Source organism: Helianthus annuus, chromosome 12 (assembly GCF_002127325.2).
Source record: "Helianthus annuus cultivar XRQ/B chromosome 12, HanXRQr2.0-SUNRISE, whole genome shotgun sequence".
NCBI classification, from domain to species: Eukaryota; Viridiplantae; Streptophyta; class Magnoliopsida; order Asterales; family Asteraceae; genus Helianthus; species Helianthus annuus.
The window spans coordinates 123,313,844-123,385,932 of NC_035444.2; the positions used below are offsets into that span (position 1 = coordinate 123,313,844).

The 72,089-nt window shown below is 36.8% G+C and overlaps 2 protein-coding genes and 1 long non-coding RNA gene across 6 annotated transcripts; 2 read left to right on the top strand and 1 right to left on the bottom strand.

Moving 5' to 3' along the window:
* Positions 1-36,791: 36,791 nt before the first annotated feature.
* Positions 36,792-39,616, top strand: LOC110895875 (protein NRT1/ PTR FAMILY 8.3). The gene is made up of 5 exons (XM_022143253.2): positions 36,792-36,970; positions 37,432-37,534; positions 37,624-37,841; positions 37,960-38,474; positions 38,559-39,616. Exons 1-5 carry the CDS (start codon positions 36,920-36,922, stop codon positions 39,364-39,366), a joined length of 1,695 nt encoding a protein of 564 aa, XP_021998945.1. The 5' UTR covers positions 36,792-36,919; the 3' UTR covers positions 39,367-39,616.
* A 3,072-nt stretch (positions 39,617-42,688) lies between these two features.
* On the top strand, positions 42,689-43,575 carry LOC110897101. Its single transcript, XR_002568443.1, has 2 exons — positions 42,689-42,903; positions 43,161-43,575. It is a non-coding gene; the product is annotated as an uncharacterized LOC110897101 (long non-coding RNA).
* Positions 43,576-44,126: 551 nt separating this feature from the next.
* Positions 44,127-50,712, bottom strand: LOC110895876 (sodium/hydrogen exchanger 7). 4 transcript variants are annotated; one of them, XM_022143255.2, is made up of 22 exons: positions 49,933-50,712; positions 49,787-49,837; positions 49,604-49,695; positions 49,443-49,520; positions 49,223-49,380; positions 49,042-49,143; positions 48,860-48,977; positions 48,727-48,782; positions 48,572-48,637; positions 48,314-48,358; positions 48,196-48,251; positions 47,934-48,118; positions 47,783-47,830; positions 47,605-47,712; positions 46,630-46,822; positions 45,733-46,026; positions 45,557-45,654; positions 45,351-45,482; positions 45,069-45,287; positions 44,807-44,998; positions 44,508-44,736; positions 44,127-44,413 (listed from the first exon to the last, which is right to left on the bottom strand). In XM_022143255.2, the coding sequence occupies exons 1-22, from the start codon at positions 50,069-50,071 to the stop codon at positions 44,355-44,357; spliced, it is 2,718 nt and encodes a 905-aa protein (XP_021998947.1). In that variant the 5' UTR covers positions 50,072-50,712; the 3' UTR covers positions 44,127-44,354. The 4 variants fall into 4 exon arrangements, with proteins under 4 accessions (XP_021998947.1, XP_021998946.1, XP_035836865.1 ...); XM_022143254.2 differs by having other exon boundaries at positions 49,787-49,840; XM_035980972.1 differs by having other exon boundaries at positions 49,223-49,520; positions 49,787-49,840; positions 49,933-50,709.
* Positions 50,713-72,089: the final 21,377 nt, after the last annotated feature.

A 72,089-nucleotide genomic window follows, 5' to 3' on the forward strand; every position in this document is an offset into this window, starting at 1 on the left:
TGGTCGGATCCTAATGATCGACCAAATGGGTCGGGTGCGAAAGTATAAGCGATGGTTTAGATCGCTTACCTTACGACCCTATATAAGCACTATACCAAAAGTGACGAGCTAAGCATGTTAGAACATGCTTAACTAAGTTTAGAAAACAGGTTTGGCATCAAAACAAACGGCTTTGATGCTCACGAGTAGTTTGGTTACAAAATACGCAAGAATGCGCGTTTTGGCCGAAACTACGACTCGTCACTGAGCCTAGATAACGTGGTAATCAGTAGGTATAGTCACTACGGACTATAACCATCGTGATCACGCTCACGTTATGAAGTTCCAACGAACTTCGCATCGACCATAAACTGGTCAATGCAGAAAGTCGAACATAGTTCGACTTTCGGACTCGAAAAGCGATAAAATAACGAAGGAACACTTACAAAGGGTCCCCGAATGCTAATCTCGATCCAAGGAACTCAGGTATGAAGCAATGGTTCCAACTTAGAGTTTTAGATCAGATTCTTGTGGGTTTTACACCAAATGGGGGGTATTTATAGGAAAAGTAGAGCCGTTAGGATCGTTTCTTGAATAACGTGCCACGATCTCGCCCGTACACTTGTCGAATTGTTGTGGTACATCTGATCTTGCCCCTTATTGGCTGGAAGAGACAAGGGAAAGATTGGCCTTTCACTTCATGAAGAGGCAACAACATTAAATGCTGAATCTACTGTTCTGGGGAAGCCTTACGGACCGCATGGGTGATGGCTTACGTTTCGTAAGCCCTTACTTTGGCAGATTTACAGTTTTGGTCCCTGCAACCCCAAAACTTGGTATTTGATGCATTTTTGACACGTTTAAGCTCTGTTAACCCCATTTCAAAGCCCTAAAATGAAGTTAAAGTATAGGGGAACTAAAATGTGCTCAAAAATATCTCGGATGTCGGTTCGTTTGGCTGTACGGTCGCGATGTTCGGTTAATTACGACGGAATGCGCATAAGTGCGAAAAATGATCCAAATGACGTGACGAATGGATTTTCTCATGCCATACACTAAGGCATAATATAAGGATGCTTACATAAATTTTTGGATGTCCGGATGTATTCAGAACGTAAGTTATGCGCGAAAGTGCAAACTTGTGCACTTTTTGACACTTTTAGTCCCTGAATGATCCAAAAGTTTATTTTAGCATACCAAACCCCTCAAAGCCTATTTCTAAGCTATGTAATGGATATTTATGGTATGTTTAACTTATGGACATGTTCCGGAATGTTTGTTACAGTTCAAATTGGCATACTTTCGCAGTTTGTCAAGTTTAGTCCCTGTAAGCGAATTAACTTGTTTTTGCCATACCAAAGCCTTCAAAACTTATTTCTAAGTTATGTAAAGGTTATTTAAGGTATGTTGAGTATATGTTGATGTTCCAGAGTATTTTTCGCATTAAACTGAGTACGTTTACGCATCAGTTTGCGTATAACTCTCCAGAAAGCGATGTAGAGTTTGAAATTGTACAAAAGTCAAAACATGAAGAATGTAAAACACAATCAAACAAACATTGGGATCAAATAACATTGGTTTATTAATAATTGAACTGTTCACAATGATTACAAGCACAAATGTTACAGTCTCCCCTACTTGTAGAAATTTCGTCCCGAAATTTATTTAGAGGAAACTCGTGGAAAAAGATGCGGATATTTTGCCTTCATTTGATCTTCGCATTCCCAAGTAAACTCGGGTCCACGTTTAGATTCCCAGCGAACCTTGACCAAAGGAATGCACTTGCGTTTAAGCCACTTGACTTCACGTTCCATGATTTCCACCGGTTTCTCAACAAATTTCAGTGTTTTATCAACACGAATTTCGTCAAGCGGTATGTGGAGGTTCTCATCAGCTAAACACCTCTTGAGATTGGACACGTGAAAGGTTGGATCAACATTTCCAAGTTCAGGAGGTAACTCAAGTCTGTAGGCTACCTTACCGATTCTTTCGACGATCTTGAATGGTCCAACGTATCTAGGTGCAAGTTTTCCTTTCTTTCCGAATCTGATCACACCTTTCCAAGGTGAGACCTTAAGTAATACACGATCACCGACTTGAAAATCCAAGGGCTTGCGCTTTAGGTCCGCGTAACTCTTTTGACAGCTTCTAGCTGTCTGAAGGTTATCACGAACTTTCTTTACCTTATCTGTTGTCTCTAAAATGAGGGCTGGTCCAGTAAGTTGGGCCTCGCCGATCTCATTCCAGCAGACTGGTGAACGACATTTTCGACCATAGAGAGCCTCGAAAGGAGCCATGTTGATGCTGGAGTGATAACTGTTGTTGTAGGAGAATTCAATCAATGGAAGATGTGAATCCCAACTACCACCAAAATCGATCACACAAGCTCTAAGCATATCCTCCAGAGTCTGGATTGTTCTTTCAGATTAACCATCCGTTTGCGGATGATAAGCTGTGCTCAAATTAAGTTGGGACCCCATAGCAGATTGCATGGTTCTCCAAAAATGAGAAGTGAAACGAGCATCTCTGTCAGAAATTATGTTTAAAGGAACACCATGTCGAGCTACAATTTCATCCACGTAGATTTGAGCAAGTTTGTCAGCCGAAAAATCCTCACGGATTGGTAAGAAATGCGCTGACTTAGTAAGACGATCAACGACTACCCAGATGGCATCGTGACCTTTCTTTGTGCACGGGAGTTTAGTAATGAGATCCATAGTAATTTTTCCCATTTCCAAACTGGGATCTCTGGTTGCTCCAATAAACCAGAAGGACGCTGATGTTCAGCCTTAACCTTAAGACAAGTAAGGCATTTTGATACATATAAGGCAATGTCTTTCTTCATACCAGGCCACCAATACTGAATACGAAGATCCTTATACATCTTATCTGAGCCAGGATGAATAGAATAACGAGACTTATGGGCTTCATCCATAAGCAAGGTACGAAGATTATCTTGGCTTGGGACCCACAAACGGTCCATGAAGTAATACGATCCATTGTCTTTCAGTTCAAGAGCAGGTGTGATGTGATAGGGAAACTCCTTATCCATCAAACCTTGTGAAACACAAGATTGTTGTGCCTGAGAAATACGTGCTTGGATATTGGATTGAGCTTGAATAACAGATTGGACACGAACACAATGAAGCTTAGTACGTTCCTTGCGACTCAAAGCATCGGCCACGACATTCGCCTTACCAGGATGGTAGCGAATTTCGCAGTCATAGTCGTTTAGAAGCTCCACCCAACGTCGTTGTCTCATGTTGAGTTCTTTCTGATTGAAGATATGTTGAAGACTCTTGTGGTCTGTGAAAACCACACATTTTGTACCGTACAAATAGTGTCTCCAAATCTTATGAGCGAAGACAACTGCACCCAACTCAAGATCATGAGTGGTGTAGTTTTTTTCTCATGTATCTTCAACTGCCTTGATGCGTATGCTATGACTTTGTTTCTTTGCATCAGGACGCAACCAAGACCCAATTTAGATGCGTCGCAATAAACGATGAAATCATCATTGCCCTCGGGCAAAGTTAGGACAGGCGCGTCGCAAAGCTTTTGTTTCAAAGTCAGAAACGCTTCCTCTTGTTTGACTCCCCATTCAAATGGCTTGTTCTTCTGAGTTAGAGAAGTTAGAGGCACTGCAATCTTTGAGAAGTTTTCTATGAAGCGGCGGTAATAACCCGCTAGACCAAGAAAAGAACGAACCTCAGTAGGGGTAGTAGGTGTATCCCAATCCTTAATCGCGCTGATCTTGGAGGGATCTACATGAATACCTTGTTCGTTGACAATATGTCCTAAGAATTGAACTTCTTTAAGCCAGAATTCACACTTGGAGAATTTGGCGAAAAGTTGCTCTTTCTTTAGGAGTTCCAAAGTAAGACGAAGGTGTTGCTCATGATCAGCTCGCGTCTTAGAATATATCAAAATGTCATCAATGAAAACGATGATGAACTTATCTAAATAAGGCTTGCAGACCTATTCATGAAGTCCATGAAAACAGCAGGAGCATTAGTCAAACCGAATGGCATGACTGTAAACTCATAATGTCCATAGCGAGTGCGGAACGCTGTCTTGGGAATGTCTTCTTCATGCACACGAAGCCGATGATATCCAGACGTAGATCAATCTTTGAAAAATAAGAAGCGCCTTGCAATTGATCAATGAGATCATCAATGCGGGGTAAGGGATATCGATTCTTGATGGTGAGCTTGTTAAGCTCACGATAATCGATACACATCCTAAAAGATCCATCCTTTTTCTTGACAAAAAGAACGGGAGCACCCCAAGGTGAAAAACTAGGACGGATAAAACCTTTATCGGAGAGCTCCTGAAGCTGCTTAGATAACTCTTGCATCTCAGACGGTGCAAGACGGTATGGAGCTCTTGCAATGGGATTTGCACCAGGTACGAGATCAATACGGAACTCGACTTGGCGTGCTGTGGGTAGACCAGGTAACTCTTCAGGAAAAACTTCAGAATAATCCCGAACGACAGGAATATCTGAAATAGACTTACCCTTGCCTTTATCTGCTGTAACATGTGCTAAGAAAGCCACATAGTTCTTCCGTAGATACTCCCGTGCTTTAAAACAAGACATGAGTTTGAGACCACCGGCAGGCTTCTCACCACGAACCTGTAGGATCTCGCATGTCGACAGCGGCACACGAACAATCTTCTCAGAACAAACTATCTCTGCGCGATGCTTGGATAACCAATCCATACCCACTATAACGTCGAAGCTTCCAAGTTGCATTGGCGTGAGGTCAATAGGAAAAATATGGTCGTTAAGGTTCAACTGGCAGTTGCGTAGAACAGAATCAAGAATAATGGGTTCACCACTGGCAACCTCTACTGTCAAAGGTTTACCTAGTTTCGTTCTAGACACGCGAAGCATTGGCTCAAAAGATAATGACACAAAACTCTTGTCGGCACCCGAATCAAAAAGAACAGATGCAGGCTGATTATTAATAAAGAACGTACCGTTCACCACTTCATTGTCTGCTTGTGCCTCTTGAGCATTCATGTTGAAGACTCGCCCTCGAGCCTGAGCCTGATTCTGGTTTGCATTCTGGTTTTGGTTTGCTAGCCTTGGGCACCGGTTTCTGTAGTGGGTCAGATCCCCACAGTTATAACAAGCACCTGGTAGGTAGTTTGGTCGTGCAGCTTGACCCTGTTCTGAGCAGGAGGCTGAGCAACTTGTTAAGCAGGGTTTTGAACTGCGCGATTTTGAGCAAACCGACAAACATCGGCAAGATGACCTGACTTCCCACAGTTAGTACAGAAACGGCACTGATGTTGCGGCTGGTGGTGACTGTTGCATCGATTGCACAAAGGTGCACTTCCTGAGTAGGGCTTCTTTGCTGGAGGCTGTGCGGGTTGGTTGGGAGCTGCCTAGTTAGCTTGGGCAGTGACAGCAAAATTTTGGGAAGCCTTACGCTTCCTTGACCCCCTTGAGGAACCAGAATCCTTTCCCTTCTTGTTTTGACCTTTCTTGCTATCTTCCTTGTCAGACAACTGTTTCTTGCCCTTGTCACCCTTCCTGTGTAATTTATTCTTTCGAATCTGCGACTCAGTCAGTGTCGCTGATAACTCGATTGCCTGACGGAGTGTGGTAGGGTTGCTACCAGTAATAATGTCTTGTACCGAGTCAGGCAGGCCGTCGATGTACCTTTCGATAGCCTTGTCGAGTGGGGCGACCATAGTCGGGCAAAGTAGACTCAACTCCTCAAACCTATCAGTATATGCCCTGTGTTCGCCACTATCTTGTTTCAAATCATCAAACTCCTTCTCCAACGCTCGTTGTTCATGACGAGGACAAAATTCCCTCATCATAAGAGCTCTGAGTTCAGCCCACGCCTGTGCTAGAGAAACATCTGCACCACGGTCTCTCATTACCCCATTCCACCATGTAAGAGCTCTCTTTTGAAACACGCTCGAAGAAAACTCGACCTTGCGATTATCCGGACACTGCACGTGGCGAAAAGTATTCTCGATGCTCTCGAACCATTGAAGAAGCCCAGTTGCTCCCTCAGAACCACTAAACTTGAGTGGTATAGCCGAGTTAAAGTTCTTGAAATTGCATGTACCATTGTTGTTGTTGTTGGCTTGGTTCCATTGAGCAAAGAGATTTGGGAATTGGGCAGCCATCTGCTGTGCAATAATTTCTGCCAGCTCGACAGTTGCTATCTGGTGTTCGCGTCGAGGAGGCATTCTAAAAGAGGAAAACATGAAAGGAAACGAGTGAGATGATTGGATGAAGAGAATGAGATGAAACAAAATCAACAAAAGCAAAGATGGTGGTTACGCATCGCAAAGCAAACAGGCGACACGAAATGTCTAGTCAAAGTAAGTGGGTCAAAATAATGTATCGCGAAGACATGTTCGCCTATAAGTGAACACTCACCCCAAGAGTTCCCAGGTAAGAGTGACTGGTCCGATTATGTGGATTTGTACGAACACTCTAGCCTTAGACAGAAAACTCAGGGTACAGGCATTCACTCTTCCAGTTCGCACGTGTTCACACTATTAAAACCCGAAAACCTTGACGAGATTTTGAAAATTCAAAGGGGTTCAAAACCATATAACAGAGGGTTCAAAACCTAGTAATCAATCATCCTAGAACAGATGATTAATTTTCAAAGCGGATTCGGAATCGAAATCCTCGTTGTGGTTATCACCTAAGGATAGGTGATGTGCATGTTTTAAAAATCTAAACACAAAATAACTTGTGTTAGGGTCCTAGAAAGTTATAGTCTAGGTCAAAGCATTACTAATAACCTAATTCCCTATAACCATTGGCTCTGATACCAACTCTTCTGTCACACCCCGGCCGCGTATAACGTGCAACCGCGGCGGAAACGCCGGGGAGTGTTGTGGACAGAATTAATTGTTTCATAACCATGGAAATCAAAGTTACATTTTATTTATTAAACAAGAGTAGTACATTGTCTTAAACAGGAAAACAAGGAGTTCAGAACATGATTAAACTAGTCTATCTTCATTTTTATTCTCTAAGGCACAGGTCCGCCTTAGTGTCATGATCATCATCCTATGGAATAGCTCCTGAAAACACATGTGAAAGTAGGTACGTCAGCATAAAAATGCCTGTGAGATACATAGTTTTTTGTGAAAATGGGATTCATGACTTGAGTTTAAAGAAATGTTTAATAACAGTCAGTCATGAACCTTGTAATTTGTCTTGCTTTGTAAACCATTTGAAAAACGATAATATCAGATGATATGTAAACTAAATGTAAGGTTAAAAGGATAACCTAGTAAAATGAGTATGTATGAGATAAGTTGTTTGTAAAACAATGTCTTGTGAAGAATATGTTATTTGTATAAAATGTTCTATGTCTCAAATTGAAATGACTCAAATAACGCTACGATATGTAATATCATACAAGCATTTATGTATAGGAAGTACCAGCGGCGTATCCACCATGTTTGTATCATATAACATACGCCACGTTACTCCAACCTTTTACCCAAACCAACCACCATGTAAATTGTTCATGTATAAATCAATTGTCAAGTGTTATTGTGTAAACCATATCGAAATGTCTATGTTCAATGTAAACCACCAAGTATGTATATCAATGTCAAAATGTTTATGTTTAATGTAGATCATGTAATGTGTACCCAAAATATATCTTGTATGGTAAGTGAGATGTATCAACTAAACCATATGTAAAATGCACAAAACAAGGTGTTGAAGTAAAACATGGTTTAAATCAACGTTATGTTTTGTGGAACAATGCATGCTCTATTGATATTAACATCTATGCGGTATTGTGAAATATGCATACATCCAAGCCTTGAGACTGTGGCGATAAACCCTTAAACAAATTAATGGTTTATCTAAGTTATGTATATCGAATTCGGTCATTCCTTCCAAACCAAACAAACCCAGGATTTCAGGAACGGGAGTTGTCAATTCCTATGGTACCACTACCTACTAACGAATGGCGTGATCAATGTTAATGAATGTATTGTTCCATGTTAAACAAACCAAATGTTATACCAAAATGAAGGCATGTGATGTAAACAATTGTACTAAGTACGCACACAATGGGCATACATAGCATGAAATGTAATGTAAGGCAATGTACTAAGTACGCACACAATGGGCATACATAGCATGAAATGTAATGTAAAGCAATGTACTAAGTACGCACACAATGGGCATACATAGCATGAAATGTAATGTAAAGCAATGTACTAAGTACGCACACAATGGGCATACATAGCATGAAATGTAATGTAAAACAATGTACTAACTACGCACACAAAGGGCATACATAGCATGAAATGTAATGAAAACATGTACTATAACGTACTAACGAACATAGTCGGTATATGATGTGAAAACATGGAAAGCATGAAGGTAACAAGTAGGCACATGTGTTTCACCCCAAAACAGTTTGGAAAACAGTAAAAGAGGGGTTCAATGTACTCACATGAACTCCTCGAAAACATGTAAAAGATGGGGTTCTATGTACTCACCTGAGATTGCTTTGAATTCCTTGTGTAATAATCACACAATGCTAGAGATCACGGGATATCAAATGGCACCTAATAGGTAGCTATATTAATATACCGGACCAAAATCGGAAGGATCGGATAGTATGTGGGTTCGTAAACCAAACGAGTATGGAGACTCGTGAAATATGGTTTAACAAAGCCTACATACTAAAATGAAACCTAACCTAAGTGCTTGCGACCCATTACGACCCGTTTAGGTAGCTTATGCTACCATAACGCGTCGTTCGCGTATAACGCGTTTGGAACGCCTAACATCGTGACCACAAGGTATTACCTCGGAAGGTTATAGCTATGGTCACCTAATGTGTTTGGTCGGATCCTAATGATCTACCAAATGGGTCGGGTTCGAAAGTATAAGCGATGGTTTAGATCGCTTACCTTACGACCCTATATAAGCACTAAACTAAAAGTGACGAGCTAAGCATGTTAGAACATGCTTAACTAAGTTTAGAAAATAGGTTTGGCATCAAAACAAACGACTTTGATGCTCACGAGTAGTTTGGTTACAAAATACGCAAGAATGCGCATTTTGGCCGAAACTACGACTCGTCACTGAGCCTAGATAACGTGGTAATCAGTAGGTATAGTCACTACGGACTATAACCATCGTGACCACGCTCACGTTATGAAGTTCCAACGAACTTCGCATCGACCATAAACTGGTCAATGCAGAAAGTCAAACATAGTTCGACTTTCGGACTCGAAAAGCGATAAAACAACGAAGGAACACTTACAAAGGGTCCCCGAATGCTAATCTCGATCCAAGGAACTCAGGTATGAAGCAATGGTTCCAACTTAGAGTTTTAGATCAGATTCTTGTGGGTTTTACACCAAATGGGGGGGGGTATTTATAGGAAAAATAGAGCCGTTAGGATCGTTTCTTGAATAACGTGCCACGATCTCGCCTGTACACTTGTCGAATTGTTGTGGTACATCTGATCTTGCCCCTTATTGGCTGGAAGAGACAAGGGCAAGATTGGCCTTTCACTTTATGAAGAGGCAACAGCATTAAATGCTGAATCTGCTGTTCTGGGGAAGCCTCACGGACCGTATGGGTGATGGCTTACGGTCCGTAAGCCCTTACTTTGGCAGATTTACAGTTTTGGTCTCTGCAGCCCCAAAACTTGGTATTTGATGCATTTTTGACACGTTTAAGCTCTGTTAACCCCATTTCAAAGATCTAAAATGAAGTTAAAGTATAGGGGAACTAAAATGTGCTCAAAAATATCTCGGATGTCGGTTCGTTTGGCCGTACGGTCGCGATGTTCGGTTAATTACGACGGAATGCGCATAAGTGCGAAAAATGATCCAAATGACGTGACGAATGGATTTTTCTCATGCCATACACTAAGGCATAATATAAGGATGCTTACATAAATTTTTGGATGTCCAGATGTATTCAGAACGTAAGTTATGCGCGAAAGTGCAAACTTGTGCACTTTTTGACACTTTTAGTCCCTGAATGATCCAAAAGTTTATTTTAGCATACCAAACCCCTCAAAGCCTATTTCTAAACTATGTAAAGGATATTTATGGTATGTTTAACTTATGGACATGTTTCGGAATGTTTGTTACAGTTCAAATTGGCATACTTTCGCAGTTTGTCAAGTTTAGTCCCTATAAGCAAATTAACTTGTTTTTGCCATACCAAAGCCTTCAAAACTTATTTCTAAGTTATGTAAAGGTTATTTAAGGTATGTTGAGTATATGTTGATGTTCCGGAGTATTTTTCGCATTAAACTGAGTACGTTTACGCACCAGTTTGCATATAACTCTCCAGAAAGCGATGTAGAGTTTGAAATTGAACAAAAGTCAAAACATGAAGAATGTAAAACACAATCAAACAAACATTGGGATCAAATAACATTGTTTTATTGATAATTGATCTGTTCACAATGATTACAAGCACAAATGTTACATAACAGACATAATTCATGTCAACACAATCATTCATATTCACAGTTTACATGCACGATTCATAACCGTGTCTATCAGTTGGGTGTACCGGGTGTGAAATCTAAATCATGTCATTCGATCATATGTGAACATCATTTAGTAAATGCCAACAATAATTTCTAACATGCACGCATCATATACAGACATATTAACTACTGCTCTTGATAAGCTTCACGAAGAACCTTAAGGTTCGTCGATATAGTTCCATGACGAAGGTTCACGACGAACCTTGAGAGTTCGTCGAGATAAGGCATGACGAAGGATTACGACGAAGCTTGAAGCTTCGTCGGCCTAAGGTTCGCCGAATGAAGGTTCGTCCAATTAAAGGTTCGTCAAGTGAAGCTTCACCGGGTAAGGACTTTGTCGGGTTAAACATGATCATCATCAACAATTATGAAACACAGGAACCCTAATACATTCTAACAGTTACATAATTATACCATCATTCCTATCATACGATTAGCATTATTGAAATCAATCCAAGTAACAGTTTCGTTCCACTTTTAAAACATGTTACGGCTACAATCATTACAATCGGTTTATCATCCACATCAGATAATCTAACATCACAAATCAATATCGATACAGCACGTAACACATATCATCGAAATCCGCTCACAAGCAAACCTAAACCAATCACATAGTTCATCATGATAACATAATCACAAGATCAATTCCATCCCAGTCCTAAAATACACGATCAACATGAACAGTTATCAATCCTAAGAATTCGAAGCATTAAGAAGATATAGATCCTCAACCCTAATCATCAACACATCATACAATTTCCAAGCACATAACAGATTATAACAAGAGGTCACTAACCGATACGTATGTCTGAGAGCTTCACAGGAAATCAAAGTTGCCGTCACAGAGAAAAGATGCTCTAGGGTTTCTATACGTGTTCTGATGTGATTGTGATATCAAGGGTTATAACGTAAACGAGATTGGGCCGGCGGGACAGTCTTGGGCCAAAGCCCGTTCCCGATGAAGGTATCAAGTTTGTCGAGATGGTGAGTGTGACGAAGGCTCCAACCTTCGTCGAGATGGTTGGTTCGGCGAAGGTTCCAAGTTCGTTGACTGTGTGGGTGGCAAAGGTTCCTAGTTTTGTTGTGTACATATAAAATAATGCTAATACACCACATACACATAGTTCACATTTTAATATCCAAGATAGTTACATCCACATATGTCAAGCATGAACATGATATAACATGATATACTACAAAGAATTACGAAAACGGTTCACAAAACGAGTAATGTGTCAAGTGAAGACCTTGGAAACTCGGGTTGTCACACGCAAGTGATGTTGTTTAATCATTTAAGTATTGCACGTGAGGAATTGTTGGTAGATCTATCGGGTTGACAACCCCGTCGTGACCGATCGCTCCGTGTCAAGTCAAACGACGAATTGATATTCTGTTTGTTGTCTAGCTTTGATTATCCCTTCATTGTAAATATATAGTTCGTAATGTCTAGCTAACATACGAGTCCAAACATTTGATGTTATAAATTTAATATGTAAACTTGGGAAGATGCTTAGTTCGAAGGTTTCTGGGAAACGCTTGCGACGGCTGACCCATGGATTTTTAATAAGGAAATAAAATGACTTTCGTGAATTATATGGATGTTTTTGTAATAAACACATAATTGGAAAGTATTTCCTTGGGATCAAATAACTTTAAATTTGAATATGTGAACTCACCTTCCTTTGTGTTGACACTTGATTTTAACGTGTTCTTCAGGTACTTGAGTTCGGCTTCAGGAATTATGGCGTATCTTGTGGTTGTTGATGCATGTTTTGTAACGTAATGTGTTGGACAAACTTTTAAAACAATTTGGGACGAATGTAATAAGATCCATGAGGATCAACACAACTTAACTATGTCGTGGTTATGTCATGTTTTGAAACTTTATGTTTAAAACTTATGTTTTAAATAAGTTAATTTGTCCAACAATTAAATGCATCGTTCAACAAAGATATTATGGGCACCAACTTCCGTCACCACTACGTTTTATATTCCGCTGCGACGTTTTTGGGGTGTGACACGGACAAATGGTTTATGACACGTACAATGGTTTATGACATGTACAATGGACGATTGGTTTAACAAGGACAAATGGTTTTCAACAATGTCATGCAATAGTTTTCACTTAAAAATATAAACCATGTAATGTTTTCTTTTAAATCGACTTATTACTTGGTTATACAAAACAAATGTTTTCGGTCTAGATTCATGGCTACAAGGTTTTTGTTTTACTTATATCAACTTGTAAAGTTGGTAAAATATATTGCAATATCAAACACTTTTTGATTTCAAGGTTCATACTCATCGATTCTCGAAGTCGGATGAGGTATTGCAATATGAATTCAAAGCCATGAATTTATCACACTCACAAAACCTATGTACTCGCCAGCTTTTTATGCTGACTGTCATTTCATATATGTTTCAGGTGTTATTGTTTGATGACATGAATGCTTACTTCACATAGGATGTAGGCGGGCCTTAGTGACTTTAAAACATGAAAGATAATTTATTTGTATCTTGTTCTTTGTCTATCCCAAGACAATGTAAACAATTATCTTAATAATACAAAACTTTAAATACCATGTGTTGTGAAACAATTCCTGTAACGTGACTCTTTGATGTTTCCGATGAGGTTGGTTGTTTTACGCGATCGGGGTGTTACATCTTTTTTTTACTAACCATAAAAATGTTGCGTAACATATTTTTAAAATTCTCTTTCATTTCTTTAATTTCTTCAACATTTATTCCATCTTGCACAACCAAGTTAATGATGTGTGGAACACATCAACTATGATAAAATTCCTCATTACAAACCAGATTCTATTTTATTTTTAACATTTGAACCTCGGTTGTATTATTTAAAGCGTTATCAAAAGAACTATGAAGTATTTTGTTTTGTAACTTATAAGTTTGGATAACTTCGTCAAAAACATAAATATATTTTCCCCGCATGTAGATGACCAAATAAATCGAACGTGATTGTACATTTCATCATTTGCTACGAATTGGGATCGATTCACAGTGCGGTAACACAAATATAAGAATCCGGTAAACCAAATGAAGCCAACCACACATCATTAGTTAAATTAATACCGATATTTAATTTTTCAAAACCTTTAATCTTTTCTTTTTTAGCTTTTATCCACATTTTTAAACAATCTCATCTAAGTGTCGAACGACTTACACGGATGTCACGTTGTTGAAGCATTTCTTGAATCAACTTAGTCAAACGCGAATCGTCAAAGTGATTAAACAACAATGCTTCTTGAATGACAAACTGAGTCATCCTTTGATCAACAGTCCACCCGACGGAATTCCAAATATCCACACCCTGTGATATATATGCTTGATCACGAGTGGGATTGCATTTCAACGACTAGCAATGTGTCGACAAATGTGCCCTCAAAGTATAGTTGGTTGCGGCGGCAAGAAACGTACCACAATTTTTGCACCGCACCTTTTCTTTACCATTTGACAATTCGCACAAGTCGAAATGTGCAAATAGTGTTGGATCCCTCGTCGTTTGTAAGATCCTTTTCATAATTATGTCACTCAAGGAAGCACCAACACCAACCAAATCTTGAGCAATGGAGCTAGCCAATTGAAATTAAACCAGTACACAAAACAAGTACATCTGCATGTTGTGGAGGGTCAAATGGACATAGAAATTGGTCCCAACGTCTCTTTACCAACTATATATCCATTTCCCCAAGTATTCCAACGTCTCTTAGCGCCAAATTTGAAAAAAAAATGGATCATTTAACCGGTTAAAGGCGGGTTAAAAAACTGGTTTGGCTTTAAAAAGTCAAAAACTAATTATGAACGACGGTTAAAAAGACCCAAACCAGTTACTTTTCCGTTAATTATTAACCGAAATAGGTTTCGATTAATTACCTGTTTCAGTTATTAAACCAATTATTAGAGTGAATTGCAAGTTTTATCCTTTATTTATATAGCCAATTTCAGACGGTGTCATTTGTCTTTAAAATTGAGGTGTTATGTACTTAATGTTTAAAAATCTTGCACGTCATGTCCTTTTACCCTAACCCAGTTAGTTTTAACTGTTAAGTGTCGGGCAAATTTGTCTTTTTACTTATTTATTTAGAAAATCAATTTAATGATTTTAATAACTAAACAAAAATGAATTTATACATCTACACACCCTTTCTCTAAAGCACACACACCTCCCTCTACTTTCTCTCTAGCACCACCACCACCCCACACTGTCACACCCCAACCGATGGCGGAAACATCGGAGTGAGACGAAATAGATTGTAAGAGACTTCATAACACTATTTGTGACAAGTATTTAAATAATAAATTTCCATTTTATTTCTAAAGTGTCAATTACAAAGATTTGAAATAAATACAACATGAGTAACGAAATATAATACAATAAGAATACGAATTTAAAGTGTGTATCTAAGCATCCTACTAAATTCCATGCATCACCAACATCATCGCTAAACCTGCAACATGTTTTAAAAGTGTAGTTCAATACAAAAAGTATTGGCGAGCATACAAGTTTGGTGCGTAGTATATAAGTATAAAAATGATAAGGAACAATCCACATGGCAAACCTAGTTATCAAGATTAACGTATAAACTGGCATGCCATTTACAAGTCAACCCTCTGTTTACGCAAGTATGAATGAAATTTAACATGACCACTAGTCTACGGGTGGTGCGTTACTCCTATAGCGCTATACATGTTAAATGGAGGCTCGTACGAAGCTAATGACAAGTTCATCACATAAGTATGGTCAAGAAAACACGAATCAAGCATAACAAATAGTAAGCATGTATTGGATTGTTTGTTTATACATTTGCATAAGAATATGTATATTAAGTGTGTGTGGTATTTGAAAACATGTTACACCCAAAAGTGTGAAAACGGTAAAATGGGTCAAGTATACTCACAAAATTTGCATACGCTTTCCGATTATCCAATTGTTGACGAGCAATGAGATTAGGAGATCGAATGTATAAGGGTTAAAGTTCAAGTATGTTTAGAGTCGAGATTCGGAATTTAAAATAATAAGCAAATAACATATGAAAATAATCACCTAGTACATATGATACTTGTTCTTGACACTAGGAAACTCTAAGGAGTTTAAATGTTTTCATGGAACAAGGTTCCATTAGAATCGTGACAAGTTATCAAAGTCTAGGATGATATAATCTAGTACCTTGACATATTTTTTTTTTTTAGGGTAAAGGGTTACCCCGGTGATTCTATTATAAAACAACCGCAAATAAGTACAAGTAGTGAGGATGAGTTCCACACTAGTTCATATATAGGACATGCCCCTTATATGTAAAACCAACCAACAAAAAACCTATTACACCACATAACCTAGCCTACTAAACATCAAAGAAGACTATCTAGTAGACAAACAAAAATAAAACAAAATCAAACATCATCTTCCATCATCAAAAATAAAATTGCCGTGAACCGGCAGCGCCTTCACACGACCCCGAGACAATCTATCCATTAAGTGATTTTGAGGAAGATGTGCTTGCTCCTACTCTCGCAGACGACGAGGTCATAAATCTATTTGTTTCATTGTATACTTATGTGACCTCCTCATCATCCGAGTCTTGCTGATCATTATGAGCCCCACTACTAGTCTGACCCATATGAAGACCCTTATCCCATAAAACACCGAAGGAGTTCTTAGATAAAATATTCGATTGCTGAGCCGATGTATTGGTCCCCCCATTAGGTTTAGGTCCAATCGGCCTATACTCGAACTTCTGTTTCTGCTTGTTTACAGGAAAACCTGCCTTCCTGGCCGCTTTCTTGCGAACCACATCCATAAACCCATCCTTGTCTACTACCGGCTGATTCACTTGTTGTCTATTATTCCCTTCATAATGTTTCTGATTGTTGACCGGCTCCTTAGGATCCCTCGTAGTCTGCCTCGGGCATGTAGCATCAGAATGCCCAAACACTTTACAATGAGCACACCTATAAGGACTCCATTCATACTCCACATACAGTTTCTGTTTGACAAAACCTTCACCTTCAAGGTCAGGAACCGCTATAACTATCTCCTCCTTTAATTCATTTTCAGCTGAGATTTCTACTAACGCTCTAGCATAGCTACTCCTTCCCCAAGTATCCATACACATGGACGAGGTGTACGAGTCCAACATCTCCGGATCACCAATAGCCGTAGCTATCATACTCAATCCATCCTCAGTATACGCAACAATCGGAACATCATGGATTTTGACCCGTAGTTGCAATTTCTTAACCTCCTTCTTTTCCAGTTTCGAGATGGGAGACCAAATATTAAGAAATATGGGCTGACCTCGAGTAATCCATGGTCCTTCTTTCAGGACATTCGTCATCCCGTCTTTATCAGCAAACTTGAAAAAGAAAAAACCATTAGCATTCATCATGGATTTTTGCAATCCATACTTCTTCCAATTTGTTCGCACAAAATAATCCACCACCGGGTACGCAACTCGGTCCCCTAGGAAGTAACCATAAAGGGTGTTTGCTAGCTTCTCTTGAACTACTCTAACAGAGTCTCGAGGCAATACCACATCACAACCCTCATGTGAATCAGTGCTTGTAAGGAATCTGAAGTTTACCTTAGCAGATTTGGCTGCAGAAACTGAATCTGCATAAGACATTGGCTTAGAATTAATATTTCGATCGCTATGGTTCCCCTGAGATCCTGCACAGCCTTCCCAATTAGCCGAAGTCCTCAAATCAGCCCCCATACTCTCCACCGGATCTGGAACAGACACCTTCAACAGTTCATCAATAATGTTCGTTTTTGTGTGATTAATCTGCGGTGTCTGGACTGTTCCCCTACGAGGCATCCATGTGTTACCGTCCACATCAATAATACGGCTTACAAAACTGTCAAAGGAGTACAAGGGTTTGCTATGATTCTCCTTATGAGCAGCCGCATCACTTTTACAGTCATCCATTCAGAGCAATCAGCAACGTTAAATAAAAACCCGAACCTGAATATAGCCGATTACGTAATGATTAAACAGCCGCTACAAAGCACAGAAGCTTGTGAACCCTAATCTGATGTAAAACTGATTCGGCGTTTAGATCAGATTAAGAACAAAATCTAGACACGAAATAAGCAGCCGTCACCCGAAACCAATCAGAAGACAAAGAAAATCCGGAACCCAGATTAGTAATAGGATGGACGGCGTGTCACGACCCCCGACCCCATCCTGGCTGGAATCGGTGTCGTGAGCAGTCCAGTGGTACCGGTGATTATTTTGAAAAACATTGCAGCGGAAATTTCATCAGGACCGTGAGTTAGGAAAAATATCAGAGTTTAGAAACACCGGATTTTTATTTAAAAAGATGGAATAAATTCCATGTTTTTACAAAGGTAGCTTTTAATGAAAACAATATTTCTTAAGTTGATTTAATTAATAAAATAAGCCACTTCTTGAAGTCTGTTAGTGTCGGATCCAATCCTTACTCCAATCTACTGTAATTACCTGAAACGTGTTTTAAAAAGGTTTTGTCAGCGGGAAATACTGAGTGAATTATTCTAGTTACTGGAAAATGACACATTTGTTATAATTCACAGTGATAAGATCTTTTACAATGTTTCTGATATCAACCAATCTACCCACAGTACTTTACCACTCGACCCATTGGCCCACCTGTCCAATGGTGTCTGTGATTATGGTCATATCACCCAATGGCTGCCCCAATGGTGAAGATTATCAAGTAATGTGCACAATACCCCACATACCGGCTGTAATTTGGTGATTACATAAACTTAATCACTGTAAGTTATAATTCTGAAAATAATTTGGAGTATTGTAAGACTATTAACAACTCACAAACTTCAAGAAAAGAGTTTATAAAAGAAGAATAACTCACAAATCAGCATGCAGGATTGAGTTAACAAGCTTCCTGATTCTACTTCTTTCGATAATTAGGCATGCACTTTATTATTCTGGATCTTCTGATGATTTTATAGTTTGTTTGATTGTAAGGGTGTAGTTGGGAGTATTCTTGGTAGTTAAATACATAGTTTAACAGAATGGAATACGTATTGGTGTAAAACCCAAATCAAACCTTAACGGTAGTCATGAGATTCGAACCTTAACGAATTTCACAAAAACCTGGTTAATGATCAATACAGCTTTTACGATAACTCACGAGATCAAATTCTCACAATGAACGACAAAGTGCAATACTTCAACTCATTTATCGAATTGACGACAAACGACAAAGTATAATACTTCAACTCATTTATCGAATTAACGACAAACGACAAAGTATAACCCAATGTGGGCGGCACTTAGACATTCTTTGGATATATTGATCACTCGGAAAATGAATCGTAATAGCGATTGAGTGATTATTGGTTAGAACACCAACGTATAGAGAGAAGAAAAAAAGAAATGAGCAAAGAAAAATGAATCCTAAGCTTCTTATTTATAGCAAGCAGGCAAGCACCTCAATTCATAATTCTGGTCGATGTGGGATAAGTTGACGTGCCTACCTACCTGCTTGACGTGCTAGCTAGCTTGCTTATATATATTAATTCAGCTGCTTCACTCGTTTTTCTTGCATAACTTTTAAAATATAACGTTTTATAAAACGACGAATATGTCTTTAGAACGAGCATATTTTTATCTACGTTTTAACCTAAGTTTCATTAAAAACGGAGTAAGGAAAAAAAAATATATTTTTATTATTAATATTAAACGTTCTTATACGACCCCATATATATCTATTTTTAATAGACCTTACTTAGCTTAATTAATCTTGTTAGCTTAATTAATATTGATTAATTGATTAATTAATCATACTAAACTTAATTAGGGTTTCCTTATTGCATACTTATCATACTTAAATATTAATTTTAGTAAGGGTTGTTACATCCTCCCCACCTTAATAAAAATCTCGTCCTCGAGATTTGAACTATGATATTTTCTTGGGGTTATGTTTCTTCTTTTAATTAAGAGGAATAATGTAGCGTGGAATGGAATCAAAAGATATTTTGAGGGGTATGAAAATTAAAAATGATTTATAGAAACAATTGGATTCAATATTCGAAATGAACTTACTTTGATAAATTGAGGGAGATTCTGAATTGATAAATATTTATTTGTGAATGGAAGTATGGAAAATGATTTGTTAATGATTATCCGAAAATCAATATCGTTTACTTAAATGGTACTGGACAACAGGATTTAGTGTATCGTAATCTGAGTACATAATTGTACCAAGAATATGACAAATCAAACGAATGACTCATGAATAGGGTTTAACACAGGCTACAGCTCTATTCGGATGCTACAAAGTGTTTGTAATGATTGAAAGAATTCAATAATGATGACCGAATAAATTCACCGTTTTCGAAATTGTGAGTTTCAAGGAAGAGGATCTAGATATTTCAAAAGATGAAATGTTCAAACGAATGAGATGAAATGGTATAGTTTTTCAAGGTGATTGGGTTCAAGCCAAAAGGTATATGATCTATAGATTCTTAAAATGAATGTGAAGAACTTTTTGGAATTAGTAAAATTCTTTGTCAGAAGAAAACTTACCTTGATTGGTACCTAAGGAAGACTTAGAATTGACGGGTTCAAAAGGAAATAAAAGCATGGAAAAATGATTTGTCAAACAGTAAATTATGATATGAGAAATTTTATGTGTTGAGATGAGTGAATTGCAAAGATACACCAAAGGACAATAGAGTTAGTGTATTAGAGTTCCAAATTGTTTTAAATGGTGAAATAATGTGATAGTACACTATTAGTGACTATATTTTTCATGCTATGTCCTAGAGATGGAAATACAATAAAAAAAATAAGTTGTTTTGACATGACTAACCATTATATTATATTTGTAAAGCCAATGTAATATATATTATTTGTTTCGCATTTTTTTACTATATGTAAATGGTTACCACTTTCAAATAAATATTATGTTAGTATTTATTATACTATGTAAAATAACTTATATTTATTATGTAATATAGATTACAAAATACTATAGTGAAGTTATTACATTTACAAAATATTTTAGTATTATGATTTTGTAAAAGAATCACTATTATTTATAACGTTTAAATGAAAGTTGTGAATAAAAGGGGTAAAAGTATTTGTAAAATATTTTATATAACACTGGGTCAATTCTATGTGATTACTTATTTTTATTTTGAAACCATATAGCGTTGTAAAATGTAGTTACAAATGTTGTGGTGACTATTCTTTATGTATTACAATGTTCTTCTAACCCAATGTAGTCGCTGACTACTATATTATTCTTATATGGTTATTTTCTTGCTAGAGTGTTATAGTACATAGTTATCACAAAATATGTGATACATAATTATTTGTATAATTTTATTCGTCCCTCTAATTCTGGTATTGTTTTATAAAAATATGTCTTCTCTTTTTAGTACAAAGTAAAGTATTTTTATATATAATTAAAATTTACTAAATAAGTATGATGACTTAATTAACTAGTCATTATCACGGCGGATATTGGTTAGTGCTGCCTTGTTTAAGCATAGGTGGCCAGTCCATGCCTAACTAAGGCTAGGCTATTCAATACATGCCCCTGATAATAACTTTAGTATCTAAAAATAATACTAACACTATTACTATTAATATATTATTACTAATAATAAAACTAATATTAATTACCAATAATAAATGCATAAACTTAAATGAGAATATACTTTAAACAAAATTTTATACGTAAAAATATAATTTCTTTATCTTAATGGTTTTAACAAAAATTTTAATTACAGAAATACTATATTGTAAGTTTCTATATATAATCAATTAAGTTTATACAATGTTTTTCGATTAATGAAAGGTAAGAAATATCACGAAAGGTTCGATTGGTTGTAAGGACTACGGAATTTAGGACATGAAATGGTGGATCATTATTTTAGCACATAATTGTGTTAAGATTGCTTTTATAAAATAAATCAATAAAACGGATTCAATATAAATAAATAATTAAATCTTAGATTAGCGCAATCTTCAATTTTGTGAAAATGTTATTTACAAAGTGATCGTGATTAAAGAAATAATTCAGTGAAGTCGAAGGTCAAGAAAGCATGTTATGGTTCAAGAGAATTGAAGTGCTTGTCGGGACTATTTTGAATATGATGGCTTCAATCCATCATATGGAATTTTGAATTGAATACGTAATACGAGCAAGTTCAAATAATTGAACTTGGTGTAAACAAAACGAGTTTATGTATTAATAAGAAATTTTGGATATGGTTACAACAAAACCCATGTATGCTAAAGGAAATTGAGTTTTTCAAGAAACTTATTGACTCGATATCAAAGAGTCAACGTTTTGCAATAACCGTGGTTTATAAATGCAAAGATCAAGTATAGTAATATGATATTTGAACTTTTGATAAAAATAATAATTTGGAATGAAGCCCTCCAGTGGTCTTTATAAATCAAACGAACCACATGCGCAACAAACAGTGCATGTGTAAAGTGTGGATTTACCAAGAAATGAAATAGATCAATATTTGCTACTATGAAAGAAATCCTCATGGTATGATGACTATTAGAGGAAGTAGAAACACGAAAGTCAACTCTTTATAGGCAGAAGTCAGAATTGTAACGAAAGAAATATAAGAACTTTATCTGAAATCTCGTGTGATAACCGTTGTTACGTGGCAGTACGAAGGAATGTCGAATGAAATGAAATGAAATAGGGAATTTGCAAAACTATATGACTTCTTTTGTAGTGCTAATAATTATGACTCAGGTTAGACTATGCACTGATGTTTGTGAAATATTGTACCTCAGCGAGATTTTGATCAGTTGTAAGATCATGTGGCAAAATACCGCTTTTTGATTAGTAGTACTTTCACCGACGGAATTAATATTGGTGTTATCGTGCCTAATTTATATTTTTCAAAGGTCTTGCCTTGGAAGTTGTGTGTGATAAACTTTGACGTCTGTGGACGTATAATTTAAGTTTCATGTATTTTCTTGTGCATTAGCACAACTTTACCTACTTCTTACTGGCGTTAATAGTTTATGGTACCGCATTGGTAATTCTTATATATTTTTGATGGTGTCCCAACTTAATGGGTTTCCAGTATTATTTTGTTGTACGAGTTACGAGGTAGATGATCAAACGAAAGAATGTTTGACATCGAAATTAAAGATATATGCGAGAGATTCCTGATAAAGAAATCTATATACATATGCTTGTGCTTTATTCTTAATTGACTTTTGGAATTCCTTATAGATATACATATCTATATTATATATTTCACATGTTGTAATATACATACCTTTCATAGGGTTAAATGTATATAATAGATTCATATTTCCAAAAACCAGTCAAATATTTGGTCATGATACTATTTAGGGAGATCTTGTTACTGGTTTGACATACCATTTATCCTGTCTTATCCGGTTCGCGCCGGAGCGGTAATTTCAATATATTCGGACAAGCTGGAGAGTCTGCTACTCTATACCCAGTTTTGCCGGAAAAAATTTCCTATTTCCCATAAACAGTATCTTTTCAAAAAGTGCTTTTTTTATTAGGGCTTTTATCCAGAATCAAGGAAATTTGTATTTCCCTAATATATCTTTATTCTTGACCAAGTAATACCAATAAACAAGAATAAATAGCAATTAAATGCTATTGCTTGCTAGTCATTATTCTTATTGAATACCAATTATACTTATTTATACTTATATAATTAATTTTATCTTGAAGCTTATATTAAGACAAAATTCTTAAGTTCGAGTCTAAATATCATTCAGAGTGCTATCAGATAATATTAAGTTTCTAACTTTCCGTTTAAGCTTAGGTATTATTATTATAACACCTACTTGCTCTAAACAAGTGGCTTAGTTTATACTAAGGCATCTTTTCTTATGTTCAAGTCTAAATTCTATCAGATGTGCTACCAGTTAATAGCAATCTCCTAACTCTTTTATTTAAGTATTGTTATCACAACACTTATAGGCTTAAAGCAGTGGCTTAGCTCTGATACCACCTTCTGTCACGACCCCCGACCCCATCCTGGCTGGAATCGGTGCCGTGAGCAGTCCAGTGGTACCGGTGATTATTTTGAAAAACATTGCAGCGGAAATTTCATCAGGACCGTGAGTTAGGAAAAATATCAGAGTTTAGAAACACCGGATTTTTATTTAAAAAGATGGAATAAATTCCATGTTTTTACAAAGGTAGCTTTTAATGAAAACAATATTTCTTAAGTTGATTTAATTAATAAAATAAGCCACTTCTTGAAGTCTGTTAGTGCCGGATCCAATCCTTACTCCAATCTACTGTAATTACCTGAAACGCGTTTTAAAAAGGTTTTGTCAGCGGGAAATACTGAGTGAATTATTCTAGTTACTGGAAAATGACACATTTGTTATAATTCACAGTGATAAGATCTTTTACAATGTTTCTGATATCAACCAATCTACCCACAGTACTTTACCACTCGACCCATTGGCCCACCTGTCCAATGGTGTCTGTGATTATGGTCATATCACCCAATGGCTGCCCCAATGGTGAAGATTATCAAGTAATGTGCACAATACCCCACATACCGGCTGTAATTTGGTGATTACATAAACTTAATCACTGTAAGTTATAATTCTGAAAATAATTTGGAGTATTGTAAGACTATTAACAACTCACAAACTTCAAGAAAAGAGTTTATAAAAGAAGAATAACTCACAAATCAGCATGCAGGATTGAGTTAACAAGCTTCCTGATTCTACTTCTTTCGATAATTAGGCATGCACTTTATTATTCTGGATCTTCTGATGATTTTATAGTTTGTTTGATTGTAAGGGTGTAGTTGGGAGTATTCTTGGTAGTTAAATACATAGTTTAACAGAATGGAATACGTATTGGTGTAAAACCCAAATCAAACCTTAACGGTAGTCATGAGATTCGAACCTTAACGAATTTCACAAAAACCTGGTTAATGATCAATACAGCTTTTACGATAACTCACGAGATCAAATTCTCACAATGAACGACAAAGTGCAATACTTCAACTCATTTATCGAATTGACGACAAACGACAAAGTATAATACTTCAACTCATTTATCGAATTAACGACAAACGACAAAGTATAACCCAATGTGGGCGGCACTTAGACATTCTTTGGATATATTGATCACTCGGAAAATGAATCGTAAAAGCGATTGAGTGATTATTGGTTAGAACACCAACGTATAGAGAGAAGAAGAAAAGAAATGAGCAAAGAAAAATGAATCCTAAGCTTCTTATTTATAGCAAGCAGGCAAGCACCTCAATTCATAATTCTGGTCGATGTGGGATAAGTTGACGTGCCTACCTACCTGCTTGACGTGCTAGCTAGCTTGCTTATATATATTAATTCAGCTGCTTCACTCGTTTTTCTTGCATAACTTTTAAAATATAACGTTTTATAAAACGACGAATATGTCTTTAGAACGAGCATATTTTTATCTACGTTTTAACCTAAGTTTCATTAAAAACGGAGTAAGGAAAAAAAATAATATATTTTTATTATTAATATTAAACGTTCTTATACGACCCCATATATATCTATTTTTAATAGACCTTACTTAGCTTAATTAATCTTGTTAGCTTAATTAATATTGATTAATTGATTAATTAATCATACTAAACTTAATTAGGGTTTCCTTATTGCATACTTATCATACTTAAATATTAATTTTAGTAAGGGTTGTTACACGGCGGCAAAGACAAAACAAACCTACTTGTATAAAACCCTAATCTTAACTTCAATCAATTAGGGATCAAGGAATAGTCAAGTTGCCTTAGCAGTAAAGGAATCGACAAACCCTAATCACTAATCAAAATCGATCAAGAACAGGTTAGAGACGAATGAACACTAGCTCATCATCAAAGATTCGATTATTCGGATAATATGTTTATATATTATATAGGTTATGTAATATATATTAATAAGTCCAATAGTCAAGCATGAGGTAGAAGATTGAATCTCCATTTAGGTACCTCTAAGTTTCATGGAAATCATGTAGGAGGTAGGAAGAACAAGTCTTCCATTTAGGCACCTCTAAGTGTTCACCACTACACTTGATGTAAAAACATTCAAGGAGGGTCATGAACTACAAGTAATACAAGAATATTCAACACTAATCTATAGGAAAATCATCAAGCAATGTGTGGATTTTATGTAGGACAACCCAAGTTAATCCTATATCACACATACATCAAGTCTTGAACTTGAACATCACTTGTGAGTTAAACCCTTGACAAAACAGAAAGTTTGTGAGGATTAATCCTCTGTTTTGAATGTCTCAACCTTGTTTTTAAGCCTAACTAACCATAGATGTGGTTATAAGCATATGGACATAAGTTTGAGATGAGTTTCCGCAAGTTTACACAAGTTTAGCAAAGATTAAATGAAAACAGAAATGAACAGCCTACTTTGGAGCCTTTTTGGCGATGTTCCAGGCTCTGGGTTTCCAGGGAAAACCTCTGGAAACGTAGCTAAGATCAATCCAAAGAAGTAGGAAAAAGAATCGAGTGAATCAGATAAGAAATGAGTGAGATATGCTTGTTTTAGCAACTTGATACGAATCTGTCTTCTCTTCCGAATTTCAGCAGATTGAGAGGTGTTTGAGAGTGATTGTGAGGTGTTTGTAAAGGAAAAGAGCTTGGGAATGGCTTGGTATTTATAGGGAAGAGTTTGGGTAGTTGTTGGGTGAGTGATTAATGTTAAAAGTGGTTTAAAACTCAAAAACTCATCAAAATTGCGCTCAAATTCGAGTTGGGAAGGGCCTGGTCGCGCTGATCAGGCCTTCTGAGCGAGTGTATAAGAAATACAAGGGCCAGGTTCCTTCAATGTGAAGGCCATGGCGGAGTGGTGATGTGTGCGCATGTTAGAGCTGGTGACCCGGGTTCGATCCCTGTGGTCATCAGTTTTGTGTTAATTATTTTTTTTATTATTATAATAGCACTAAACTTTCAGAAATTGCACAAACAGCCCCTGGGCTTTAATTTAGTAACTTATGTTATTATTTAAAGGAACTAACTTACAATTTAATCTAACTAAGTTATATAGTTGGGAGAACAATATCACAATCTTCATGCTGCAAAGAACTAGCAAGAGACCTCTCTCTCCTTAGGCGATTTTGGCTCTTCCTGAAACCCTAGTTTTTTCTTGTGATCATTTGTATAACAGTCTGTGATTAGAGATTTGATCTTTCGAATCTCTATAACGAACTTGTTAGCAGTTGTGACCGAATTGAACCTAGGGTTTTGTTCTTGTTTTTTGATTAATCGCCGCCTTAGTCATTAGTTCGATATCCTGATTGATTAACTTGGTTGTTATTGATCGCGGTTAACTGAGATTAATTTAGCTAGATCGATACACTATTTTAGTTGATTAAGGGTTGAAGATTGATACTAGGGTTTAAGGATTAGGGTTTGTGACTGTCTGCGTGTTGTGTTTTTGGGTGTTTTGGATCGTGCATGTCTGTGTTCGAATAAGTTGTATGGAGAGAGACGCTAAATCGGATTGGGGGGAAGGCCCCAACATTGCAAACTTACGTTCTTCTCAGCAGGATGATATGAATGTAGAAGGAGATTCTACTCCTGGGACGGCTCTTGTACGTGGTATTGGATTGAGGGTGACGAATATAGAAGGTAACACTCTGATACCAAGGAGACGCATGTACTCTACTAATAACTCTTCAGTGATAGATGGATTAGCTGCAATATCTAAGCCAGTTAGTCTAGATCAGAGGGGGGGGGAGTATGGGTGTTTCGCATGCAAACCCTAATATCTTTGATCAGGCTGACCTGAATCACGTAACGCCTAACATGAATAATTTCATGTCATATGCTGAAAACTTAGAAGGATTGAGGGCCTCATCATCTACTATATCGGATGAATATGTGACGAATGAAAAGCAACAACCTTTGTCTTTTGCGAACGTTGTTCAGAAGAAAAAGGAGAGCATTAAAGTAAACTTCAGGCAACTCGAAGGCAATGAACAGATGGAGGGAGTGGACGTTGTTATACCAATGTCATCGGTGAAACAGGTAACTGAACGTTATGCTAATACTCTGTATGGATACTTTCTAGGCAAAAGGTTGCCGTTTCCGGTGGTTGATTAGTTTACTAAGAATAATTGGTCGAAGTATGGGATTGTCAAACTTATGATGAACGCAAAAGGTTTCTTTTTCTTTAAGTTTAAAACGAAGGAAGGTATGGATCAACTTCTTGAGGATGGCCCTTAGATGATAAAGAATGTTCCTATTATTTTAAAAGAATGGTCACCGGCTGTTACGGTTGTGAAAGAGGACTTGAACTCTATCCCAGTTTGGGTTAAAATGCATGAGGTTCCATTGGTAGCTTTTATGTAAGACGGGTTGAGTTTGCTAGCTTCAAAGATAGGTGTACCAAAAAGATTAGACTCGTATACGGCAACAATGTGTACCGAGTCTTGGGGTAGGAGCAGTTTCGCAAGAGCTTTAATTGAGATCAATGCGGAAAAGGAATTAAAAAAGGAATGTTACAGTTGCTATTCCTGGGTTAAATGGTAATGGTTTCACTAAGGTGGACATCAAACTCGAACATGAATGGGAACCAGCTCGATGCTCAACATGTTGTGTGTTTGGACACGAGACTTGAATTGTCCAAAAAATCCTAATATAGCTGTTAATAACGACTCGATTAAGAAGAAGGATGCCCAGTCGATGGATGGATACAAGGAGGTAACAAGGAAGAAAGGTAACCAGCCGGGTATTCAGATTAAAAAACAGAAGCCTAATTTAATTTACCGGCCGGTTATCAATCCAAAAAGTAAAACAGGAGGTAACAATGCAGGGAATAATCAAAATTTGGACTCGAATCCGTTTAGTGTTTTGCAGAATGAAAGTGAACCAACTCGGGATGACGCAAAAGGTATAAATGAGAAGAAAACGAGCAAACCTAATGCTACTAGAAGCAACGATAATAGGGAAGAGGTCTATGTGGATGATGTTGAAGTGGATGTTCTACTAGCTGATATACCAAAGTTCTTGGATAAAAAAACTGATGATATGGGTTCTGAGGGTGCAAGCACACTCGTTCAAACGGGTGTCCATGGGTAGCATCGCTTCGTGGAATATTAGGGGGTTGAACCGCCCTCTGAAACAAAAGGAGGTTCGATAGATGGTAATGGACAATCACTTGCAAGTTTGTGCTATTATGGAAACGCATGTGGATTCCTCTAATATCTCTAATGTGTGCAAGAAAGTTTGTAGCTCTTGGTGTTGGGCAACAAACGCGAATTGTTATTCCAAAGGTACGCGTATAATGGTAAGATGGGATGTCAATTTGGTAGATGTTATGATTCTGCACCAAACGGATCAGGTTATCCACACTCAAATTGTTTTTAGGTTGGATCAAAAATCTTTATTTTGTTCATTCGTATAAGCGGATAATAACTATAAGATGAGAAGGACTTTGTGGCAAAATCTATGTGCTCACCACTCGTTCATACGGGATAAACCATGGGTAATTATGGCGGACTTTAATGCTTCCCTATTTCTGGATGATACATTGTCAGGAGCATCCACCATAAATATTAGTACAAGGGAGTTTAAGGAATGCATTGATAACATTGAAGTCTTTGATGTGAATCAAACGGGATTACATTTTATGTGGACGAATAAACGTGAGAGTAGGAATGCAGTTTACAAGAAAATAGATCGTATCCTAGGAAATATTCACTTGATAGATATGTTTCCAGCCACGGCTGCCTATTTCCACTCGTATAGGATCTCGGATCATACTCCTTGTATTTTAACGTTGCCGAATGTTACAAGAGACAAACCAAAGCCTTTCAAGTTTGTTAATCTGATCGCTGAAAAAGATGGTTTTCTTGATGATGTTAAAGAAGTTTGGGCCAAAGATGTGATTGGGTTTCGTATGTTTCAGGTTGTCAAAAAACTAAAGATGCTAAAAACTCCGATGCGGAAGCTTTTTTACAAACAGGGCAATCTTCACGAGAAGGTAAAAGCTGCTAGAAATTCCCTTGATAGTTGCCAGCTAGCGATTGATGGTGACCCTTTGAACAGCGATTTAAGTCTTCAGCATAACAAGTTCCTTCAAGCTTATAAGGAAGCGGTCCGTGATGAATGCCTCTTCTTGAAACAAAAATCAAAGGTTGACTGGCTTGATTTAGGAGACTCGAACTCCAAATACTTCCATAACGTCGTAAAAGCAAAGAATCACCGAAGTCGAATTTTCTCAGTGAGAGATGCGGATGGAACGATGCATGATGGTGGTCGGGTTCCACAAGCTATGGTGAAGCACTTCAGTTGTTTCTTTGGTAATGGTGGGAATGCTCATACCAACCCTACTCCTGATTTGTTTCGAAGTACCCTTACAAGTGAAAAGGCAAATGCTATGATTCGAATTGTCACAGATGAGGAGATTAGATTGGCGATGTTCTCTATAGCTGGAAACAAAGCCCCGGGCCCAGATGGGTATACATCGGTGTTTTTTAAAAGAGCATGGGATGTAGTAGGTAGCGACGTGTGTGGTGCGGTTAAAGATTTCTTTGAAAATGGGAAGCTCCTCCAACAGATTAATCATACGATATTATCTCTTATCCCGAAGGTGAGTACTCCATCGTCCATAACAGATTATAGACCTATATCTTGCTGTAATGCGCTTTATAAGTGTATTAGCAAGATTATTACCAATCGTATAAAAGAAGGTCTAGGCGATATTGTGAACATTAACCAGTCGGCGTTTGTTTCGGGTAGAAAGATTTCGGATAACATCTTACTTACCCAAGAGCTGATGCACGCATATCATCGTAATAGTGGCCCGCCTAAATGTGCTTTCAAAGTTGATATTCAGAAGGCGTATGATACGGTTGAGTGGAGTTTTTTAGAGAAAATTCTGGTTGGTTTCGGTTTCCATGCAAAGATGGTGAAATGGATTATGGCATGCATTACCACGACATCTTTCTCTCTGGCTATTAATGGTAATCTGTATGGGTTTTTTCCAGCTAAACGCGGGCTTCGGCAAGGAGATCCTATGTCTCCCTACTTATTCACTTTGGTGATGGAAATTCTCACGTTGATCCTCCAAAAACAAGTTTCGCTGTCATTCGAATTCCGATTTCATAATAAGTGTGAAAGACAGAAAATTGTAAACATATGTTTTGCGGATGATCTTTTTTGTTTGCCCGAGGATATCATAATTCAGCTAAAGTAATATGGGAGGCGATTAATATTTTCAAGAACATGTCGGGGCTTGTGCCTAGTATGAGTAAAAGTACAATCTTTTTTGGGAATGTTTCCCAGGCGTGAAAGAGCGTATTCTTAGTACTATGTCGTTTGGAGAAGGAGTTTTGCCAGTTAGATATCTTGGCGTTCCTCTTATATCGTCTATATTGAAATATAATGATTGTCGGGTGCTAGTAGAAAATATGGAAGCCCGAATAAATGATTGGAAAACAAAGTACTTATCATTTGCTGGTCGTCTTCAGTTGATCCGATCGGTTCTATCCTCTATGCATATTTTTTGGGCTTCAGTTTTTATCATTCCAAAAAGGATTATAAATGAGCTGGAACAAAAAATGAGGAACTTTCTTTGGTCTCAGGGAAATAACATCAAAGGTAAAGCAAAAGTGAGTTGGAAAAAGCTTTGTTTATCGATGTGGGAAGGGGGTTTGGGCATTCGAAGACTTATGGATATGAATAATGCTCTTATGTCGGCTCACGTTTGGAGTATCCTCGCTCATAGAGAATCGCTATGGGTTAAATGGATACATTCATACCGTCTTCAGGACAGAAATTTTTGGGAGGTTCCTATGAAGAATAATATCACGTGGAATTGGAGAAAATTGCTTACACTTTGACATGTAATTCAAAAACATATATGGACTAAGTTAGGAGACGGCACGAAAACATTGGCATGGTTCGATAAGTGGGATGATATTTGTCCTCTTAACTTGTTCATCACCCCAAGAATGATAGCAAATGCGGGATACAACCTGAGTACGACAGTAGATGAGGTTAATAGTCATGGGATTTAGAGCTGGCCGAGTGATTGGGTTGATAGATGTCCAACGCTTTTAAATTTACGGCCGATGGTTTTAACGGATCAAATGGAAGACAAACTATTTTGGCGATCAAAGGAGGGGAACGAAGCGGAATATAGCACGTCTACTGTTTGGGAGGATATTCGGTATACTCAACCCAAGGTTTCTTAGACGAATATGGTGTGGTTCTCTCAAGCCATCCCGCGTCACACTTTTCTTATGTGGTTACTGGTGAATAAAAAGTTGAAAACGCAGGACGTCATGAGCTTGTGGCAGTCGTCGGGTAACACAAACTTTCAATTGCTATGTTGCTCTTTGTGTAGCTCGGGGCCGGACTCTCACGAACACCTATTCTTTGAATGTCGGTGTGCTACAAAGGTGTGGAATGGAATAAAAGGTAAAGCTGGTATAAATAATATACAAGAGAAGTGGGCCGAGATTTTTGATTACTTGGTAGAAATAGCTGAATCAAAAAACGCACAACATGTCATTTCCAAACTGGTCATTGGAGCAGTGGCTTATTTTGTTTGGCAAGAAAGAAACCAAAGACTGTTTTCGAACAAGAAAAGGGAGCCGGAGAAGCTGGTGGAGTTGATCTTGACTACGGTGCGGTTGAAACTTCACACACTAAAGTTCAAAAACACGAGTCAGATTGGAGCGATATTACAAGAATGGAGGTTACCACGTGGATTGATGGTTGCTGATGACGATTGTGGCTAGGAGTCTGATTGTTTTAGTTTTGCACAACTAGTTTTTGTTCCTAGTTTTGTTTGTTTTTCGTGTATGCTTTTTTCTTGCCCACTCTGATATGGCATGTCATATTGGAGAACTGAGGAATGTTTTTTATTTCTCACTTGTTTTATTTGGTTGATGATATAAAATTCACCGGGGTAACCCTTTACCTACAAAAAAAAAAAAAAAAAAAAAACTAAGTTATATAGTTTTTAAGATAAAGAACTAACTTTATAAAACAAACTAACTAGGTTAGTTTACTAACTTTAATATCTAACGAGACTAACTTGATATTATAAAAATTAAACTTTTTAAATAGTAAAATTAATTAATTTAATTAATTAAATACAATAGGATGGATAAATAATCATATTTATGTACGAATTTAAATTAGATTAAAATAATCTTTAAAAGATTATTTATTTCACGAAGCTTCCGAATCTCATTATTTTAAAAGTTTTAACTGGTTTAATGAGTATCAAGTGTCGATAAATAAAGAATCAAGAATTGTTGAAAAATATTTCGTTCAAACGAGAATTTCGTTGTGTTTTAAGTCTCGGATTCTACAAAGATTACATCGAAACGATGATTACAAGAACACAAAAATTTCCAAACATAGAATTTCAAGCAAGGGTTTCCAAATATAGAAAGTATGAAAACGCTGGGCGTTACAGTCTCCCATCCTTTAGGAAATTTAGTCCCGAAATTTATTCAAAAGGAAGACTTGAAAGCGTTTTTGGTAAAAGGTGAAAATTGAGACTTGGAAGTTTTGAAATGTTTGAAAAGTGTGAGATTTTGGAGAACAGCAAAATAGGTTTTGTAAAAGAATTTGTTTGGCTAAAATGGTTTTGAGGCATAAGCATGAGTGAACGTGTATAGGTAAAACGATTTTAAATAACTAAATTTGGAGTTGTTTTGTAAGTGTATCATATTTACGCAGGAGGTCTTTATAAAACGGTTTGTAATAGACAAAGTGAGGTAGTTTGCATAGAGAGTTTTAAGGATAGCATAAAATCATACATTTGTAAAAATTGTTTATTGAGAGGAACGAGAAGGTTGGTATATTAAATAAAGTGTCAACGGTATACAAGTTACGTTTGCACAAGAATAAAGAATAGAAGGATAGTTTTAAAGGCAAGGAGGTAAGTTAGGATTCAAAAGTTTAAACAGGCTTGATTGGGAACGGGGTTCGTAATAACGAAAAGGATAATGGAGAATAATATGAGTATAGAAGTGAACGACTGACTCTTGAAGAATGCAAGTATAAGAATGGCATAAGTATTGGATATATGAAAGTAGCATGTTAAGAATGAAGTATCGTCGTGGATAATCGGATATAATGCGTTTGTGAGTTGTCTAAAGTTTGTATTAGGTCCAAGGGTCTGCAAAACACTGAATTTCTCATGGCATGTTCTACGGAAGTTCGGTAACATGGTGAAAACACTTATATATAGGAAGTACCACCGGCGTATCCACCATGTTTTGACCATATTATGTCTGTTTCGTATCCGGTGTCACGTTACGTTCCGTGTCCTACCATATACAACAGCACACTCTATGGTTCTCATGCGCTTATCACTATAATCCCGTGTGCACCCGCGATTATACCGATTGTCGCATGATCTGCATAGCTTGTACTAGTCGTATATGAATTAAGGTATTTGAAAATATGAATGAGTACGTATAAGAATGTATATAAGCAAGTCCATGCTTAAGTATGTATGGGACCCACGCAAGTGAATCACTCGGATTCCACTTGCGTACGGGTACGAATGTATGAATCATGAGTATGAAGGAAAGTATGAGCATAAATATAAGTTTAAGTATGAATATACACGTAAGTATGAGTATAAGCATAGAACGTATGAGTAGTATTAGTATAGGTATAGACATAAAATGTATCGTTATGAGTATGAGTGTAGGTACGATTAATAAGGATTACATATATAGTATGTGCTGGAACATAACGGATTTAAGCGTATAAAAGCGTTCAAAAGGTTGAGCGATTAAATACGAACAATATAAATGAAATTATCGCGAGATATCGACTAAAACATGTACGATGATATGCATGTATAGTTGTTTAAGCGAAACGTTGAGTTTATCGAATCAAAAATAGATTGAGTTGGATTGGGAAGGTAGAATATAGTTTGTAAATGTAAACGAACATAAAGTACTCATTGGTTATGCATAACGTATTTTGTAACGAATGAAATGCTACTTTTGTTTTAAAAAGAGTTTACGTATGTTGAAGATTGTCGGTCCCCATGAAGTCTTCTAACCCACGTGTTTTGAAATTTGAATGATGAATTAAGCGGTGTAGAAAAAAAGGTTTTCGAAAATAACGGGTTGTTCCGTTTGCATCAAAACAAGAAATTTTGAATTTTGAAGATTCTTGTGAAAACGTCGATCCTTAGAAAAGAATTTTAGCAAAAGGACTTAGTGATATATATTTTTTTTAATTTAAACATATGATTTGTTGATGTTGAAAAGCGTCCTTGGTAAAATGATCGTATAATATCTATAAGACCTTATAAGTATATGAGAAAGTTGGTTTGGATTCCGATTGGGAATGAAAGTCTTTAGTGTGGTGATATAACGTGAGGGTGTGTTTGAGTGAGTAAGTCGAATATGAAGTTCATGGGCAAGAGATTCATTGGACCGATTAAATTGATAGGTAGCATCTCGTAAAGTTTTGAAATTTGGGTAATAAAACGTTTTAAGACATGATTAAGAATCACGTGTATATGAGTTGAGTGAAAATAGATTGTAGAATTAATTAATTTAATTGATTAAATACAATAGGATGGATAAATAACCATATTTATGTACGAATTTAAATTAGATTAAAATAATCTTTAAAAGATTATTTATTTCACGAAGCTTCCGAATCTCATTATTTTAAAAGTTTTAACTGGTTTAACGAGTATCAAGTGTTGATAAATAAAGAATCAAGAATCGTTGAAAAATATTTCGTTCAAACGAGAATTTCGTTGTGTTTTAAGTCTCAGATTCTACAAAGATTACATCGAAATGATGATTACAAGAACACAAAAATTTCCAAAGATAGAATTTCAAGAAAGGGTTTCAAAATATAGAAAGTATGAAAACGCTGGGCGTTACACACACCACAACTGTCAATCCAAGAGGAGTTGTGGTCGGATTCCTTGAAGCCGGCGACGAGTAGGGTTTGTTTAAGGTTCGGCAAGAAAGAGTCGTTTCGACGGTCATCTACGGCGGACCCTGTCAGATCTGACAGTGGTCAAACCCCATTATTATTCATCTTTCTCTATCTTCCTGGTTGGATGGAGGCAAAAACATTCCTCTTTCTCAAAATCCCCAATTTCCAAAACCCTAACCCTAATTCCCTCACACAAATCTTACATTCCCAATCTTCATAAATCATGTTCACCTGGAACTTTGCTGAATCGACATAGGCCATCTTCTCCAATTGGTCGTTAGAAAGATTTTCAAGTTCTTATTGAAGAAAATTAGGGCAACTTTGTATTGGCGATATCAATCTTGATGTTCAATTTAGTAACGGCACAATTCAGCTATCTGATGTTGCACTCTTTGTTGATTTAATTAATCAGAAGGTCTGTTTTTTGCGTTTTTTTGTGGTGGTGTGGGGTGGTGCGGTGGTGCTGTGGAGGTGGTGCAGGGGTGGTGCGATGATGGTGGTGTTGGTGTTGGTGTGAGGGTGGAGTCTTGGCAGGTGGTGGGGGGTTCTGTCTTTTGTGTTTTTTTGTGGTGGTGTGGGGTGGTGCTGTGGAGGTGGTGCAGGGGTGGTGCGATTATGGTGGTGTTGGTGTTGGTGTGAGGGTGGAGTCTTGGCAGGTGGTGGGAGGTGGTGCTAGAGAGAGTAGAGAGAGAGAGAGTGTGTGTGTGTGTGTGTGTGTTTTAGAGAGTGTCTACATGTATAGTTCATTTTTGTTTTAGTTATTATAATATTATAATGGTTATCAAAATAAATATGTAAAAAGACTAGTTTGTTCTTCATTTAAGAGTTAAAATTAACGAAGGTAGGGTTAAAAATTAAGATTTTTAAAAATTAAGTATGAAACTTTTCAATTTTAATGAAAAAAATTTGGTTTTATACTTGCAATTCACTCCGGTTATTATTTTGTGATCTTTAGCCCTAATATACTACTACTCTTTTTGAAGCCTAAGAGCATTCACATCCTAACCATCAAATTATGTGAGGAGGGGTTTTTATATTATAAAGGGTATAAAAAGTGGTTGTGAGTAGAGGAGAGAGAAAATGTTACTGTTCATCTGTATATTTGGGGGGACACTGTTCACCTGTTATAATTTTTTAATATATTTTAAAAGTGGTTGTGAGTGAAAGTTAGAGAAAAATGTAATGATAATATTATTTAATTGAAAGGAGAGAGAAAAAGTATTTGTTTTTAGTGGAAATATATTGATATAGAAGTTGTTTTTTAGTGGAATGTATGTATAATTTGATGGATTGGATGTGAATGCTCTAAAGCAATATTTTGTTTTTTTTAAAACGGTTGATCTTATCATATCCGTTTGGTGCGAAAACCAAGGCGGGGTCTCCCATTATTTAAACCAATAGAAGAATTTGGGAAAAGGAAGAGCAGGTGATTGATTGGAGTTGTTGCTTGATGGGTCGCCATGATGAGGAAAGATTGCTTTTAGAAGGTAAACTTGTACAGGTAATATCAATTTCAATTAGGGTTTGAACGATTTAACTCAATTGGATCAGGAAAATGAATCGATTAAATGATGAATTGTTTACTCTTTCCATTTGAATGTTGCTGAATGGTTTTGTTGTTATTTCCACTGTGTTCGTGAATTGAATCAGACAGAAAGAGGCTTTTTTTTTTTAAATAAACAACAGTTTTCTTTATGATTAGTAGTAGTAGTAGGTAGGATATGGGTGGATGGATTATAACACATAAAACGTGGAGAGGAACCGTGGAAGCGTTTTAATCTTCTTCGTAGCGCGCAGGCAGGCAGGGCAGTGGTTTCATATTTACATCGATGATCCTTTTTTTTTTTTTTGGGAAAATAAATGCTTTGTGCGCCAGTTGTAGTAATTATTATCAAGTATACAAGTATGAACCCACTGATGTTTCAAGAAGTGATGAAGCAAAAACATGATTTGTGTGTGTAGACTGAGGACAGCCTGTACACCGGAGATGGTTCGGTGGATGTTAAGGGAAGGCGTGTTTTAAAAAGCAATACTGGAAACTGGAGAGCATGCCCCTTTATCCTTGGTGAGCCTATTTTTCGTTCATTAATTCATTCATTCATCATTTGATGGATGCTGCATTATTAACTTTCTTTGTTTGAGTTGAGACGACAGGGAACGAGTGTTGTGAGAGACTTGCTTATTATGGAATATCCACTAACCTTGTCAGTTACCTGACCAAAAAGTTGCATCAAGGAAACGCTACGGCTGCCAGAAATGTAACCACATGGCAGGGCACTTGCTACCTCACTCCCCTTATCGGTGCTGTTTTGGCAGATGCCTACTTTGGAAGATATTGGACCATTGCTGTCTTCTCCATTATATACTTCATTGTAACCACTTTCCTATTCCTATTCCTATTATTAATTATTAATAATTAATTAAATTAATTAATCATCATCATTCCTTTGATTTCTAACTCCTCTGCTGCTGCTGCTTGCGTTTTCAAAGGGAATGTGCACATTGACTCTATCTGCATCTCTTCCGTCTTTGAAGCCTGATGAGTCATTTTTCTTCACGGGGCTATATCTTATTGCACTTGGAACTGGGGGGATCAAACCGTGTGTTTCCTCTTTTGGGGCTGATCAATTTGATGACACGGATCCCAAGGAGAGGGTTTCAAAGGGATCCTTCTTCAATTGGTTTTATTTCTCCATCAATATCGGTGCATTGATTTCAAGCTCCTTAATAGTTTGGATTCAAGACAATAAGGGGTGGGGCCTCGGGTTTGGAATCCCTGCCTTATTCATGGGTGTCGCTATTATTAGCTTCTTTCTTGGAACTCCTCTTTATAGGTTTCAGAAACCAGGTGGGAGCCCTATTACCCGAATGTGTCAGGTTTTGGTTGCATCATTCCGTAAGTGGAATCTGCCACTTCCCATCGATGCCTCCCTTCTATACGAAACTCCTGACAAACTCTCTGCGATCAAGGGAAGCCGCAAACTCCTTCATACTGATGAACTCAAGTAATTAATTCGTTTTCCAACTTGAGCAGCAATCAGTTTATTATAAATAGAACAAAAATTAATATTGTGGATTGTGTGTTGCAGGTTCCTGGATAAGGCTGCTGTGCCCTCACCTACTGAAAACAGCAGCGGGGACCGTTGGAGGCTATGCACGGTGACACAAGTAGAAGAACTCAAGATCTTGATCCGAATGTTTCCAATCTGGGCAACAGGGATTGTTTTTTCAGCCGTTTATGCCCAAATGTCAACCATGTTTGTAGAACAAGGGATGATGATGGACACAACAATCGGGTCGTTCACCATTCCCGCTGCTTCTCTGTCATCTTTTGATGTCATCAGTGTCATCTTTTGGGTACCTGTTTATGACCGCATCCTTGTTCCCATCGCAAGAAAATTCACAAATCAAGGAAGAGGCTTCACCGAACTTCAACGAATGGGCATCGGCCTCTTTCTATCCATTCTTTGCATGTCGGCTGCAGCTTTGGTGGAAATAAAACGTCTTGATATCGCAGCATCGCTGGGTTATGATAATACCCCCGTTCCACTGAGTATCTTTTGGCAGATACCACAGTACTTTTTGCTGGGTGCTGCTGAAGTGTTTACCTTTGTTGGGCAGCTTGAATTCTTCTATGATCAGTCCCCCGATGCTATGCGTAGCTTATGTAGCGCACTTTCTTTACTAACGAATTCGTTAGGGAATTACTTGAGTTCGTTTATATTGACGGTGGTGACATCTATCACAACTAGTGGTGGGCAGCCTGGGTGGATACCTGATAACTTGAATGAGGGCCACCTCGATCGCTTTTTCTGGCTTTTGGCTGGGCTTAGTTTCTTGAATATGGTGATCTACATATTCTGTGCTAAGTTATACAAGTCAAAAGCACCTTCTTAGCTTTTATTCTTCACCCTTTTATCACAACAGTGTTGTTTCTGTATCATTACTCGTTACTTTTTTTTTTTTTTTATGGAAACAAGCTTATATCGATCTGCTGAGTTAAACAAAACACATCGTATACGATTACTTGATATAAGTTATTAGGACTGTTTTGTAATTAGGACTGTGGTAATAATTTATTGTGTATGGTGGTGTATACCATATTTGTGATGTTCCTTTAGTATATTGTGAATACATTACCGGTGGAGATTCGTCTAACTCTCTTTTATTCATTGATGAATACACAACTTATGGGTATCTATGAAGTTTTAGTGTATTCGTTGGTGAATACAGTGACACGACTCATAGGTATGTATTTATGGGTATTTGTTGATGAATATACTACTAGTGGGTATTTATCAAAGTTTAATGTACTCGAATGTAAATACACTAGTTGTGGAATAAGCACGTTATTTGTTGATTTTAAGCATACGTGTATTTTCTGATGAGTACATTGCTTGTTTATGTTGATGGTACTTTACTATTTAGTATTTACTAGCAAATTTTCATGCGCGTTGTTGCGGTGTTAAAACATAAAGTAACTCTAATTTATATAGTAACATATTATATTTGATTTAACTCGTTTTCAAACAAAATTTATGTCAAATCGAAGGTTAACTGAAAACGCACGTAAAAATAAGCACGAAAACGTATTATATTTGACCCAACTTATTTGGAAAGAAATGTTTGTCGAAACGTATACCAACTTGAATTTATACCGGCACGTATATAAAAAGTAAGCACATAAGAAAATAATGTTTTTAAGCTAAAGAATGGTACGGGGCGGGTTGTGGCGGCGTCGAAACATAAAGTAACTCAAATTTATAACGTCTAATAGAATCATATTATATTTTACCCGACTCTTTTCTAACAAAATTTATGTCAAAATGTGACCAACTTAATAAAACGTATATAGAAAATAAGCACGAAAATGTATTATATTTTACCTAATTCATTTTGAAAAAAATGCTTCGAAACGTAAAGCAACTTAAATTTATACCGACACGTACATAAAAAGTAAGCACGTAAAATTCGATTACAAAGACTTAAAAAGTTGAGGGGTTGTAAGTGGTAATGCTGAAAGTTGAGGGCTAAAGGTAAAAAAAGGCACAAAACGACAAACTTTCAGACAAAATTTATGTCAAAGACTTTATACGTAGACCAACTGAAAACGTACATATAAATAAGCATGAAAATGTAGTATATCTTACCCAACTCATTTTCCAAAAAGTACGCCGATACATAAATCAACTTAAATTTATACCGACACGTACATAAAAATAAACATGTAAACTCTATTACAGAATGTTTGAAAGGTTGAAGGGTTGTAAGTGTTAATGCTCAAACTTACGAATTAAAGGTAAAGAAAGCATAAAAAGATAAACAGACGAGTAAATTGCTATTTTAGTCCATGAGAGTTGACCAAAATTGGCACTTTAGTCCAAATAGTTTTTTTCTTGCCATTTTAGTTCAAATAGTTTTGTTTTCTGCCATTTTAGTCCCTGACTTTTGTCATTTTTTGTCATTTTCATCCAACCCACTAACTCAATTCAAAAAATTTAGTTAACTTAGGTGAATTTTGGTCGAACCACATTTTTCTTTCTTTTTTTGCAGGTGCGATGGTATGAGAATGGTGTTGTGACGGTTTACAGTGAAGATGATGGCGGTGGTTGTTGGTTTTACGATGATGGCGGCGTTGTTGGTTGATGACGTGGATGGCGGAAAAGTGGCCGGTGGTGGTGGAAATGGTGGGTGGTGATGGTGGTGGGGTGGGTGGGAGGTGACGGTACAGGCAGGTGGTGATAGGGTGGGTGGTGGTGGTTGATGAAAAAGACAAAAAATGACAAAAGTTAGGGACTAAAATGGCAGAAAACAAAATTATTTGAACTAAAATAGCCAAAAAAAAAAATGAACTAAAGTGGCAATTTAAGTCAAACCTTAAGGACTAAAATGACAATTTACTCTAAAAAGAAAAAAAGTGAGGGGGGGGGGGTTGTGGGGGGGGGGGGGGGGGAAGAGGAGGAAGCTATACAGATGTAGCTTAAGATCGTAGGTATATATAACTAGTTACATGTAGATTTTGATCCTTTAGTGGTTACTTTTTTTAATTCGCTGTTTGTTAAACTAAATGTGATCACCGGTGAATATACTTAAGTTTATTAAAGCTATCATAAACATTTAACATGGTTCCAAGAAAAATTTCAATAGAGTTGGTTACTATTTTCGTCCTTGTGGTTTGTCAAAAATTACTATTTCAGTCCATTAGTTTAAAAATTGCGATTTCAGTCCCTGTGGTCTCACTTTCGTAACCATTTCAGTCCCTGTGGTTTCACTTTCGTAACCATTTCAATCCATTATTCTGTTAAGTACAGGGATTGAAATGGTTACGAAAGTGAAACCACAGGGACTAAAATCGCAATTTTTAAACTAATGGACTAAAATAGTGATTTTTGACAAACCACGAGGACCAAAACATTAATCAACTCATTTCAATACTACAATAGTCATATAAGAGTACAATATACTACTTTTAAAATCAAAGTTGAAGGGGTATGGTCCCAAACGACACACGCTGGTATGTGCACGCATGAGTCTATACCAATAAAACGAAACTCTCAGGAGGGCCACAACCAGGTCCATTTGACCAAAATCAGGTCATGACAAGGCCTGTCACGACACTCGCCATGATAGAGGAATGGTACAAGGGGCAGATTGTACAAAAGGACACCACGTGTCACCACTCACAGATCCCCAGACGCTGCCCCACATTCTTATAAAAATGGTTAACGACAGGCCCGACCAAAAGTACAAGGAGACGCTAAGGTGGAACCAACAAGGACGTACCACATCAGAAGACTGTATCCAATCATGTTGCACGATGGACAATCGTACATGAGACAAAAGGTACACAAGGACGTGTACGTGGCACCAATCAATGTGCGCCGACCACTGCTCCATGATCTCCACTTAGCTGCTGATGATAGACCAGACAACAAAGACAATTGTCAGGACACGTGGATCCATTCAGCATGCACCATCTACCCTCTCGCCTGGAATCACTAACGGTCGTGGCAAAGGGAGCAAAATGGATATTCCTTGTTGTCGTCCTCAGGCCCACCCTCTCGCCTGGAATCACTAACGGTCGTGGCAAAGGGAGCAAAATGGATATTCCTTGTTGTCGTCCTCAGGCCCAAGGTCCATCAGCTCATCTCCTTCACAAACCACATCGGCTATAAATAGGGAACTTCACATCCAGGTTTAAGGATCGCTCTCTTGCTCTCTTACTTAATACACACACTATTATCCTCGAAACAATTACTTATTCTCACGCCAGAGGGTGGTTACAAGGAGAACTCCCCTGTTCTCCTCCTTACGGTGTGTTGATTGTTTGCAGGATCATCATCGCTGTTTAGACGAGAACGAAGGAAGATTAACCTTGTTTAGACGAGACACAAACCACAAGCTACTCACCAGATTAGTTTGGTGTTTCTTCAGGTATTTACTAGTTCATCTTTTACTAGTCTTGCGTAAACAAACCGACTGGAATGAACATTATGAGGAGCGTGAGCTATCATAGATATGCTAGTACATCTTTTACTAATTATACAAAAACAAACCGTGTGGGATGAATATTGAGTGGAATGTGAGTTCACGAACAAAAATAATCTTACAGACATATACTCCAAGTGAATAGTTTATGGCTATGGAAAAATTAATTTACTAGGAAATGCTTATCATGATATCATTGTCAGGGGGTTCGTCCGACTGTAGTTTGGGAGTTTGCTTGAGCGCAAGCAATCTTCAAGTGTGGTGATATTTGATATATTACAAATTAATATATATTTTATAAACGGTGATCCCAAGCTCAGATGTAGAAAAGAGTAGAAGTCAAGTGTAGAAGAACATACAAACCGGCATGAGGAGATACAATCCATGTTGATGACATTACAAAGTTTAGTTAATCACCACCATACCTACTAAGACACACCAATATGGCCTTGTATGTCAGAGGCGGAGATTCTAATATGAGGTTGACCACCGGTCCACCTCCTTTTAGCAAGTGAAAATGGTCATATTAGTGGACATACGGTCCGTATGTCGAGCAATGAGGAAATTGATGTGTCTGATAGCCATGTTTTTCTAATATAAAAAGACCCATGTTTAGTATTGTTTTGTATGTGAATGTGAATCTGGTTAGAATTGGTTAATGTTTGTTATTTTGTGATTTGTAGCCAAAACCCTAAAAAGAAGTGTTTTGAGAGAAATAAGAAGATAAAGTTGAAATTGGAGAAGAAAAGCAAATATCAAAAGAGTTCGACTTGTAAGCTATCTAAGGTATGGATCATATCACTAGCCCACAAGATAAAATTCAGAAACCCTAAACGCGGGTCCTATGCGTCTTAGTTATTCGTTTCTATGTTTTACAGTTCAACATTTTTACTTCTATTATTTTTTTCGTTTAATGGCCCCGTCGTGACACGTGAGTCCTATGTCAACTTAGTTCGTTTATATGTTTTACATTTCGGTCTAATTTTTCCGTGTTAACACAGCATAAGAGTACATGGTTCAACGTTTTTACGTCTAGTTTTCATTCAGGTTAAATATAGATGCGTCTTGCAAAGTGTGATCAACATCAAGAATCCGTGACTCACACTTCCAACCCCATACAATCACTAGTATAAGTTAAGGCATATTTCTTTACAAAATGGTACATTGCGTTTGAAACAATACTCATCGCCAATCTTATCTTGTTTAACAATACTCACAAGCATATCGTCAATAAAGATTTACAAAATACATATTCGTATTAAGTGGGAGTTATAAGTAGACTGAATAATAATTATAAAAATACAACACAACCTGCATATCTACAATGACATATTGTGATACGAGAGGCGGAACATAATATGAAGATGTAAGGGTAGACCAATGACCATGCCCTCCCATCAACTATTGAACAGCATCACCCTTGCCCTTGTCTCAACCAAATAGGACAACTGCTTACCTAATAAAAAACAAGAAACAGAAGCTAAGAAATATATGATGAGTTTCAAAGGTAAAATGCAAGGGATAATGGATTTTTGGGATTTTGCTGTCACCATTTGAAGGTAATAATGCAGCCGGTGCGGTAATAGGTTCTAACGAGCCCAGGGTTTTGAGGAACCCGTCTAATAATAAACCAATTGAATTGTCAGTTAGTTGAAAAGCTTCTCCTGCTATATATGTGCTCATAGTTGAACTCTCTGCCACAAAAGTCCTTGCTTCTTGCATGCTCATTTTCTCAAACATTTGAGGAATCAAAAGTTTTGAGAGTATGATTGAGCTTTCCTGTGATGAAAACATTCTTTCAACACCGACCCGAACAAAACATACACTCAAATTCTCATTTTGAACTTACCTGCCACAAAACTGCATGATCGGTTCCAAGCGCCGACAGCATCTTTTCAGCTTCAATGAAGAAACAATGTACAACAGAATCAGTAATAATGTCACATATGTAAGGCTTTCCAATCAGCACCTCATACAAGCCCAAAGTACTTCCATTTGCAAATGTTGGATTGAAAGAGAGCTTCCTCTTGCTATTCCTCCACTGTTGAAAGAATAAATATTTTGTTGAAACTGCTTCTTCACAAAACCTTAATATATAGAGCAAATCTTACCTTGACCACACCTTTAGAAATCAGCCAAATGCCATTTGGTTTCGATCCCTCCAAATAAAGTGGCACGCCATGTAGTTTCATCGCCTCCTTGGTATGGCCCACAATTTGTTTGCGCACAGCTGAGGGAAGAGATCCCAACAAAGGATTGGAACTAATCAAATCATGTGCTCTTGGGATTTTAACCAAAGGAAGATTTCGCAAAAGATTCTTCAAGTCATTCTGCGTCGAAGAACCGTATATTCAGATTATTAAAACATACGGATAGTAAACTGTCGGTAATACCTGGACAGCATCGTTAAGATGAACGAGTTCCGTCTTCCCCAATAATCCAACCGTCTCGAGTTCTTGAACGTATTCAAACAGACGATGAAGCACCGAACACCCCACTTGCCTTGTTTTCACAACATGCAAAACCTAAAAGACCATCTCGTTACTTTTTCTAATAATACAGGTTCTTCACAACAACTAGCAAATGAATATTCTGTAACCTCTGGAAACGTAAGACGCGCATCTTCCAGGAATTTTTCGGCATCTTCTTCTTCTTTCACGCTCTCATTAATGATTGCCAAAGCAATTTCATTGTCACCTAAGATGAGAGTTGCAGGTATAATTATGATACAATAAAAGATATTTATTAACACTCAACCTCCAAGACGACTGTTACCCATGAATGAATGCAGTTGCTGACGTGCAATCCTATGGGCACGGAGAAAGGCAGCAGATATGTTGCATGCAAATTCCAACCTTTTAACTGTAAAGTAGGTGACAAGTTTCTGGGGAAACCAGCTTGTTTGCAGAAACTTATAATAATTAGGGAAATGAAGATTTGCTTTCAACCCATTCCAATCACTCAGTGGTCCAAAGTCAAGTGCTCCATCCACAGATTGCATTAAAATGTTCGCTGCAGATTCGTTAATCCTTCCGTCAACAAGCATTCCCCGATAAGCAGCTTGCACACCTAACACATGAAACACATAAATTCATTGACTTTCTAGAGGAAAATCCGCTCTAACGGTTTACTTTCATTAGGTAAAATACCAATAATATAAGACTCATCAAATTCTATAAATATAAAATACTAAGACTAATAATAGTGAAGTTCCAGTAACTATATTGCAATATTGTATTTTAATATGACAATTACAAAAGGAAAAAAAAAAAAAAACTATCCTATAATGGTACGAAGCCACGCAAAGGATGGATGCAGATTGGATCATGAACCAATCCATTATGATCCGATCACTTGGCGACCCGATCCAGTAAGGATCTACATTAATCTATTTATTTTAATTTTTGTTTCTCAAAATTAAAAAAAAAAAATTAACACTCAAAGCAGCCCATCAAGCCTATATTAGAAAGAACTAATCATTTCATGAAGCTTGATACAAGCAGTCTTATATGAGTTATGATATACAACCACAACAGATTACCTAAAAGTCTAAACTTAAAGTAAGCTTGGATAAATCTATTCCGTAGACTTGAGTCTACATCTATGAAAAGAAGCATCGGAAGATAACAAATAGGCAGAAAATATATTTTCAAGTTAAAAAAAGTTACTTGCCGTTTAAAAGCAGAATACGCATATCAGACAAATGTATCTGCTCCACAATATGTTCTTCATCTGTGTTATTCAAGCATGTAAAGTATTTGTTGATAGTCGGCCAATCAGCAGCAGCTCCCAATTCCTCATCATCACCAAATACCTCTTGTGCTTTTGTCATCATTTGACGCTTGGTGTAATGTAGTATGCGCCTCTACAAAAACGATAAAAGCAGCTTGCATCAAGAAAACAAATTTATGTATCAGTGGCTGACACATATAATTACAAGTAGAGTTAAGTTCTTGTGAAAATAAAATTATCGTACAAAACGTACGAAGTGAAAGAAAGTCAAAAAAGTGGCGGTGGCATTTTGGTAATTATCAGCAACTTCAAAATTACTCTAGTAGAGTAATTTTGAACTTCTGTAGGGTAATTTTGTAAAAGCTCAAGTAGAGTAATTTTGGTCGTGTAGGGTAATTATCAAAATTTGTAGGGTAATTATCAAAATTACACTAACCCCCCACCCCCCAAAAACCTAAAAAACCTAACCCCCCCCCCCCACCCCCAAAAACCTAAAAAAACCTAACCCCCCCCCCACCCCCAAAAACCTAAAAAAACCTAACCCCCCCCCCCCCCCCCCCCCAACCCAAACTAAAAGCTAAAAACTAAACCATAAAGCTAAACCCCATAACTAAATGCTAACAAAATTACTCTACAAGACATTTCCCAAAATTACCCTACAGAAGTCAAAATTACTCTACTAGAGTAATTTGATAATTACCCTACATTTCTCAAAATTACTCTACAGATGCTCAAAATTACCCTATTGATGCTCAAAATTACCCTACAGATGCTTTTTGCTTTTCCCCAGTACAGTACTATTGAAATTGCTGATAATTACCATATTGCCACCGCCACTTTTTGACTTTTCTTTCAATTCGTACAGTTCGTACGTTTATTTTATTTTTATTTGATCTTTTACCATTACAAGTATACCTTAGCTATTGACAACTTATCCATTTCTAGCATCTGCAAAACAAACTGAGTAGTTGATCCATTTACAATAAGCGTTAAAAACACGATCCCGCCTGTGAAGAACACAAACTGCAGGAATGGAGGGACAATTAGAAAACCACAAGAACTTAAATCATTCATGGAATGTAGAAAAGATTACCAAAATTCCTGTTTCATGATTGATGTATGCTGAGGTGTCACTCGATTGCTAAAAAGAAGATACAAGGCATTCACAAGTAGCCATTAGGAATGAGAAAAACATACTAGAAAACATTAATAAAAAAAACTTGTAATCATCTAGGATAACATGCCTTAACTGAGAGAGAAAGAGATAATGCAACAGCACCTCGTAAACCAGACCATACAAGAACAATAGCTTCTTTCCAATCTAATCCATAACCAAAATAACACAGAAATGGATACAAGGATCCAACCACTACAACCCGTGACAACTGTACCAAAAAGTAGAGGAGGATGAGGTACCCCCAAGCATTTTCTGTGACAGATAATTGAACACATCGTCATGTCAATGGAGAACATAACTAAATGCAAATATAAGCTAAGAGAACAAACCTTGGTGTGTAAGGATGTTGTCACTCCTAAGGACACCTTCAGCTATAACTACTCCGCTACAAAGAAAAAATGTTAAAGAGATTCCTCATGCAAGTAGATTAAAATATTACAGGCACACCTCAAGATGAAGATAAGTGTATTAGCAATATACGCCACCATTTCCCTGCATGAGGAAGACCCAATTAAATTAAAACATAAAGCATGCTACCACCCCTACTATTAGTAAAGTAGAAAAAATGATTATTTTACACCATCAATATGTAAGATTTTGGAATTCTTTCCTATGGCAAACTCGTTAAGAGTTTCAAATATACATAAGAGAACCTATATCATATGTAGCAGTATCGTAAAAAAACAAAAAAAGGTACGAAAATACCAGAAATGATGCAAGTTCTGTTGCCTTTCACCTTTGAAAGCAGTTCTAGCAACTGAAGCATAAAACCTGTTGAAACATAGTTCCTATTCTGTTAAATAAAGTTCAAATTCCATTTTGAAAAAGCAGCTTCCAAATGTTAAAACAGTTCAACTTACATTCCCAACGTCATTACTGTTAAGACTCCTGAAACATCTGCTGCACCTTCTTGAGCCTATCACATGGGCAATACCATATAGCTCGGTAACATTATGCAGTGTATGAATAGCCAGCCTATGTGTGTTTACATACCATAAAGTAGGCAAGGTAGCTCACAGCAAGAGTTAATGTAATTTGTATAACTGTATCATCCAAAATAAATCCAAGCCACATGTAAGACCCCAGACCAAATGCCATTCCCAATGCTACACTGGACCAAGAAACAAGTTAATCAAAGTTTTAAGCAATCTCCATATTGAAGGTAAAACACTTACGCTCCAAGAGACGTAGTAGCTAAGAACTTGAATACTGTCCCCCAGCTGAAGCTTGAACCGGTTACCATCCGGAAGAAAAGCATATAGATGACAATTGACACCCTGAATGTGCACAATGCGGCTTTAATGACGAAGAACATACATGTAATGGATATGATTAAGAGCAGTAAAAACTTGATACCCGTCATTCATTAATGATTCTCCTTCAATAAGAGTAGTTAGTTTTTTGCTTGCACCAAGCTCTTTTAGAAAAGCAATTACTGCAACAGGATCAGTAGCGCCTAGAAGTCCTCCAAGAAGCAATGAGGTCTTCCAGCTCCAGTTATACGGAAAAAAAAGCTGCGTTTTTTTGGGATGCAATTAAATAACGGGAAATGATATCCTAAGGAAGAAAAGCAAACCTTCAAAGCTGAGCCAAGAAAGAAAGTGGAAATTAGAACGCCGGGCCCAGCAAGAAGAACCATTTGTGCCATGCATTTCTGCAAAGAGATATAGTTAGTCTATATCAAGTCAAAATTCTTACATTAGGCAGAGACAGAGAGAGAGAGAGAGAGGGATGAACCTTGATGTGATGCACATCCATTGAAAAAGAACTTTCAAAAAGAAGAGGAGGAAGAAAAACAGCTAATAGAAGATCAGGATCAATATTTGCCCCTGCATCATCACATCAGCCAGCCAGCCAGCCAGAATTATTATTATTATTATTATTATTACTAACAAAATTTAATTAATTAAATTAGCTTACAGATCCGAATTCCATCACCAACTTTTCCTAACCGGTGGCCAGTTCCGTATTCTGCTGCAGGTGTGATTGTTTAACTGACATTAGGTGTTGTTTTTGTTTCCATATTGAATTGAATGAATAATAAAGAAAGAAAGAAGTGAGTAAACCTAATGAGCCCATGGCGATGCCAATAACGAGGAGAGCGGCGGTGTAAGGGACCCTGGTTCCTCTAAGTAAATGCCTGGAAGCCACTCCCAACACCAGTGACATCCCCATGAACAACACTGCGTTTACTGGATCATCCATCGGACCACCAAAACAAACACCACTTGACTTGATGATACAATACAATCCACTAATTTTGTGGTACACCCTGCCTGCCTGAACCAAAATACCTTCTTCAGCAGTTTACGTCCTTGCGGTTTACATCAACTGATACTTTGCAACCTTAAGTTATGCGTCAATTTAACACCCCACCCCTGCTCACTAACACGTCTCTTTCTACCGTTAATGGTAGAAGGGCATGAGGGTTATTTCACCTTCCCTTTCTTAACCCCATCATTTCCACACCCTCCCCTTACACACGAATCAACAGATGAATTGGTGGTCTTTCTTGCCCAAACAAAAACCCCCTTGTGGAGTCGAAAATAACCAATTTCCGTCTTGTGAGCTCACTTATGCCCAAACAATTGTGAAATCCCCATTTGCAGAAACCCAATGATTCTTAGCCTCCACTGATAACCTTGAACCCAACGGAATATGTGCGAAAACAAACAACCGACAAGAGAGTGAGAATACCTCCTGAGGTATTCTTAGATTTCAACCATTATTCAATGTGGGAAGATTAACCATGATCCTGAAGTCAAAACAGAAACACTATCAGCCTTCATTTCACAATCGAATGCAGTGGTGGACCCAGAATTTTTTTTCATGGGGTGCGGAAATTTTTTAGGGCTATTTATCTATCGCTATGTAGTTAGTTTTCTCGATCGGAATTGAGTCATAATGTAATTTTATTTTAAATAACATCCATGGTTCTACCTTAATATTCAAATATTAAGACCCCAACCAAAATACATTGCATAATTGTTAATACTTTTTTAGAAATATCAAAACCAATATAATAACTTAAGAAAATAAATCTCTAATCAGCAATACATAATACAACATACCGTAACAAAATAAAATTAAAAAAAAAGTTAGATATTTTTTAACTGGTATAAGCAACTAAATCTCAAATTTTTAAACCAAAGTTATAATTTAACTATTTATGATCTGAATAATCTATTAGATAGTCAAATAAGTAAGCTGCAGTTATTTTTTTAGAATAGACATTATTCGTAAGTGCTTTCTATCATGTCCTTATTTCCTAATAGCAAAATCTGAAACTCTATTTATATAGTATATAATAGTTTTTACTCATAAACAGAAAAAAAAGTAATACTGAAAACAATAAACAAAATTGACATGTAGTTATTTTCTAAATTAATTAAAGGAAATAAACTAATAAGAATACATAAAAGTATAAAGTTACAAGACAAGTCTAAAACCTTTATGTCAGATTGACTTTTAGTTTACACATTTATTATGTAAGCAAAATTACTAATATACCCATAACCTTTTAGTGATTACCTATAATACCCTCATCTTCCTTACATAACCCTCTATTCTACTCCTGCAACTCTCCCCATAGACCCATAAAATTTCTATGAATACTTTTTCAGTCTTCTTCCTCCGTGGTTTGCCGGATTTATGGGGTGCGACAACAAAATTTCATGGGGGGCGATCTGGATTTTAACGGGTATAATACACTAATTATTTTTTTTTCAAGGGGTGCGCCCGCCCACCCACATCAAGCCTTGGGTCCGCCCCTGATCGAATGAAGTGCCCCTTGTGAAAGTTTCCTGAGTTTTGCATGCCTTCAAGATTTCGGTTCATCGAGGGTGTTTGGGTTAGCTTATTTTGGAAGTTAATAACTTGTTTTTATAGTGTTCGGATTAGCTTATTTGTATGTTTGAGAAGTTAAAAATGATAAATTAACATCTGTAATTTAAGTTATTTTTGTGTGTTTAGAAATTAAAAATGATAAGTTAGTATTTGTAACTTACGACTTATATAAGTTAACTAGTTTATCACCTGTGAATACTCACGGTTTGGATATTTAAATTTTATCAAACACAGTTTGTATACATATTTTAAAAAATAAATAATGTGTGACGAATAAGGTATATTAATTAAACATTAACGTCTTCAATATAAAAAATACTAACAATTTAACTTACTGATGTGTGCAAAATGCAACATATAAATTACATCAAATGTGGCATAAAACTAAACTTTTTTAGTACTAATGTTAGAAAAGGCGTGTTTCTTTCTTCTTTTTGAAATTACAGGACTAAACGAGCTTAAAAGAACAAAAGGGACAAATAAGCAGCCAAAACCAACATAAATGTAAGAAGAAGAAATTGAAAAGTGACATGCCCGACCCCTCGGCAGCATCTCTCAAGACAAAAACAAGAAGACATAACCTGACCACGGGGCTGTGCCCAGCCAGACATAGGCGTGGTTAGGCCCTTCACAACAAGACAAACCTGCAGAAGCTTCTACGCCCACCACGGGGCCGTGCCCAGCCCTACACGGGGCATGGTCAACTCTTAGATTTGCAGAATCTTGACAGTACAGCAAAGAGTTGACCACGGGGTCGTGCCCAGAAGACACGGGGTCGTGCGGGGCCCTCTGCTGACAATTGCATTAAATGAAGGAAGAGAAGAAGGATGGCCATGGGCCGTGCCCAGTGGACACGGGGCCGTGCCCGGAACTCTATTTTGGCTATAAATAGTGGTGCTTGGTTCACTTCAAAGGCATCCTTGGCAAACCACTTCTCTCCCAGTTTGCCACCACTCCACCACCACTACAACACCAACACCCACCACCATCATCCATCATCCATCTTTAGAGCGTGTAGTAGTCTCGGGATCCAAGATTGATCGTAAGAGTTCTTGTCAATCAAAGGCCATGTTTGGCTAAACTCTTACATCACTTGGTGAAGACAAGTCTTTAATGTATTACTTTTGATTTTTAATCTTTCGATACTTTTTAATTGGGTTTGTATTAATGGCTTTAATAACTACTTTCTTATGTTGAAAGTTAATTTTCTTTACCATTTCTTCATGATGTCATTGATTTGCTCATTCGTGTCTTTACGGTCTATTTAAAGCGCGTTAACTATCTGGAAGGGGGTTAGGAGGGTGGTTTGGTAAAGTTCTTGTCTCGTTCAGTGTATAGATCCTGTGAGGACTTGGTTCAAGCTTACTAGGACCTCCTTCAATGCCCAACAGTATTGGATGGCGGGGGTGCGAATAGCTTGAACCCCTCATATGTAAACTACTATTAATACTTTAAACTGGCTTCTTGGGATTGTATCCTTGCTGACTCAAACCACTTAGCCGAGGGTAACGTCACCTTCAAAAGAGGGGCCTACCACTTTTCGCATTAATAACTAACTTAATTGTCTTTCAATATTTCGACCCTTTGGGATTGTATCCCTGCTGACTCAAACCACTGGGTTGAGGGTAACGTCACCTTCAAAAGAGGGGCCTACTACTATAACTAAGATAATCTCTTAAAAAGTCCGAAAGTGCGAAAATCATCAAAGGATACATTAAAGATGAGTTGGATCCAAGTGATTCTATCTTGTCTATTTGTTTTTCATTTTATTTATCTTTTCATTTTCAGTTTTATTTTCATGTTTCAAAACTTTTCTAAAAAATTTAGATTGATTAGACATTGAGGATAAACCGGTATTAAAAGCTCTTGTGTCCTTGGACAACCTCGGTATCTTACCAACACTATACTACGCTCACGATTGGTGCACTTGCCCAAGTGTGTGTTTAGTGTTAGTATAATATCGTGTTTTATTATTTTAAAACTTGACTAATGCGTAAAACGGGCTTAAAATATTAAATACAAAATCATATCACGCTTAACGCTTACCAAGTTTTTTTGGGGCCGTTGCCGGGGAACACAAGGATTTTAAGAAAGCTTAAAATCGACGGCCTAATCATTTTTCAAAACTGCGCGCTCATTTTTTTACTTTTTAGGAATCTTTGCATAACAGTAAGCTGAACACAGGGCCGTGCTCACTGAACACGCCCCCGTGCTGCACAAAACCAGTAAACATTTTCAAACGCCCAGATACAGGATCTAACCACGAGGCCGTGTTTGTTGACCAAGGGCCGTGGTGAGCCTCTGTTTCAGCTTTTTAAATTCTGTTTTCTGGTCCCGAGACTCTATAATCTGCTGAGTGATTCCTCATGGATCAATACTAAGGAAGTTACACTTACTACTACGAAGAGGATGATTACGAAGAAGAATATTGTACCATTTGCGGTAATCCTCACTCAGTGCAATATTGTGACCTTTTCGAACCATCCACCTCATATGCGTACTATGAAGAACTAAGGTATGAACCATCCACTTCATATGCGTATTATGAGGAACCAAGGTTAGAACTTCCAAAATCAAGCTTTTGGGACACTTACCCCTCTAACTTTCACAATCCACCAACTATCCTCCCAGAAGCCGAAAGAATTGTACAATGTCTCAAAGATCTTGAATGCTTATTAAAAGAATCCCGCGATAGGTTAGAGGCTATTTGTACTAAAGAAGTAATAATTGAAGAAGTAAAAATGGAAGAACAACTAAGTGAAAAACCAACGCATGAACCAAACGACGAAAGAGGTAAGTCCGAAAACGATAATTTTCAAAAAGAGTCAATTTTCAAGAAATTAACCTTTTACCACCTTCTTTCGAAAATCATTATTTGGTACCTACTCATGCTAAGTTTTTAAAAGAGTTAAATACTAACACTAAAGTTAACGAAATGGTTAGCATTAAATTGACAAACGATCAAACTACGCTAATAAAAGATGAGCAATTTGAAATTAACATTACACCGGTTCCATGTTTTTTTCGAAATACCTTTATTAGTAATATTACAATTGATAAAGATATTTGTGTTAATATAATGCCAAACTATATTTTCAAAAAAATAAGTATTGGTGATTTTTCTCCACTTCGAATTCCCATTTTTCTTTCTAATCGAAAAATAATAAAATCAACGGGAGTAGTTGAGGATGTGTTAGTACAAACAAATCAAACGGTAGTCCCAACCGACTTCGTCATTCTTGATGATGCTCCACTTTGTTGGGACAACCTTTTGTGAAAACCCATCAAACATTGATCAATCAGAAGCAAAACAACCTACCTATTTAAGTAGGGGCCGACAAAAGGTATGTCGATCTTGACCAATCAATGAAATATCCAATCGGCAATGACGACCCCCTAATTGAAGATGAAGTTGAACCACCCGATACGGAGAACGAAATCGACCAACTTGTCAAAAAAGAGGTCGCCATTGAACAAACCTTTTTAGTTCTCGACCAAAATAATGAGCAACCAAATAAAGAGTCTCCTAAAGACCCACCACTTGAGCTCAGAGAACTCCCAAAAGGTTTGGAATACGCTTTTCTAGACAAGTATGGTAAGTTACCCGTAATTATTTCTTCAAAATTAACTAGTTTAGAAATAGAAAAATTAATTATGCTTTTGAAAAAACATAAAAACGCGATCGCATGGAAGCTTGTAGATATAAAAGGAATAAATCCTTCCATGTGCACGCATAAAATTTTGATAAATAATGACTATACGGTAATACAACCACAATGTAAAGTAAATCCAAATGTTCAAGAAGTGGTTAAAAATGAAGTCATCAAACTACTTGATGCCGGACTCATCTACCCAATCTCTGATAGCCCTTGGGTGAGTCCCGTTCAAGTAATTCCCAAAAAAGGAGGTATAACGGTGATCACTAATGAAAAAAATGAATTAATACCAACAAGAACCGTCACCAATGGAGAGTTTGCATAGACTATCGTAGATTAAATGAGGCAACGAGGAAAGACCACTTCCCCTTACCTTTTATTGATCAAATGTTAGAAATATTATCCGATCATAAATTTTATTGTTTTTAGATGGTTTTTCTGGTTACTTTCAAATACCGATAGCTCCCGAAGACCAAGAAAAAACGACATTTACATGCCCCTACGGAACTTTTGCTTATCGACGCATGCCTTTGGTCTATGTAATGCCCCTGCAACTTTCCAACGTTGCATGGTGGCCATCTTCCATGATATGATAGAAAAAAACATGTAAGTTTTCATGGACGACTTTTCTATCTTTGGAGATTCATACGACCAATGCCTCGATAACCTTGAACGAATGCTATCCCGATGTGAGGAAACAAACCTCGCCCTTAATTGGGAAAAATGCCATTTCATGGTAACGAAGGGAATAGTACTCGGTCACAAAATCTCAAGTGAAGGAATGGAGGTTAATCAGGCTAAAATAGACACCATCTCCCGATTACCACCTCCATCCTTTGTTAGAGCTATCAGAAGTTTCCTAGGGCATGCCGAATTTTATAGACGATTTATCAAACACTTTTCATAAATTTCAAGACCTTTAACAAAATTACTTGAAAAATATGCACCATTCATCTTTGACAAGGATTGCAACCAAGGATTTTTAACACTAAAAGAAATGCTAGTCAAAGCACCAATCATGATAGCGCCTGATTGGAAATTACCTTTCAAAATCATGTGAATTGCAAGTGACTTTGCGGTTGGAGCTGTCTTGGGACAACGAAAAGATAAGCATTTTCATCCAATATACTATGCTAGTAAAACACTTAACGACGCACAAGAAAATTACACAACAACTGAAAAAGAGTTACTAGCTGTAGTATTTGCTTTTGATAAATTTCGTTCTTATATTGTTCTTTCTAAAACAATAGTTTATACAGACCATGCAACCTGTGACACCTGGCTTTTCAGGCCGTACCGAACGATAGTAATATGTGTCGTGAACATATAAAAAGGTTGTATGTGACTGATTATGATATATATGTATGATATTTAATGTGTTGGTAAATCCAAATGTTTATAAAAATTACGTTGGCAACGATAAAATAAACGCTTATCGTGTAACGATTAAAATGCGAAACGAACGTCGGTGACCACGCGATCAGTGTTAACATCCTAAAAATAGTCCGTTATGATTAGAATAGTAATTTTAATCATATTCGTGAGGAAAATAAATTAAAACACTAAGAAACTCTATTTTTCGAGTTTGAGCGCGTACCGCGCGATACTGCGCGTATTAGACAAATACTGTCAACGCAGCCAGTCAAGGCAACTGGTAATTATTTCAGTAATAATTTTATGTGACTATTTTTATAAAGTGATAAAAATGTTTTAAAAACACACTAAATCGGGATTAAAACGCTAGATAAAATACCCGTTATTCAGTAAAATACCAGTGTTTGAACTAATTTAGATACATATGTATATATATATGAGAAATGTGTGTGAGAGGGGGGATGTGTGGCGGCAATGTGGGCTGCCCACATTCTCTTGAATCTTACATTTTGGACACTTGTCATATCTAGAAAAATGAGGTGATGATTAATACTTATCACACCTTCCATACATTCTCATAATTCCAAGACACACATTCAAAATCACTCTCTCTCTCTCCCTTGAACACTCACGGCCAAACACCCCCTATTACACTATCATTTTCATTTTCAAATCCAAATCTTGAAGAATCATGTCCATTTCAAAGTGATTTCAATCTTACAAGAAGGTTTAGAAGTGATTTCAAGGAGGTTTGAGCAAGAACAAGGCTTCACATCATCATAAATCATAAAACCCACTAAGAATATTGAAGGTATAACATATTTTCTTTTAAATCTTGTTCTTGATTCATAGTGATGAAGATGATAGTGAAAGTTTCTCTTGTTCTTGAATCTAAACACTAACTTAAAAGTAAAAACAAATGGGTTTTTGAATGAAATAAAAATGGGTGTATGCATATGTGTATGTATGGCCGAGTGTGTGTGTGTGTGTGTGTGTGTATGTGTATATGTTATATTTTGATTTTTGATGAAAGATTTCTTAATTTATTTGATTTCTTGAAAAGTATGATGCATGAAGGAATATTTAGGTGTCATACAAGAATGTTCTAAAATGATTTAAGATTTGAAAGTGAGATGTTGAAAAGTAAATTTTTGGAAGTATATGTATGTATGTATTTCGTATATATGTATGCATGCACATAAAAGTTGTCATATAATCTTAAATGTGAAAGATCTAAGCATGAATGAATATAAATGATTTGAATGATCATGGTGATATGTGTAATATTTGTAAGAACATGATATTAGAGTATGATTAGATCATAAGGGATGATAATGATGTGTATAGTGCATTAAATGCACATATGTGAACCTATATGATGACGTAAAGGCGTGAAATGATCATATGAGTATGATGTCACACCCCGACCACGTGGAACAACAAAACGTGGCGGAAACGTCGGGGAGTGTTGTAACAGAATCATTGTTTCATAACACATGGAAATTGAAATATTGTTTTATTGATTAAATGAACTCATTGTTCTAATACAATCAAATAAGTACAACTATGATCTTCCAAGTTTTAAAGTTACTAAGCCACGAGTCCATCCTAAATGTAGCATGTATCAACAATCATCTCCAGACAGCACCTGAAACATGTGTAAAAATAGGTACGTCAGCATAAAAATGCCTGTGAGATACATAGGTTTTGTGAATATAGGATTCATGACTTGAGTTTAAAGAAAACGTTTAATAACAGTCAGTCATGAACCTTGTAATTTGCTTTGTCTTGTAAATCATTTGAAAAACGATAAGATCAGATGATATGTATAATTAAATGTAAGGTTAAACGGATAACCTAGTAAAAATGGGTTTGTATAAGATAAGTTGTTGTAAAACAATGTCTTATGAAAAGTATGTTATTTGTATAAAGTGTTATATGACTTAAATTGAAATGATTCAAATAACACTACGATATGTAATACCATACAAACACTTATATATAGGAAGTACCAGCGGCGTATCCACCATGCTTGTATCATATTACACACGCCTCGTTACTTAAGTTACTTACGCAAACCAAACCACCAATATAGAATGTTCATGTTTAAACCAATAGTCCAAGGTTATTGTATAACTCAAGTTAAATGTAACCATGTAATGTATAAACAAAAGTTATGTATGGTAAGTGAAATGAGATTTCTTAAATCACAAGTAAAAATGTACAAAACAAAGTGTTTGAATAAATCAAAAGTTATGCTTTGTAAAATAATGTAAGGTTAAACGAATAACCTTATAGTAGCATATTATCAGTATTCTTTGGATTTGTAAATAACATATTAAAAATATGTTTTGGTTTGTTGATAAAATATATATGTTGGTTCTGTACATGTCACACCCCAACCGATGGTGGAAACATCGGGATGAGACGAACAAATTGCTCAAAACAACATAACACTAAATGTGACAATATGAATTAAATTCAATTTCACTAATGCTAAAATGTTAAACATTGTTCAAACATGATCAAAACATAAATCCAATTTCAACCATAGTTTATTTTCTAGGTGAGTTTCTAGTCCACCCTAACTTGATTCTTGAATTCTTCATCTATCAACCTGCAACATGTATTAAAATAATATCAACAAAAATGTTGGCGAGTATACAAGTTTGATACATAGCATAGTAGAATAAAATGTTTAAATGTGCTCATATCCAACATGAATAAAATGATACAAGTTACTACTTTGCCATTCAATATCGTTCAACATCGTTCAATATCGTTCAAATATCGTTCAAATATCGTTCAAATATCGTTCAACATCGTTCAACATCGTTCAACATCGTTCAATTATCGTTCAACATCGCAATACCCCAAGACTCAAGGGCATTGAGATTAACACGTTCAACTTGCATAGCATATGAGTTTACAAGCATCAAATTGTTTCATGTTTAAATGTGGATAGAGTGTGATAAAAACAAGATTCAAACGTTGCGTGTTTTTGTATAGAATACATGTTGCACCCAAAAGTGTTTAAAACGAAAATGGGATCGAGTATACTCACATTGGTTGCGTATGAGAATTCCTTCAATTATCGCACGAGTAAAGATGGAAGAAAATCCAAAATATCGAACGGGAAACGATCATCCTAGATGATAACGATCTTGTTAATAATTGGTATGTTAAATATAAACCCAATACATATAGTTTATAAATTAGTTATGTAGATATTACAAATTTATTGCTATGTTTATTAAAATTAATCAATGACTCCAAAACGATCTTGTTAATAATTGCTATGTTTATCGTTACTAAGTTTTAGTTAGAAAAGACAAAAAAAGTAATTAATTAAGGGAAGCAATCTATTAGTTTATTTAAAAAATAGAAATAAGGTTTCGAAAAAAATAAACTCCAAACAAATTCGTCCGTAACCCGCAACAACCGATCTGCAATGCTTTTGTGTAGATATTGAATCTTTCATTGATTTAACAATAGTTGATTTCCTCACTGTTGTTTTATATTAAAATAAATTTGGCAGCACCTTTATTTGTCCATTCATCAGCTGTTATATAGATTTAGTTCAGCCAATTGAGTTTCAGTTTGTAACATATAAACATATAAGTTTAGCCGAAGGGTTGGTGGTAGGGCCTGTGTTACTGCCCGCGTCACATTTGATGCAAGCCCCGAAGGGTTGGTGGTAGGGCCTTATTGCTTCTCCAACATAAGGTAATCCAGGAGCAATGGTTCCTCATGTCCTGGCGATTCGTTCTTCTTTGTTATGCTTGTATATCTAAATGCTGCCACCAAAAAATAATTGTATGTCAACATACGAATTAGACTTTACATATTTATAATATTTTGGACACGACCCAAGGGCAATATCAAGTCCATGATTCATCAAATCATTTTACATTTTTGCTTATAATCAGAATTCTAATAGTAAAGTCATGTCCCATTCATAATTTCTTGACATCCTAATACATTCACAAAGACAACATAATTACATATTCGAAAGCGGCGAAACGACACAATAGCAAGATAGCATCAACCCCTTCTCAGGAAACATAGTATTTGAATCTACTTCTTCGAGGACGACAAACCATGTCAAATAAATCAGTCTCAATGGAAGAAAAAAAACATACTGTTTTTTTGGCTTCAGAATACAATAAAGTTGGAAAAAAAGCCGAATAATAAAGTCTACACTATACACACCCAATCTCTTGATTAGGAAGGTCGATGACAAAAACGTATGTAACTTCTAATATAGCGCGTACATTTAACCAGACACTTTATTGATGAAAATAAACTAATAAAGCAATCTATCTTGACGAAAATAAAGCAATCTAACTAAGAAGATACATGCCTTTTTGTGGGCCCCATAGCTCAGCATGTGTACCAGACTTGTTAAGCTTCTTTATAAGCCCGATTACCCTTTCAATGAAAAAGGTGTAGTAACCATTTACATTTACATGATCAAGTGCAATCAGACTCAGACCTGCAATTCACAAAAACATATATGAATGTGTACATATGTAACTTCTAATATAGCGCGTACATTTAAGCAGAAATTCATCCAACAACAACAGCAAAACTTATTTAATTTAATAGCATGAAAACTGATAAATCGTAATGCGATAACCAATGTCTAAGAAAATGAAAAAGGTGGAATACTTACCGTTATTCCGGCGACCACAAGGAAGCAGAATATGGTATAAAAACAGACAGAAAACTTGAAACACGTACGGTCAAGGCACCTGTCCAAATACAGATCGACATACGGAAATCTCTAATGAACACAAAACCAACATATCAGGTCGAGTTTCGTTCGCCGGAGCTTGGTCGGAACTCGACCGGATTCATGCCGGAATTATTATTACCGAAAATAGTCTGAAATGACACATCAAGAGCCGATCTAAACTAAAACTATAACATGCGGCAAAATAAAAGGCTTACCGGATCTTCGCCGGAGACTCGTCATACTTCATCGGAATACAGTCGTCGTCGACGATTGTTTGTGTGTCGGTCATGTAGCCTAGTAAGTGAAAAGCGCCGCCTGGTAAACCTCGGTAAACATTGGTCATTCCACCGACATAAAAAAACAACAAAACATAAAGAAAACAACAAAACAAACGACACAACTCAAGTATGCCTAGCATGTTGCAAATTAGAAGTATTTGAATGCTAGATCATATATCATTAAGCAACTATACACCATACAAAAATCAAAGCTCAGAGCCTCTCCATAGTTGCATTTAGAATTACCTCGCCAAAAAAGAAGCACCATCACATCCATTAATCTCAGATGGGCAACAACCCAGCTTCATCGATACCCAAAGTAACAATGAACATATAAAACACGCAAGCATTAGGTGCAAAGCTTACAGTCGGCTGCAATTAACATTACCACGCCAAGTCAGAAGCCCCATCACAACCATCATTATTAGATGAGGAATCGCCTATCTTCATCGAGACCCCAAGTGTATACAATCAGTAACACATTTCACAATCTCAGCAAACATAAAAATCAACTCAACGCATGGCATAACTCAAAACATCAACAAAAATGGCATGTAAGACTCCGATGAAGACAACATAAACATCTCCATCAATCTGTAATACATCAGTGGCAAAAAGCTCAAAGGCACCACAAAGGGTAACCATAAAATACCACCATCTAAACAATGTTACAACGTACAAAAGGAACCGTATCCATATAAAAAGAAAACCCAACTTAAAATCAGAGTGTAACTGGTAAATCCCAATGGTGAAAGAAGAAGCAGGGCAACGGAACCAAAGGCGTGAAGCCTTAACTCAAGCATCTGTTAGAAAGAATACCCAAGGGACTAATTGGTTAACACGGTACATCTCAAAAAACGACATGCAATCACAAATAATGAGTTGCACACTCAAGAACACAACAAACAAAGACGATCAGCCAAACAAATCACCCTAAAATGTTTAAAACCCTAGAATTTAAGGGTTTAAAATCCACATGAGGTAAACATTTACCTAAATCGGTATGAAATTAAGAGAATCGATATAGGAAACCGACGGACAGAGGAACACCGGCGAAGGAGGAACGGAGGGTAGGTGAGTATGGCAGAGTAAAAAGAACAACTTCAAAACAAAGTCGATACTGATCGACATACGAAAATCTCTGATGAACGCAAAACCAACATATCAGGTGGAGTTTCGTTCGCCGGAGCTTGGTCGGAACTTGACCGGATTCATGCCGGAATAAATATTACCGAAAATAGTCTGAAACGACACATCAAGAGCCGATCTAACTAAAACTATAACATGCGGAAAAATAGACGGCTTACCGGATCTTCGCCGGAGACTCGTCATACTTCATCGGAATACAGTCGTCGTCCACGATTGTTTGTGTGTCGGTTATGTAGCCTAGTAAGTGAAAAGCGCCGCCTGGTAAACATCGATCCTTCCACCGTTTCTATCTCTCAAACGAATCTGCATCTCTATCTCATGTCTCTCTCTGCTCTATCTTCTGTTTATATGTTTATATGAATATACAAAGCTTCCAAAAGAAGCTTTAGTAAGGAAATGTACATCTCATCTATGCACATACAACAAACAAAGCCAGAGTTACAAGTACCCATTGCATAAAGATGTTGCAAATTAGAAGTATATATAATTTGGCAGCACCTTTATTTGTCCATTCATCAGCTGTTATATAGATTTAGTTCAGCCAATTGAGTTTCAGTTTGTAACATATAAACATATAAGTTTAGCCGATTATTAATTTCAATCCAATAATTTTCTTTTAACGTATAGCCGATCATGATATCAAAGATAACAAAAAAAAAAAAAAAAACGAATCGATTTAACTAAAAGTGTACCGCAACAGTGATGACTTCAGCCTCGACGTAAACACCGGCGAGGTGTTATGACTCCGACGAGTTTAAGCGGACACTTCGGGATTTCTCCGGCGAGCTCGTTATTCCGGCAAGTTTGGCAGTTATTGAACGTTGTGAGTTAGCAGGAAAGGAGAGGGTGTAAATGGGTGGTTGTGTCGAGATGATGATGAAGGCTTCGGTTTATATAGCCTTCATTCGGTTCGCAAAAATGGTAACGATCTTATGATTGATTTGCATTTGTGATAAAAAAAGTCTAAGTTCATGATTTGCGTAAAGATGGGAACACGGAATGTTAATCAATCTCGAAAAATCAATGATTACAGGCAAGCTAAAAAAGAAAGAATGGTTGTACGCGTTTTGGAGTTTTGGGCGGTTAAAATGGGAATGGTTTGAATACTGAAATAGCGTATAAATTATTTAGTTTCTAAATATAAAACAGCGATGATGGTAGCCCATCTGGTTAGTATGCGTGTGAGTTTGGTTTAGGGGCGGCGGTTCGATCCCGGGCGTAAGCCCTTTTTGATGTTTTATTTCTTTTTTAAGTTTCATAAATTACAGTTAGGCCCCTGTAGTTTGTTTAACTAAACTAACTGGGTTTCTAACTTTAATAACTAATTTAGATTTAAACTATAAAAAATTTATTAATTTAAATCTAACTAGTTTGTATTAAAAGTTTTAAAATGTTACAACTTAGCCCCATAACTTATGTTAACGGTACTAACTAGGTTTAACTAACTAGGTCAGAAACATAACCTAAATCTCTAACGAGACTTATTTTTATAAAAAGAATAATATTAACTAATTTAATTGGTTAAATAAAATAAAAAAAAATAAATAACCCTTTCTTTTAAATGGAATGAATAAACGATATCCTTCAACGATTATTTATTTCACGAAAAAAAATTCCGTTGGTTTAAAGTTAGGATTCGAATCTTAAAACGGGTCGGATTTTGGGTATCCGTTTTTGACGGATGTTACAGTCTCCCCTACTTTAGGAGATTTCGTCCTCGAAATCTAAGATGATCTATAGTTTCAAAAGAAGAATAGATGAGACTTGTTCATAAAGTTTAAAGAATTTGTTTTCACGAATGTGTCACATAACATATAGTTTCACATAGCATATAAGATGTTCAATTAGCTTCACATAGCATAATTATGAATTTCACATAGTGTAACATAGATAACGAAAGCATCGTAAATTTAGTTCGTTCACGAGAGATTATTATCATTTGTTTTAGATCGCGAAGATAGTGCGATTCGTGCCTCCAAACTTGAAATGAAAGTAGAGTTCAAATATAAAGTTTCATTGATAACGAAAAAGAGTTGGCAACTACCTCTGAGGTAAGGAAATCACCCCTAGCTCATTGGTGAAGTTGAAAAGTGAGTGGAGCTAATCGTTAAGGTAAGGGAATCAGTCCTATCTTGATGATAAGCTTCCATTTTTTTGGAATATGAGTATTACCATACAAATGTAGAACAATCCACATGACATACTTAGTTAACCAGATTGACGTATCACTGGCATGTGAATAAACAGGTCAACCCATCGTGTACCGCAATGTTGACTACCCAACATCGTCGCAACGAAGAGGGTGTAATGTTGTTAACTTAACATAACCACTAGAATACGGGCGGGCGCTACTCCTATAGCACTACGCATAGTGCTATACATGTTAAGGTGTGGGTTAAAAGACAAGTTCATCACATAAGAATAACCCAACGACACGAATCCAATATAACATATTAGCATGCATGTAGCTTGAAATGATATATCGTACAAATGTAAAACACATGAAAAATTGAGATAGCATAAAAAGATTTATCGTAAAACATGGATTGTCACGGAACGTAACATATGACTATTCCAAAGTAAATCAAAGTCCTTTTCGAATTAAGGAAGCGTGCTTTGGCCTAATAGACAAATACTCTCATCGAGAAGCGATTAACGATATTTGTCCTTCCAGTTACTACACGTCCTTAATCGATTGGGAAAATCGAAACTTTGGCGAGAATAAAAATCGAGGGGTGGGACTAGTTAAACAAGATGCGAGTATCACCTCTAACTTGATAACATCGTACCCTAAAGTGGTTGGTACTTATCAAAAGATAAGGGTCCACTAGAGTATGAAATGGAATTTCCCTTCAAGATTTGGATATCACTCCTAACTTGAGGGTAGATTTCGTGCAAAAATCGAAGTATAGCTGAGTGAAAGTCTTCACCAAATGTGGGAATCACCCCTATTTTGATGAGTCGTTTCGATTGTGTTGTAAGAGTGTCTTCAAAGCCTCCAAGTGTATATTGTGTTAGCCTTAGGAAAGGCATGTATATTAAAAGTCCAAAAGAATGGAAGGAAGCAAATGAGATAGAAAGGAAGTTGTTTTAAGCAACACATAGCGAAATAGCTCTTAAACTATAGACTAGGCAAGGCATTCCTAATTCCCTATAGTTATGGCTCTGATACCAATCTGGTATCAGAGTACTCCTACTATAGACTAGGCATAAGTAAGGCAATCCTTCCTAATTCCCTATAGTTATGGCTCTGAATCCAATCTGTCACACCCCAACCGATGGTGGAAACATCGGGATGAGACGAACAAATTGCTCAAAACAACATAACACTAAATGTGACAATATGAATTAAATTCAATTTCACTAATGTTAAAATGTTAAACATTGTTCAAACATGATCAAAACATAAATCCAATTTCAACCATAGTTTATTTTCTAGGTGAGTTTCTAGTCCACCCTAACTTGATTCTTGAATTCTTCATCTATCAACCTGCAACATGTATTAAAATAATATCAACAAAAATGTTGGCGAGTATACAAGTTTGATAGGTAGCATAGTAGAATAAAATGTTTAAATGTGCTCATATCCAACATGAATAAAATGATACAAGTTACTACTTTGCCATTCAATATCGTTCAACATCGTTCAGTATCGTTCAAATATCGTTCAAATATCGTTCAAATATCGTTCAACATCGTTCAACATCGTTCAACATCGCTCAAATATCGTTCAACATCGCAATACCCCAAGACTCAAGGGCATTGAGATTAACACGTTCAACTTGCATAGCATATGAGTTTACAAGCATCAAATTGTTTCATGTTTAAATGTGGATAGAGTGTGATAAAAACAAGATTCAAACGTTGCGTGTTTTTGTATAGAATACATGTTGCACCCAAAAGTGTTTAAAACGAAAATGGGATCGAGTATACTCACATTGGTTGCGTATGAGAATTCCTTCAATTATCGCACGAGTAAAGATGGAAGAAAATCCAAAATATCGAACGGGAAACGATCATCCTAGATGATAACGATCTTGTTAATAATTGGTATGTTAAATATAAACCCAATACATATAGTTTATAAATTAGTTATGTAGATATTACAAATTTATTGCTATGTTTATTAAAATTAATCAATGACTCCAAAACGATCTTGTTAATAATTGCTATGTTTATCGTTACTAAGTTTTAGTTAGAAAAGACAAAAAAAGTAATTAATTAAGGGAAGCAATCTATTAGTTTATTTAAAAAATAGAAATAAGGTTTCGAAAAAAATAAACTCCAAACAAATTCGTCCGTAACCCGCAACAACCGATCTGCAATGCTTTTGTGTAGATATTGAATCTTTCATTGATTTAACAATAGTTGATTTCCTCACTGTTGTTTTATATTAAAATAAATTTGGCAGCACCTTTATTTGTCCATTCATCAGCTGTTATATAGATTTAGTTCAGCCAATTGAGTTTCAGTTTGTAACATATAAACATATAAGTTTAGCCGATTATTAATTTCAATCCAATAATTTTCTTTTAACGTATAGCCGATCATGATATCAAAGATAACAAAAAGAAAACGAATCGATTTAACTAAAAGTGTACCGCAACAGTGATGACTTCAGCCTCGACGTAAACACCGGCGAGGTGTTATGACTCCGACGAGTTTCAAGCGGACACTTCGGGATTTCTCCGGCGAGCTCATTATTCGGCAAGTTTGGCAGTTATTGAACGTTGTGAGTTAGCAGGAAAGGAGAGGGTGTAAATGGGTGGTTGTGTCGAGATGATGATGAAGGCTTCGGTTTATATAGCCTTCATTCGGTCCGCAAAAATGGTAACGATCTTATGATTGATTTGCATTTGTGATAAAAAAAGTCTAAGTTCATGATTTGCGTAAAGATGGGAACACGGAATGTTAATCAATCTCGAAAAATCAATGATTACAGGCGAGCTAAAAAAAGAAAGAATGGTTGTACGCGTTTTGGAGTTTTGGGCGGTTAAAATGGGAATGGTTTGAATACTGAAATAGCGTATAAATTATTTAGTTTCTAAATATAAAACAGCGATGATGGTAGCCCATCTGGTTAGTATGCGTGTGAGTTTGGTTTAGGGGTGGCGGTTCGATCCCGGGCGTAAGCCCTTTTTGATGTTTTATTTCCTTTTTAAGTTTCATAAATTACAGTTAGGCCCCTGTAGTTTGTTTAACTGAACTAACTGGGTTTCTAACTTTAATAACTAATTTAGATTTAAACTATAAAAAATTTATTAATTTAAATCTAACTAGTTTGTATTAAAAGTTTTAAAATGTTACAACTTAGCCCCATAACTTATGTTAACGGTACTAACTAGGTTTAACTAACTAGGTCAGAAACATAACCTAAATCTCTAACGAGACTTATTTTTATAAAAAGAATAATATTAACTAATTTAATTGGTTAAATAAAATAAAAAAAATAAATAACCCTTTTTTTAAAATGGAATGAATAAACGATATCCTTCAACGATTATTTATTTCACGAAAAAAAATTCCGTTGGTTAAGTTAGGATTCGAATCTTAAAACGGGTCGGATTTTGGGTATCCGTTTTTGACGGATGTTACAGTACAATTACCACACATGAGAGTATATCAAACTGTACTTTTTGGAGTATATCAAAATATACTTTAAAGGTGCGATTTAAGAATTCATTCAGACCTAGTGCATCAAACTACACCTTTGAGACTATAAGGATACCACAAAGGAAATCCCTATTTGGATGGAGAAACAAATTGGTTTCAGACATTCCATGACAACAGGAATGGGGTGTCTAGTCCTATAGCGCTATATCATACTACCAATCGGTCTGGTGAACAAAATAAGTACTATTCCAACAATTACTTTTGTAATCTTTGAGAAATCAGTGTTTAAACCATAGATAGTCATTTAGTTTGTCAAAAGATAAATACTAACATGTATAATCAATTATATTTTGAAATCATGAAAATAACAGATAGGTACACATGCTTCACCCCAAAACAGTTGAAAACAGTAAAAGAGGGGAACTATGTACTCACCTGAGATTGCTTAGTAGTCCTTGAGTAACAACCAAACAATGTGTTGGGATTGAACCCTATCAGAGGAACAGATAATGTAAAGCCAAAACTGGATCAGCTCAGTGGATTCAAAATGAGCAGATGCTGATATACATATCTCTCCCCTTGAAAGTGATTACAACAACTGATGACCTCCTATCTGCTGATCTTACTAACTGCTGACCAATAACTGCTGCTCAATTAAAGATCTGATGAAGACTCAAGTCCTGCTGATTCAATCTACTGCCTTGAGTCAAGCACTGCTGATCCGGACAAGTGCTGCTGGATTCACAGCAATAGAAGGTTGCAGCAGTTGTTCCATAGTCTGTTATGTAATAGAATGTAATAGCAGTAGTTAACACAAGCAGTGTCTGTATAGATCAGAGGTTAGAGTTTGTTAGGAGGTTAGATGTCACTTTCATGGTGACGTCAGCTAAAGATACACTTGTCTCCATCATCCACAGCTCAATGCCCGGAGCAATTCCGCCTTCTAAACCCACCATCACATCCTCAATTCCCCCAAAAACACAACTACTGTTGGATGCAATTGACTTGAACCAGGCACTATCCAGTCCTTCTCAATCACCTGTCAATGAGAATATACCTCAACAAATGACTGGGCCTGCTGTATCATCCATTGCTAACCCACCAACAAAACCTGAGGAGGTTACACCCATTGAGTTACAAGTAACTCTTTGTGGTAATCCAAGTGAAGCAGCCACTACAACTGTTGAACCTACAGGTTTACAGTTGGGCAGTGGTTTCATTAATAAGACTTCCTTGGAGGCAATTCCTTACATAGCACCTCTGCCAACCACCAGTGGATTTATATATCCAACTGGCATCATCAAAAGGTTGTCAAGTGTTGAAGGAAGAAGACCCCAGTACCAAGAAAAAGGGGCATCAGTGGTTAGTGTTTGGAATAAATTCCCTACATCTGCCACTGATAAAACCACTGTTAGTGGGAAATCAGATGATCCCATTAAATTGGGTGATGATTTAAAGTTCCAGAAATTGACGGATCGTGTTGAAAAACTTGATAACTCTGTTGCAGAGCTCAAAAATATGCTCCAGCAGTTGTTACAGGTACAAAAGGTACAATTCACTGTTGTTCCACCTCAAGCACCTGCTCTATAACAAGCACCTGCTACAAATGAGCTCTGGAATCTCTTTCAACCTTATCTCCATCATCAGGCACAACTGGCAGATCAGCAACATGAAAAACATGTTCAACAGCTGAGAAATGCTATGGAGTCTAGGTTCAAAGACACTCAGGCTGATCTAAAGGCTCTCAAAACTCAGATCCTGCACGCCACTGGCACTGCTCCTCCACCAGTATTCTTCATTGATCAACTCCCTGAAGATAATGCCAAAAAGGGGGAGAAAATTCAAGAATGGAGAAGAAAGGGAATAACTGATGGTCTTTACCTTGCACCAGAAAATTCAAATATGACCAAGCAGATCCCTTTGCCAGATGGTAGTAAGAAGATTGATGAGACTACAAATGCACTTGCAGAAGCACTTGCTTGTGTAAAAAGGGATAGAGAGGCCAAAAAGAAAGCCAAGGTGGATTATCCGGATCAGGGTACTTCAGGGTCAAGAGATGATGAAAATTTTCAAAAATTGATTTACAAAATATCCAGATAATGGAAATTGAGAAGGATTTTTGATTTTTGATGAAAAGAAGAAGCCTACTAGAAAAGTAAGGCTACCCAAATCCATACCGGTCAGGCGTTCAAAGTCTGTTCAAAAACCACCTCCCAAAACTGGTGTTGTAACCTCTGTTGTATCAACTGCTGTTGGTACCTCAGTAGTTTCAACATCTGCTCCCACTTCAACACACACCACCTCAACACACACTTCATCTACTGCTTTACCACCATCACCACCAAAATCACAATCACCTCCTGTCAAAAGGCAGAAGACAGCAGATGTTAAAACATCTGTTGTAAAGACAACAGTGGTTGGAAAACCAGTTGTTTCAACAGCTGTTAGTCTATCACAAACCACTGCTACTACAACCACCTTTCCATCCAAAACATCATCAGTCCCCCCTCAAATAAAGAGGAGGAGGCTAACTCCTAAAGATGATGTCACTTCACCATCCCAAACATCTTCAAAACCTTTAGCTCTTGTCAATATACCAAAACCAGTTCCACTTTCTTCTGTTCCAATGCACAAACCTTTACCTCCTGCAGGTGTTCAATTTCCTCTTGAACTAGAAGCTGTCAGAGAAGAGATAAAATCCTTCTATACTGAGGATGACCCTGCCAAAAGGAGTTTGCCCTCAATCAAAGGATATCCATGGCCCAAAAACATTGATGAATATTTGAAAATAAAGGCCAAACAAGCAGAGGATATCTCACAAAGAAACTCACAAGGGAAATCTGACAAAGAAGTTTCAAGATACTACCAATATCTGCTTACCCAAGTCAATTCCCTGGAACGTTTTGCAAAGAATGTTAGTCAACAAATTTCTGAAAGAGCAGCTGAAACTCTGAAGAAAGACTACATTGAAAGCATCATGTTTTACAAGAAATACAAAGGAGAGAGACACATGTACAAAGAGTGGACTATCCCAGAGCTTGAAGCTGAATCAGCCAGAATTCAAGTTATGATAAAAAGGAAAGTCACTCACACTCCTCCTGATTGGGCAAAGTTCAAAAAGAATGTACCTGAAAAGCAGTTGGAACTAAAAAGAATGAAAGAAGAATTGGTTGTTGCTGAATTTGGCACCAAAAGACAAGTTGCTAGATGGAAAGAAGATTTGGTCAGGTCAACCTACAGAAGGTTGGAGGAATTAAGGAAGAAAGATCCTAAAATCCCTCAAAAACCTGACTATCCTGAAGCAGCGGTTTCAAAAGGACCATCAAAGCTGCAAATCAGGAGATCCACTGCTCCAGCTGGTACTGCCTTTTACAAAAGAAGGAGTCAAAGCCAGCTAGGTGCTGAAACAGTTCAAAATATTCTTACTGGCAATGCTGTTGTAAAAGAAGGCCTGTTAAGAACATTGAAAGAAGAACTTGAACAAGAAAATTCTGCTCCCACTGCTCAGCCAGTGATGAACCGGCCAGCCTCTCCAAATACTTCTGCAAATAAGCATCTCCCAAGAAACC

Bases quoted from the DNA above. Each gene is read 5' to 3' on its own strand.
- LOC110895875 (XM_022143253.2), top strand. From the start codon at position 36,920: ATGGGTCGCCATGATGAGGAAAGATTGCTTTTAGAAGGTAAACTTGTA. The intron at 36,971-37,431 runs GTAATATCAATT...TTGTGTGTGTAG, and splicing joins TAGAAGGTAAACTTGTACAG to ACTGAGGACAGCCTGTACAC. The intron at 38,475-38,558 runs GTAATTAATTCG...TGTGTGTTGCAG, and splicing joins CTTCATACTGATGAACTCAA to GTTCCTGGATAAGGCTGCTG.
- LOC110895876 (XM_022143254.2), bottom strand. From the start codon at position 50,071: ATGGATGATCCAGTAAACGCAGTGTTGTTCATGGGGATGTCACTGGTG. The intron at 48,638-48,726 runs GTAAGTTGAACT...ATGTTTCAACAG, and splicing joins ACAGTAATGACGTTGGGAAT to GTTTTATGCTTCAGTTGCTA. The intron at 45,655-45,732 runs GTAACAGTCGTC...CTCTCATCTTAG, and splicing joins GCAACTGCATTCATTCATGG to GTGACAATGAAATTGCTTTG.